Source organism: Heptranchias perlo, chromosome 35, assembly GCF_035084215.1.
Source record: "Heptranchias perlo isolate sHepPer1 chromosome 35, sHepPer1.hap1, whole genome shotgun sequence".
In the NCBI taxonomy this organism is placed as follows: domain Eukaryota; kingdom Metazoa; phylum Chordata; class Chondrichthyes; order Hexanchiformes; family Hexanchidae; genus Heptranchias; species Heptranchias perlo.
In genome coordinates, this window is record NC_090359.1 from 15,474,794 (window position 1) to 15,544,634 (window position 69,841).

Consider the following 69,841-nt stretch of genomic DNA (forward strand, 5'->3'; position numbering starts at 1 on the left):
AACAAACTGTCATCAAATGAACAGTTCAAACAGATTCACTGAAACGTGAAGCATCTGTGGTGAATATACGGCAAACGGCGACACGAATTCCTCGTTAGTATAGTGGTGAGTATCCCCGCCTGTCACGCGGGAGACAGGGGTTCAATTCCCCGACGAGGAGGTTATTGCTGCTTTCGAAGCTTCACTTTCATTTATCTGAAATATTGGATGTTGAAAATACAATGAAAAACTGACTCGGCCTTTCCCACTTCTCCAATTTGATTTCACAGCGATTTTAAATATCTGCTCTCTGCCTCACGCTTCAGCTCGATGTGAGAACCACAATGATGGGCAAGAAATAAAACGCAGAATCGCGCTGTCACCAGCCCGAAACAGAGAGAGACAGGTCTCGGAACAGGCGCAGACATGAAAGATCTTACATACAGCAATGAAAAGGATGCACGTTTCAGTGAATCTATTTTAACGACTTCTTTGATGACAATTTGTTTAACTTTCCACATGCCACTGTTGAAAGAAGACTTACTTTCTATCTCTTAGTTAGTCAAGTTCCAGATAAAAATTATTTGGGGAGCAGGTTAAAAGTGACAGATAGAAAGAAAGAGAGAGACACTCAGAAACGCATATAACAAGTGAGACAGACATAGTCATATTCACACATACACAAACACACACATTCCGAGCTACATAAACACTCGCACACAGACATATACACACACCAATAACCTGAAAGTAACACAGGACTACTTGACAAACAGTGGAAGCAGCATGCTGTGGACAGAGCTAAACGATCCCACAAACAACGGATCAGATCAAAGCTCTGCAGTCCTGCCACACCCATTTGTGAATGATGGTGGATAATTAAACAACTAATGGGAAGAGGCTCTCTGAACATCCCCATCCTCAATGATGGTAAAGCCCAGCGTGTGAGTGCAAAGTTTTAGAAACCGTCTTCAGCCAGAAGTGCCGAGTGGATGATCCATCTCGGCCTCCTCCCGAAATCCCCAACATCACAGAAACCAGTCGAACATCGAGGTGAAGAGTGAAGCTGAGAGCAGATTTTAAAACCGCTGGAATATCAGTGAAATTAAATTGGGGAAAGTGGGAAACTCCGAGTCAGTTTTACACTGTATATTCCGCATCGAATATTAGAGATAAATGAGAGAAAAGGCTTTTCAAGGCGGCGAAAGTTTAATCTCCCCGTCGGGGAATTGAACCCCGGTCTCCCGCGTGACAGGCGGGGATACTCACCACTATACTAACGAGGAACTGCTGCATTGACTGTGCACTCATCCCAGATGGTGTGAGACATGCTTCATGTATCAGTGCATTTCTTTCAACTATTTATTTTAAGACAGTTTGTTTCATTTTCTACGGGCCACTCTTGAAAGAACCTTTTACATTTCCATCTCTTTTTTAGACAACGAACAACTGACTCTGTCTTTCTTTCGTTCTTTCTTTCTCTCTTATCGTGGTGAGTTGCCCCGCCTTCGACCGGGGTTTAATTCCCCGACGGGGAGGAAGCATTTATCAGACGCCAACTTTTAATTTTATGTCTTCGCCGAGCTTCTTCCTGAACAAAAACTGCAGAGAAAAAAAACAGGTGATTGTCACTTTCAGAATATTATTGTACGGAGACTATTTGAGGACTGGATGCAGAGCAATTGTGATTTTTGCTAACTGGTGATTAAGGTGACAGATTCGAAATTCATTCATTTCCCCCGCGCAGGTTCAAATCTGACAGACTTCAGATCCCGTCATTCATCAACCCATTTCATCTCTGCGTTTCAAAATTCAACAAGTTCCTTGTCGAATTAATAATTCTTAAGTGAATTGAAATTCCACGATGTTGAACACCGCGAGTTTTATGCTCATTTTAATTGATCTGCAAGATTTCACGAAATCTGCGACAGAAATCGAACAAAAATCAGCCAAATTATCCATGTTCTGTATCTCTGTATTTCTGAGTCACTCCATGTGTATGTGTGTCTGTTTCTGTGTGTCTGTGTCTGTTTGTCTGTGTATGTGCCTCATCGTTTCTATGTTTTCCTGCGTCGGTCTCTGTCTCTTTCTCTCTGAACAGAGTGAGACAGAAAACTGCTCACTATTCCAGGATCATCCTGGAATCCAAAGATATCCCCTGTATCTCTTCTCGACCACAAACCGTCTTCTTGCACCCCCTGCCTCTTCCACCCTCACCAAAAAAATTGCGAGGAGCTCCTGGACTATTCTGTCACAAAGATTGAGACCATCCGTTCAGCTGCCGCTCCGGTGGAAAGCTCTCCACTGGATCGGCATACCGAGCGCAAAAGAAGATGGTAGTGGTTGTTGGAGGCCAATCATCTCAGCCCCAGGACATTGCTGCTGGAGTTCCTCAGGGCAGTGTCTTTGGCCCAACCATCTTCAGCTGCTTCATCAATGACCTTTCCCCCATCATAAGGTCAGAAATGGGGATCTTTGCTGACGATTGCGCAGTGTTCAGTTCCATTCGCAACCCCACAGATAAGATGCAGTCAGTGCCCACATGCAGCAAGACCTGGACAACATCCAGGCTTGGGCTGATAAGTGGCAAGTAACATTCACGCCAGACAATTGCCAGGCAATGACAATCTCCAACAAGAGAGAGTCTAACCACCTCCCCTTGACATTCAATGGCATTACCATCGCCGAATCCCCCACCATCAACATCCTGGGGGTCACCATTGACCAGAAACTTAACTGGACCAGCCATATAAATACTGTGGCTACAAGAGTAGGCCAGAAGCTGGGTATTCTGTGGTGAGTGACCCACCTCTGGACTCCCCAAAGCCTTTCCACCATCTGCGAGGCACAAGTCAGGAGTGTGATGGAATACTCTCCACTTGCCTGGATGAGTGCAGCTCCAACAACATTCAAGAAGCTCGACACCATCCAGGACAAAGTAGCCCACTTGATTGGCATCCCATCCACCACCCAAAACATTCACTCCCTTCACCACCGGCGCACCGTGGCTGCAGTGTGTACCATCCACAGGATGCACTGCAGCCACTCGCCAAGGCTTCTTCGACAGCACCTCCCAAACCCACGACCTCTAACAGCTAGAAGGACAATGGCAGCAGGCACATGGGAACAACACCAACTGCACGTTCCCCTCCTCGTCACACACCATCCCGACTATGAAATATATCACCGTTCCTTCAGCGTTGCTCAGACAAAAACCTGGAACTCCCTACCTAACAGCACATTGGGAGAACCGTCACCACATGGACTGCAACGGTTCAAGAAGGCCGCTCACCACCACCTTCTCAAGGGCAATTAGGGATGGGCAATAAATGGTGGCCTTGCCAACGACGCCCACATCCCATGAACGATTAAAAAAATACAATAATGGCGCGGGTGGGATACAAAACCATGGGTGCAGAGCACAGTGGATTAGCAGTCCGTTCCCGTAACCACTCGGCCACCTTGTCGCATGAACAGTGCAAAGAAAGCCCTTTTATTTTGTAAAAGCAAAAGTCTTGGACTGAAAGGTCAGAGTAAGAAAGCCGCTTTTCAATCACCAGTTCCCAGATTCTGAAGACAGCAGAGGTGACATGGTAGTGTGGCTGAGCGGTTGAAGGCGCTGGATTGAGGTCCCAGTCTCTGTCGGGGCGTGGGTTTAAATCCCACCGCTGCTACAATTTGAGGTGCTGGTTGTTTTGGCCTCATCGCTCAGAATCCTTCTTTTCGAAGCAGCGCCATTGCTGTTGTTCGGGCACAACTGCCACACCTGATGTCCCTCGTCGTGATCGTTTTGTGGTTAATACTCTGCGTTGTTGTCGCAGTCACCTCCGTGCGAATCCGAGTCTCCACAGAGTGTCATTTACCGATTTTCTCCTTTGCCACATATGCTGAGAGAATGCAGCAAGAAATCAATCTTTCGCACAAGAAATAATATTATTTTGGTGAAACCTTTTAATTCCGTCAAATCCCACCTCTCTCACATGCCTGTACTTGATGTTCCACAGTTCAAACCCGCCTCTTCTCCCAGCTTTTTCTTCCTTCCACAGTCAATGGGCCGCCTTTACTTCCCTCCTTCTATTTCATGGACACTTTCCTGCTCCATTGCCGACTCTAACATTCACTTTCACGATCTCACTCCTTTCAGTTTGTTCTGCTCCGTCCGCTGTTTCTATTGGGCACATGTCCCATTCACACCAATGTTCATTTGTGCCTTGAAACCAGTCGATACATTTCGATCTGCGTGACCGCTCGACAGACAAACACGACGAAAGCAGGGCTGGTCTCTGGAAAGACAGCCGCCCGATTGTTCACAAAATTTACTTGGGGAATCTTGTGATCCAGGGGATGGTAACTGAAGAACTTGTTTTTGTTTTGTTGCTTGTTGGCTCTTTTCTCTCAGCAGTTGAGTTGCGTGAGTGACGGGCAGCGCGACAGAGCTGCGAATGGCGGTTGAAAGGTTCACATTTGGCAAGTTGGGGCGGTGCAGTAAGATCGGAAGTGTTCCGCCTTGATCTTAATAGTTCTGTTGAAACCTGTGATTGAATCGAGTAGAGGATAAATGTAAAGAGCGCCTGTGGGGGAAAAGGAGCGATTACAGGCCATGAGCGGAAGGTCTTTCAAATTCTCGTGGCGCAGGACGCTGTGTGCGGAAACGGCAGATTTTAAACGCATGTGTCGGAAAGTAAAGTGCGATCTTGTGTGTGAGAAGAGCACAAGAAAGTTGTGCTTGAAGCTGCGCCCTTGAGGCAAGTTGCAGGTTGTCAGGAAAACTGCGATAGTGAAAGCTCAAAAATAAACCCAGAAACTGCTGGCAACACTCAGCAGGTCAGGTAGTATCTGTGGAGAGATACTCGCTTTACCGGGGGCGTCATTGTGCACTTTGATTAATACTAAAGACCTGTACAAGATGGACGGGTTGCACCTCAACAAGGCTGGGACCAATGTCCTCGTAGGGATTTTACCCTTGACTTATCAGCGAGCGATACCGGCCTTTACTGGGCCTCAGCTATTTACAATGTATATGAGTGTAAAAAGATCTCTGACGCTAGCTACGTGGGAAAGTAAGCTGTGAGGAGGACACAAAGTGTCTGCAAAGGGATACAGACAGGTTACGTGAGTGGACAAGGTGGCAGGTGGAGTATAATGTGGGGAAATGTGAGGTTATTCACTTTGATAGGAAGAATAGAAATACAAAATGTTTTAAAATGGTGAGCAACTCTTGAATATTCATGTTCAGAGAGACTTGGGTGTCCTGGTGCAAGAAACACAGAAAGTTAACATGTTGGTACAGCAAGCAATTAGGAAGGCAAATGGCATGTTGGTCTTTATTGCAAGGGGGCTGGAATACAAGAGTAAGGAAGTCTTGTTGCAATTGAACGGGGCTTTGGTGAGACCACACCTGGAGTAATGTGTACAGTTTTGGTCTCTTTATCTAAGCAAGGATAAACTTGCCTGAGAGGCGATGTAAGAAAGCTTCACTTGGAGATGAGGGTGATGATGCCTTTCCTCGTGGACTCTGCCATGCTGTCTGCCAGAAGCATACCCCCGTACACTTCCAGTCGGTCTGGGTCTATCCAGTCCCACAGAGCCAACGGCAGTTTCATGCCCGAGCGCCAGTACCGAATCTGCCCCGGTGACGAGGAGGTGTCGACATATGTCTTCACCGCCTGGAGGTCATTTGGTGGGCGGATCGCCCGCCGTTTATACAAACCGCGGGAAATTCCCTGCCGTTCATTTCAATGGGAATCAGAATGGTCTTGGGCTGTAGCACAAAGTGGGTGATAGCGGATAGGCCGCCCATCACACATCCCACCTGATATTCAGTTCCCTTGACTTCAGTGGGACTTGACTGAATATCAGGAGGAAGCTTCAGCGAGCGATTCCGGCCGTCAGGCGGTACCGTCCAGGAAGAATTGCTGCCCCAGGTGGTTTTAATAACGAGCGGTCAATCTGCAAGGCCAGTTTTACACCAGATCACCAAGCGGAAAATGTACCCCAGAGAGTCTGTAATTATTCGTTCTGGGAACTGAAGTATATAGAAATTCAAGACAATAAATTTTCTGAATTTGTACATTTCCTGTGACCAGAACCACGACCATCTCCTGTGGAACAAACGGATTTGTGTTAACATTGCAGAGAATCCATTGGAAATCCACATTGTGAATTGAAACATTCAGCATTGCACAAATTCCGGATTGGTGTCGGTCATTCAAACATTATCACAGACACTCGCTTTATTTCATCTTATTCATCTCTCTCCCACCGTGAGATAAATATCTCACCCTCTGACACCAAAATCAACGAGCGACATATGTTTTCATCACGTTCATCGCGAAGAACTAATGGATCATCTTTAGTACAGCTGATTCAGACACTCTGAGAGGTCACTTTTGGGCCTCTGTGAATGATCAATGAATGGATTGAAAAGGGCAGGTCAGTTAAAATCTGATTTTTTACCGTATTAACAAACAGCCAAGTGATTAGGAGATTCTAATTACCAGTTTAGTGCAGACACCATGTGATGAGTTCAGCACTCACTCTTAAGCAAACTGAGAGCTGGTCTGTTTCTGTCTCTGTGATATTGGAAGGAGTGACTGGTTGTGTTTCAGGGGTCTGTGCTGTGCTGATGACTGGAGCAGAAAAAACATCTTTGGGCTGAAATCTACACCTGATTCTTTGATGCCTCGTGTGTTTGGACCTTTTGAACATCTGCTTTGCTCAGACAGCCTGTCATTGTCCTTCTTACAGAAACAAATATATGGAAAATATACAATCCTAGAATCTCACAGCACAGGAGGCCATTCGACCCATCGTGCAGTGGCCAGCTCTTTGAAGGATGTAACCGATTACTCCCATTCCCGTGCTCTTTACCCATAAACTTTGTAATTTTTATCTTTTCAAGTATTTATCCAATTCTCCTTTTAAAGTTACGATTGAATCGAGCTCCACCATCCTTTGAGGCAGTGCGTTCCAGATCATAACAATTCGCTGTGTAAAAAATCTCCTTATCTCCCTTCGAGTTCTTTTACCAATTATCTTAAATCTGCGTCCGTTGGTTGCCGACCCTCCCGCCAGTGGGTGAAGTTTCTCCTTATTTACTCGATCAAAACCCCTCTTAATTTTGAACACGTGGATTACTTCTACCCTTAACCTTCATTGCTCGAAGCAGAACAATCCCAGGTTCTCGAGTCTCTCCACACAACTAAACCCCATCCCTGGTATAATTCTGGTAAATCTCCTCTCCATCCTCTCCAAGACCTTGACCTCCTTAATAAATTATAGTGCCCAGAATTGGACACAATACTTCAGATGAGGCCTGAACAATGATTTATAAACGTTTCACAGAACTTCCATGCCTTTGTGCTCTATTTCTCGATTATTAAGCCAAGGAACCGGATGCTGTTTTAACGGTTTCACCAACTTGTGCTGCCGCCCTCCGCTCTAATCCCATTGCCCGTCTCTCGGTCCTGTCCCCGGGCTCGGGGACTCTCGGCCGGTCCAGGGCCCTTTAAGAGGGACGCGCCACACTGCGCATGTGCGCCGTTTATTTAAATCAAACCGCGCGATTCAAAGGAAAAGTGACGTCAGTTTCCGTCACAATAAAAACCGCTCGTTCTCAACCGAAAAAACGGAAAGTTTGTCTCGCGACACAACAGGAAGCGGTCGCTGATCCGGCGGGTGATGTGCGCATGTGCGAACATTCTCCCAGAGTGCAGCGCGGCCCGGCTCACAGATGGGGCCTTTTCTCTGCCGCTCTGCATTGTGGGAGATTCGGCCGCCATGACGGGCCCGGGTCACCGAGTTCATCCAATCACAGGTTAAGCTTCCCGGATTGGTGGAACCGACAGAGTGCAGGTGGTCTGTGGAGCGAGAGAATCTCTGAGAAGAGGGGCAGCCAATTGGGGAAATCACAGGAGGTGGTGACCGGTCATAAACCCAATCGGTGAATGACGGATTGAACCAAGGAAAGGAATGAAGAAACTCGACTGGGACCTGTGGGAACAGGCGGACTAATAAATTTAACCCGTGTCCAGTTCAGGTCACCACATTACAGGAAAGATGGGATTGGACCAGAGAGGGTCCAGAGGAGATTTACAAGGATGGTCCAGGATTGGAGAATTTTAGCTTTGAGGAAGGATTGGATCGGCTGGAGTTGTTTTCATTGGAACAGAGGAGGCTGAGGGGGGATTTAATTGAGGTGTATAAAATTATTGGGGGCCACGCGGACTGCGTCACTTCAAGGCGGCAACTCACCCCCACCTTCTCAAAGGCAAATGGGATGGGCAATAAATGCTGCCCTTGCCAGTAACACCCACATCTCATGAACAAATAAAAAAAGAATATGAAGCTCCTATATCCCTTAGCAGAGAGGCCAATAACCGGGGGGCATATATTTCAAATAATTCGAAGAATTCGAGGGGATCTGGGGATAGTTTTTTTCACCCAGAGGGTGGTGTGGGTTTGAACCTGACTCGCTGAAAGGGTGGTAGAGGCAGAAACCGACATCGCTTTTTATAAGTACTTGGATGCGCACTTGAAGTCCCGTCACCTGCAAGGCTGCGGACCAAGACCAAGAGTGCGATTAGGCTGGATAGCTTTTTCAGCTGGCACAGACAATGGGCCGAATAGCCTCCTTCTGTGCTGTAAATTTCTATGATTCTATAACCCCTAGGTTCAAATGTAACATGGCAAAAGATACATGTCTACGGTTCAAAAAAATATCTTTATAGGGAGGGGACAATGTAGAGTTCTGCCCGAAAATGTTGTTCACACAGACTCCATGAATTATTTTAAATGGGAATAATAGTGGAGGCACCTTGGAACAGAGGAACATTAAATTGGATGAGGGGGCGAGAGGAAAGTCACCTGTTTCTGTCCTGTAAGATCCTAAGCTTCATTGAGAATGAATTCATGAAGCATTTCTACATGGTATTTTGTTGCAACATTTTACAAATACCCCAAAGTCGTTCTCCTGGTGTCCTGGCCAGTATATCCAGTTTGTAAAGCCTCCCTGAAATGTTTACATGTAAATCAGACAACAGTCAGAAGAGGGTAGGATGGCCCTACACTACACTACAATGTATTGTCATCTATTGGGTTTAATGTTTCCTAACATTATTTATCAATAGTGTGAGGAAGCTCAGAGTGAAAGTGAGGAGGGGCCGTCTGAATGCAGTTTCCACTGGAAGAAAAATCACCTTGTGTGTAGTGAGCAGAAATGAATTGCTATTGTTAAAAGTTCCCACTAACTTATTGTGATTCTACTGCAACAGAACGAGCCTGGATCTCCTGCTATGTTTAAACACTAAACTTCAGTGATTATAGCTTCAGTAAAATATGACTATGATTTGATTTAAATGGAGAAGTGGTTTCCACCTGCCAAAGAATGTTGTCTGAAGAGGGTGTTTACTGCTAACAGCTCCCATCCTGTTTAATAGACCCCCTGAATGTCTGATTTACCAAAAAGAAACACCCAGCTCAGTAAAGATAAACAAATATGCTCTTATTAAATCTGAACATTTTATGAACAAATTTCAGTATTTCAAAGGCAAGGTTGTCCCAGACATGGATTGTACCCAATTCACTGTAAAGTTATAAAGACACAGCCAGTTTAACGACCAGGGGACATAACCTCGAAGTTCGAATTAGGACTTTCAGGAATGAAGTTAAGAGACACTTCTACACACAACGAGTGGGAGAAGTTAGGAACACTCTTCCACAAATGGCAGTTGATGCTAGCTCAATTGTTAAATCTATTATCTCAGGTTAAAATTTTGTTAATCAAAAAGGTAAGGGATATGACTAAGGCAGGTATATGGAGTTATGTCACAGATCAACCATGATCTCATTGAATGGTGGACCAGGCGAGAGGGGCTAAATGGCCAACTCCTGTTCCAATTGCCACCCCTCAAATATAGTGAATGATAAACAATAACGTAATCTGAAAAATAGGACTAACTACTTACAATACAATCCTGAGGGCCTGCCGTGAGGGGAAGCTGAGGATAACGAAACTTCAGTCTGTGCTCACGAGAAGACAGGTGAAATTCAAATCCAACAGAGGTAAATCACAACCGATGGGCTCCCCGTCCCTCCCACTCTGTGCCTGTACCCAATGAGCACAACATTGCCCCCTGTGAACATTAATCATTACACTGGGCATTGGAAATTTACTTGGAGCCCCAGCCCAACAAAACAAAGATCTTCACACCAGGGGCAGAGATCTTCAATCTTGGAAGAGAGTTCAAGTCCACCCACTTTCAATCATTTTGGTGTTTGGACAATTAGCTCCAAATGGGAAAGTTTCGGAGTTTGGAGCCCATGTGCGGATTCGAGTGATCAATGGCCACAGAGCACCAAGGGAATGATTGTGCAGTCAACCACCCAGCACCAGTACTTCAGGCCAGTCCCACTGTCCCTTCAGAGCTCATTGACCTGCACAATGAGGGCCTGGCAAGCCTTCACCCATTGTTGCAGCCATCCCTGGACTGGGCCTGGATACACTATTACCAGCCATTCTGCCACTAGTTACATGGACCCATTTCAACCCATTTCACAAACAGGAGGAACTGACGGAGGAGTGCAGTGTGTTACTAACACGGTATTGAGCACTCATTGTGTCGTTGACTGGAGACAGTGAGAAATGAGCAACCAGCCATGAGAAGATACAAGTGGTCACTGCTTTATTGGTCATTTGATAACTAGTTAAACTGGGTTTGCTTGTGTTTCCTGTTCAGGAACAAGGCAATCCAAGAAGCAGAGATCAGAGAGACAGCGCTCACAGTCAGGGCCAAGATCAGGACCACCTCAGACGCCACACCTATAAAGCAACAAGAAACCAATGGTTAGTGAAGGAAATACTGAGGGGAAAATGGAAACTAGCAGTCGGCCAACTCACCACCTGGAGACCTCTCCTGCATCCTTTGCTCAACATCATTAAGGGGCTCAGTTGCCAGGTCTGTCACATGAGGATCCAGAATGACCAAGGGTCCAAGTGAGGCCTCACCCTCCCACTTCAACTCAGCATCACTCTCTGCAATATCAAACATTCCAGTTAGAGAGTAAAGGGTGACCTCCAACAATCAAGAGGATCAATGTCCTACCAGGTCCAGATACAAGATCCCTCCTTCCTCTGGAATCAAGTCGGAATTCCCTACTGGCACTGCAGTTGCCCAGATGACAACAGGCACACACGTCATTGGTCGATTCTTCCAATGGGGTCCAGCTCAACCAGAGAATCAGTTTATCAACCATGTTGTCCATCACCCTTTAATATAACACATCCCTGAGTGAGAGAGAGGGAACTTACATATTCTGGAAAGTACAAGCTTTGTTCATTGAATCTCTCCGATCCACTGCAGCAACTTTCAGGTGACAGGTGATGAAAATCTGAGGGACACATTCAATACAAGTTGTTATTTAGTGACCTCCTCCCAACATGGGGAACCCAATGTTTGGCTTCCTCTTACCAAGGAACGGTCATCTCCAAAGAAGCGGAACGCATCCAGATCAAACTGGAGTTTGTCCAGCTCACGTTCACCTCTTGGCAACACAAAGGTTGAAAAGGAGTCCTCAGCTTTGCTGTCCAGGAGGCAACTGAAGAAAGATTTAAAAAGGGACAAAGTGAATTAAGTGAACCGATTGAGACAGAACCAGCTGGAGAAAGCAGAGAGCTCCTTACCCATGGGAGTCAATGATGTATCTTGGGGTGGAATCCTTGTCTGGGCTCAATGTAGCTGCACAGCTGTCAATGTAGAGCTTCAAGGGCATGTGGTTGGTCATTGAAACAGAGGCCTCAATGTGAATGAGGTCACCCAGGTAGTAGACAGTCGAGGTGCGCTCTGTAAGCCAGTCATCTGAAGTACAAGAGGAAAAGGGTTGGAGACAGTGGGCGTAACTCCCAGTGGGAGACCACAGAAAAGCACTCCCCATCCACCCATCACATACCGTTCATAAGACGCAGTGAGAATGACAGAAGCCCTTCTCCAGACTTGGTAGAGCTGAATGGGATCCAGGTGGGCTTGATAGGGTCACTGCTCACATTGCCCTTCCTGAAAGGACAGTACAGTAATTTCAGGACAACTTCACAGAACTGCACCTGCTGTAGACCTTATTTGCAATAGAGTAAAGATTCTTACCTAAAATAGTGGCACTCAATGGGAATGACTGCTCCATTAGTTCTCACAATAACAGATCCACGAGCATTTGGGGTGTGGTTCAGGTGGGTGGTGTCGACCAGGAAATCGCCAGCCATCTGAAAGACATCAGGTTATGGAATGAAGAGCTGGCCTCATTGAACAAAAGCTATTTCTGGTCATTTTCCGACCCTGTTAAGCAGCAGTTTAAGGGGTTTCAGATGCTCCTCAATGACACATGATTGAAGTAGCTCCACCATTGGTAGAAGTTGCCTGGAGCAGCCTCTGTTCCTCGACTCAGTCCACCTTCTATTACAGGGGACTTCAGGCCTGCAGTCAGAAACCCCTGAAATGATTGGCACTGCCAGATTTGATGAGCATTCTTTCCCATTTCGATTAGAGCTTTCACCTTAAGGGGCTCAAGTTACCCCTGATATGGAGCACAAAACACAACATCACATTGAAATCTCATCTGTGTCCGTGGAATCAATGGTCTTGGCAGGTGTAACAACCAAAAGTGGAGTTCCCCTTTAATACACTGTATCCCAATTATTGTTCCACTTGTTTCATCTTTCAAGGGAAGTCTCAACAGGAACTTCCACACTGAACATTCATTGACCACAAGTTGAGGCAGCAGGCCTGAATATCCACAGGAAGGAACGGAAAAGATAAATCAATTGAGGCACAAAAGAACAGAGTGGTTTGGAGAAATGCAGGTGAAGGTTCAAGGTCAATAGAATTGAATCTCAGAGTTAGAGAGTAGCAATGACCCATTTAAGAAAGATGCAGTCCCTCAGTGACAAGTTGAAGTTCTTTTTAAATATAAAGCGAAGATTGACATGTCAACAGAAAGAAGTAGTTTCACACAGGGTGATACTTCACAGTGGGCAAAAATTTATACACAGATTTAATTCAGGGATCTCCTCAGTGGCTGGAGTTTCACCCGATGTTAATGAGTTCAGAGTGGGCAGTAATCTACACAGTGAAATTGGAGCAAGAGTTGAGGAATCACATTACCTGCAATCTGCTGCCACATTCATGGAGCCCATAGTCAAAGAGGACAGTGTGGTTCTGAGAGTAGATCCCAGTTGGCCGATAACCTGCTGTCCCCAGGGTCAGGTCAGCAGCTTTAATCAGGTGCCTGGTTCTAAATAAATCCATGTCTACCCTCACCAGCAGGTTCTGCTCTCCACACTGCACCATCACAATCTGCAGTGGAGACAGACTTCTCCCCTCAGACACACTGAAATGGGAACCAAAGGGAGGGACAGGGGGAGGGACTCTCTGGGGTACAGGGGTGGGTTTTACTCTTCTCCATGGAAATCTCTGCCCTCTAAACTGTTGCCAAATATCAGAGCAACAAACCGCTCCAACTAACACCAGCACCGGGAACAAACCTCTCACTACAAAATCCCCCATGATACCAAACAACTCAACTATCACTTTACCCACCAACCAGCACCTTTTTTTTTTCTCTTTTTTTTTTCCTTTTTTTCTTTTTCTTTTATCACTTTACCCACCAACCAGCACCCTTTTTTTTTCTTTTTCTTTTCTGTTTTTTAGGCCCCCCTTTTACAAGAAGCGGGGGGGGGGGGTGTAGGGTGTGCTTAAGTGCTAAAAACCAAATAAAACGAAACCAGGCATCAAATTAAAATTTTATTTTCCTCGTCCAGGATGCACTCCAGCCCCTGCAGTGCCCACCGGTCGCGGAAAGCCTCAAGCGTACCGGCAGACACCGCGTGCTCCATCTCCAGGGCCACCCGGGTGCGGAGCAACCCGCGAAAGAGAGGCAGACAGGCCGAGCGCCCGCCCCCACGGACCGCGAGCATCCTGGACCTGTGGATATCCAGGATGCACTTCAGTTTCGTCTAGTTTTCTGGTGGGTCAGTGGCGGGTTGACTCCCTGCCGGAGGAGCTCAGGCCTTTCGCCTGGAGTACCATGCACCTCCGGTACCTGGGAGTCTACCTCGGCCCTGCCGAGGAAGCCTGGCCGGCGAACTGGGAAGAGCTGGAGGCCAAGGTCGCCGCTCGCCTGGCGCGCTGGACAGGACTGCTCCGAGTGTTATCCTACAGGGGTCGAGTGCTGGTCATAAACCAGCTGGTGGCCGCCATGTTGTGGTACCGGTTGGTCACTTTGACCCAACCCCCCGAGTTTGTCGCCAAAATTCAGAGGAAGTTCGTCGACTTCTTCTGGGCCAGAGGGATACACTGGGTCGCTGCCGCGGTCCTGAGTCTCCCGCTTAGGGAGGGCGGTCAGGGGCTGGTGTGCGTCCGCACCCAGGTGGTAACTTTCCGCCTTCGGACGCTGCGGCCATACCTGTACGTTGAGCGTCCTCTTAGATGGCGTGAGCTGGCGACGTATTTTTTCCGCCAGCTGCACGGCCTGAACTACGACACGCAGCTCCTGTTCGTCTCGCTGGTGGGCGGCCGCATGTCTTTGCAGGAGCTGCCTGTCTTTTACCAGGATCTGCTCAGGGTCTGGAACATGGTCGCCTCCGGTCGGAGTTCTCGCCCGTCAGGGGTTGCGGCCGTCCTGCAGGAGCCGCTGCTCGGGAATCCGTTCCTCCGCGATATCGGCTTCGGCCACTCGCGGCTGTCGGTGCGGAGGGCCGTGGCCGGTCGGGTGACCAGAGTCAGGGACGTCCTGGATGGCGGTGGGTCGGGTTGGTTGGAGCCGTGGGCGCTCGCCGCACGGATGTCCTCGTGGCGTGCCGGGGACGCGGCCATCGCCATCCGGGCGTTGAAATCGGCGCTCGGCCCTGACTCCACTCGGGATGTGGAGGCGGCTCAGGCGTGCGGAGCCATCCCGTCCGACCTGACCCCCGTTCGAACGGAGTTCCTCCTCGGCGCCAAACCCCGGAACCTCCCTCGGGGGGCCGCGCCTCACAACTTGAGCCGTCTCTCGGAAATTCCCTCCGTGCCGTTTCACACCGCGCGGAGGGATTTCCTGTACGGGCTGCTCCTGCACACCATCCACTTCCTCGCCCTCGTCTCTCGGCCGGACACGCCCTGGCGTACCATCCTGCCGTCCGGCGGAGACGGTGGTTCCCAGTGGGGGACTCTCTACTCAGGGATCCTCCCGTGTTCCATCGGGGATCTGGGGTGGAGGGTGGCGCACGGAGCAGTCGCGTGCAACCGGCGGTTACGCCATTTCACGGACACCCAGGCCGCTTGTGATTTCTGCGGCCTGGAGGAGTCCGTGTTCCATCTGTGCACTGGGTGTGCGAGACTGCAGCCACTGTTTGATTATTTGAAGGGGCTGCTCCTCAAGTTCTGGCTGCATTTCAGTCCCACGCTCCTGATCTTTGGCCGCCCGGTGAGGAGGGGAGCGGGCAGGTCGGTGGACGTTCTCGTGGGCCTGCTCCTGGGCCTGTCCAAGGTGGCCATCCACAGGTCTAGGATGATCGTGGTCCGTGGGGGCGGTCGCTCGGCCTGTCTGCCTCTCTTCCGCGGAATGCTCCGCGCCCGGGTGGCCCTGGAGATGGAGCACACGGTGTCTCCCGGTACGCTCGAGGCTTTCCACGACCGGTGGGCACCGCAGGGGCTGGAGTGCATCCTGGACGAGGAGAATAAAATTTTAATTTGAACACTTGGTTTTGGTTTGTTTGGTTTTAGTATTTAAGCACACCCCACACCCCCTTCTTATAAAAGGGGGGCCTAACAAAATTAACAAAAAGAAAAAAGGAAAAAAAAAAATCTGAAAGTGAAAAAAAAAGAAAAAAAAAAATCTGAAAGTTTCTCTTTGTTTCAATCTCTTGAAATCATAACTTTGAATTATTTGATAATAATTTGATATTTTCACTGAAGTGGCTTTTCATAATCTGGTCAAGTTTATTACTTGTTAGTGATTGTGATGTTGAGACAATATTCAAAGCAATCAAGTTGTCTTGAGTGAATTTGCAAACCATCCATTGGTCAGAGAAATGGAAATTCCATCCCATGGATGGTGTGAATCGTCCCCAGTTCTAATATAGAGAATGGGTGTGTCTGAGGATTGGCAGCATGGGGGCATCAACTGGGCAAAGCATTGTGGGATGCATCATTTTTAGTTTTGATTCTCATGAAATGTTGTTTGGTAAAATTCAGGATATTCAGCGAGAATGAGAGGCAGTGAAGATTACTGAATGCAATGTCACCCACACAAACATCTCCATTTGTGTCAGCTGTGGCTCAGTGGCAGCACTCTCACCTCAGAGTCAGAAGGTTGTGGGTTCAAGTCATCATCTCGAGACTTGAGCACATAATCTAGGCTGACTAAGGGAGTGCTGTACTGTCGGAGGTGCCGTCTTTTGGATGTGATATTAAATCGAGGCCTCATCTGCTCTCTCAGGTGGACGTAAAATATCCCACAGCACTATTTCGAGGAAGAGCAGCGGAGTTCTCCCCAATATCTGGACCAATATTTATCCCTCAACTAACATCACTAAAACAGATTATCAGGTCAATATTTCATTGCTGTTTTTGGGTCCTTGCTGGAGGCAAATTGACTGCCGCATTTCTTACCTTACAACAGTGACTACACCTCAAAGGTGCGAACTATGCAGCAGTCAAAGCTACCAGATAATCCACACTGACTCCTAAAATTATGGCTCAACAACGTATGAAATGTGGTGACATTGATATCCCAAAAGTGCCTTTAGAGATCATAATATCCTACTATTACAGCACAGAAAGAAGCCATTCAGCCCATTGTGCCTATGCTGCCTCTTTGAAAGAGCTATCCAATTAGTCCCACTCCCCTGCTCTTTCCCCCTTCAAGTATTTATCCAATTTCCTTTTGAAAGTTATTAAATCTGCTTCCACCACCCGATGAGGCAATGCATTCCAGATCAGAACACTGAAAAAAGTTTCGTGTCACTTCTGGTTCTTTTACCAATCACCTTAAATCTGTGTTTGCTGGTTACTAACCGGTCTGCTACTGGAATCAGTTTCCCCTTATTTACTCCATCAATATAAAGATATCAACATGGACTGACTGAAGACGGCAATTCTATCACACCCAGTGCAAGTCACAAGTTCCTAAACTTCACTTGGAAACACTGGATAATTACAGCTACAGCATCAACATTTGAATCCATTCATAGGGGTGAAGGAGATGAATGGAGAACCCATAGGGTTTGGAAAGGTTGATTACAATTTGGTATGGAACGCACAATAGGACTAGAGGCAAATCGACACATTTATGGAGGAGCTGATTGTATTGTGTTTATGAATTGATGGCATTGGGATGTGGAGTTTCAGGCAAAATATCTATTTAACTTGGTTTAAATGAAATGGTGATCCAGTAGAATTTAGAATTGTAATCTAGTATTAACTGCACAATGGGATAAATACAAATTGATAGATTTATGGATGAGCTGCTTATATTGGGTTTATGAATTGATGGAACAGTAGTGGTATGGAAGAGTTTAGGAGCCTTATCTATTCAACTTAATGGTTCAAGTTCGTTGTTTAGTGCATTTACTACGTCTCCCAGAAGGAAGATTTTGTTTGCTGGAGTTTAGTTAGAGGTATTTTTTCTGTACCATACCCAATTTATTATTCATGGGGGAGATTAACAGGGGGTTGGGGGGCAGAAGATGAAAATGAAGGGAAATAGAAAAACAGGGAACCTGCACTCCCCCATATGAGACCTATTTGACTCCAAACGAACAGTTTATTAGGAGTAATAGTGAGTGATTTCATAAGCTACCCCAACGACCTACTGAGGTCTGTAGCATCTTTGGAAAAAAAAGCATCTGGATTGTTCTTCCCCAGGCAGATACTATTCTTAAAAAAAAATGCCTATTGGACTGAAATTACTAGTTCACTTTCCTTGTGTTTTATTGGAACAAAATGTTACAGCAGCTGATTTTGCATCATTAATGAGTTAAACAGTTGATAATATGCAGTACTAATAGGAACAGTAACTCATTACTGTATTGTTCTTTGCATTGAAATCAGCAGTAATCATTTTACTGCATAAATACAATTTACACTCAAGGCAGACACATTGGCCCTCAACACCCAAGTCACTACATTGATATGATCCCAGAAGAAAAAATGTCATAGGGCAGAATCTCACCCTAAAGCCAATACATAGCCCAATGTAATTTGTTACAACAGCTGAATTATGTTAATCTGAAAAATAAGCAATCACTCAATTTACAAGGAGCCAAAACCCAGTCTTCTGTAACAGTTTATTTCCAGTTACTATTACATTTCACATCAAGAGCCCAGGTCTCACAGCTCTTAGTACAAAGTCACCATTGCTACAGGATAGGGGTTCTTCAGACTATAAACAGGAGTACTGAACAATAAGCTTTATCCCTGCAGTCAGTTCAATCACTCTCCCCCAGGGTGAGCTTGTCAAACAGGTACACTCCCATGCCATTCTCAGGGGCTCCCAGTCTCTTCAGGTTGGTGATGTGATCTCCAAGCTTCTTGATCATCTTCACTTGTTCATCCAAGTAGTGGGTCTCCAGGAAGTCACACAACTGGAAGAAAAGATGGAAAATAGTTATGTCCAGCAAGAGATGGAGGAAGATCTGAGCTTCTCCAAGGGTTTGGATTTTAATCTTCTTGGTCTGGAGGATAGTCAAGTGGTGCACTTTAGATTGATGCATTTTATACAGTAACTTTGCTCTATTAAGTGCTTCGATCCTGGGATCAGATACATTTACTTCTAATGCAGACAGTAGGGCAATCTCCCTTTCCTGTCTCCCCTCCCCAATAAAATTTGAGCATGACACCAACAAAGCTATTGGGTATGAAGATCTTTTGAATAGGCTCAAGGACAGTAAATTTCCACCACCTCGAACTTACCCAAAGGCCCACATTAAAAACTTACATGAGGGTCTGTCCTCTCAGTGGAGAGTTTGTGCAGATCCAGCAGACTCTGGTTCACATTCTTCTCCATCTGCAGAGCTCTCTGCATCGCCTCCAGACCATTGCTCCACTCATCCTGCTCTGGCTTCTGAAAAGGGAATCAGGTCTCAGCCAGTTCACTTAATGGATTAAACAAAATACACAAGAAAGTACTGAAGGAAAATAGGGGTGAAAAGCAATCAGATGTCCATGTTGCCATGAACCAATTGTCCCAAGAATATAGAATTACACCACCACAACCACGAGTCAAATAGTATAAATGTCTTTCAGGAGAAGTACTGAGGGAGACAGTAATAGATGGATGTGATGATAGGGAAAGATGAAGGTGGGAGGCAGCTCATGTGGAGCATAAACACCAGCATAGACCAGTTGGGCTAAATGTCCTGTTTCTGTGCTGGACATTCTATGTAATTATGTGCATTAGAACAAATTGCTTTAGAAATATTTAAAATTGTCCATTTAAGGGGAGCCATTCAGAAGGCCACTCCATTAAATCTAACCTTGATATCCTCCAAGATGACTCGGCCCCCACGCTGATTCTGGAATTTCAGCAGTTTCTCAGCGTGCTCCCATTCCTCATGCGACTGCTCCTTGAAGAACTCAGCAAAGTGACACAGGGCAACATCATCCCGGTCAAAGTAATAGGACTGGTGAGATCAAAAGTAGTTGGGTATCAGAATTATCATCATGGGTATTGTACATAAAGCCAACCTCAATATTTTGCTTTCTGTCAAGGGTTCAAGTCTCACTGAGCTTGTAGGCAGATGGTTCTGAAAACTAGCACAGGCTGACTTGCTTCACTAACCTGGTAGAGAGATAATCTCACTCCCAGCAATATGGAAGCTGGCCAATGGAAAATTACCAATTCAGCTTTGAACATGCTCAACACAATATTTCACTTTAATCTTCACCCAAGACTGAATTATATGTCTAGAAATTAGTGAAGGAACATAAAAGCTTACATCCTTTTCATGACTGAAATTTGAAACAAACCCTTTTCTACAACTACCACAAACAGCATTAACTTAGCACCTTCAACACTAAACATCAAGGCATTTCAGAGGAGAAACAGATACCAAGCAGTAAGAGTTGCATGACTAGAAACTGTTAGCATTTGAATGCTTTGAGAGACAGACAGAGGTAGGAAGGCAAAGGGATTAACAGTTACACTGAGTAGGACCAAAATGACTGAAGGCCCTACCACCAATAGAGCAAAGGCAGAGAGAGAAGACAGACAGGGACAAGCTGGTACTTAAAAAGTGAAGGTTCAGAGCATGGAAACAGAAGTGGGACATACAGCCATTTGAGCCAACTCAATGATTTAATTAGAACATGGATCTGTACATCAACTCATCCTTCAATACCCTGACCCAACAAAAGATTTCAGTCTTGAAAGCACCAATTAATCCCCAACATCCACAGACTTTCAAGGGAGAGAGTTCTCGATTTCCAGTACCTTTGAGGGGAAAAGTGCTTCCTCACTTACCTCCTAAATGGACTAGCTCTAATTTAAGATTATGACCCCCCCCCCCCCCCATTGCAAGGAGAATGTGGGGAAAGACTGTGGAGAGATGTAGAATAGAGGGTAAGAAATATGAATCCCAGGCATTGAATGCAGCGTGTATTGCAAAACACAACTTCATTAGAAAGCTCAGACACCAGGAAAGTGAACAATTGAGATTTAAGATATAGAATGTGGTGCAACTACTGCAAGGAAGAGGGAGACATTTTGACAATGACTGTACAATAAATCACATTATATTACAGCTTTAAAAAGACACTCACCATCCATCAATTGGGGGGAGGGGTGCATATTAGAGAAAAGGCAATTGATGAGTTGGAGAAAACAGAATTTTGTAATGTCACATTAGAATCTCCAATGTGAAGGCATCAAAGAAACAAAACTCACCATAGAAAGATAAACATAGGAGGAATAGAGCTCCATATTGATCTGCTTGTTGACACCATCCTCACACTCCTTGTGATAGTTCTGACACACTTGGGAAGCCATCTTTAAATTAACTTTAACAAAACTAAACAACTCTATTGAAGCAAGAAACTGAAAAACAGCCACCCAAAGCTCCATATTTATACTGCTGGTTAATCCTGGGCGTGGCAGCCTAGATGATGAGTGACAGTTGGCAATACCCAATCAGAAATTACATCCTCTCTCAGAACACCAATCAAGAAAAGGGAGGAGGGGAGATGACACCCAGAGCCAGTCAGAACTTTGAAGGAGGAGCATCATTGGCTGACAATTCAATAAAGATCCAATTGCTTTGACTTTCCTCAAACTGTAAAATCTGTTTCCGTAACCGGTGGGCACCGCAGGGACTGGAGTGCATCCTGGATCGATGTAATAAAATTATAATTTGACACTTATTTTGGGTTTATTGATTTACTGCACATAAACACAACCAAACCCCCCTCCCCTTCTTATAAAAGGGGGGCCTAAAACACAAAAAAAGGAAAAGAAAAAAAACCATGGCTGCTCTTCCATCCCACACTCCAAAGAAAAAAAAATCTGATAGTGACCATATTCTTGACCATAATCGACCTTTCTTTGATGGACCAATAAGGGAGACTCTGGGTTGCCCCAGGGTCACCAAACATAAACCATCACAAGTGGCCCTCTCAGGGCACCACTAATATTGGATGGTCCAATCAAACTGAAAAGATACCAAAATAAGCATCAAGTGCCACCAAAAACAACAGGATACTTTCCCAATTAAATCAGGATTCTATTATTAATGTCTGAAAGACAGTCTATACCCTGCGGTGCCCAGCGGTCGCGGAAGGCATCAAGCGTAACGGTGGACACCACATGCTCCCTCTCCGGGGCCACCCGGGCACTTGACCATAATGGACCAAATTGTCAATTGGTTGATCTGCCCCCATCCCATCGGTTATGGTCACTGATCGTGACGGTTCAAAGATCCAGAACCACAGGTTTAATTGTTGTTTGCGGGTCAGTGTCTTTGAATAATTCTGGATGGATCCGTGAGTTGGTTATTTGGCAAGTAGCTGCGGGTTTGAGGCAACATCCAAACAGATCAGAGCCTGTGAACAGCAACCAACAGCGAGTCAGGCGAATGGAAAGTGGGTGTGATGAACGTGTTAAACACAAGTCCTTCAATACTCCATCAATTCTAGGGTCAGTGAGCATCTGTACACACATCGGCTGGAAAGTGAAGGGGGCCACGGCATGTTGAGTTCTTGTTTTGTCATCATGACATTTTACAAACAATAAAATGCAGAGCACTCCACGGGGAAGAGACTGTGGACCATTGACTGAAGGGATTTGGGGCGGGGGGTGGTTTGGTGTTGGGAGGGATTGCGGTGAGAGGCAAACACTGTGTGTAGTGTTGGTTGTATATACAGTGAGCGACAGTGGTGAACAGACTATCTGGTATTTCCTGGGTTTGGTAATCCCTTGTTTCAATGATTAATCTCTTGTACTTTTTGGACAGTCAAACACCAAGTGGAAAGAGTCGAGTGGTGAATTTTCTCATTAGAAAGGGGAGTTACTGATATTTCCCTAAATCCGGTCAGGGAAGGATGGGGCCCCGTGGATATTTTGTGTTCCAGATCACATCAGAATACTGTCGGATCAACAACAAACAGCAGGCTAAAAAAAAATCAAAGGTGGAACCTAGTGAAGGAAAGATGAAGCAACGAAAAGTGGGGTCGATGGACTGATCTGATCATATGATCCCTGTGTGAGAATAACCTGAACATCACTGGTGCAAACTCAGTTAAAGATTTAAACAGACCAAGTAGTTGGTGGTTTAGCCTTTAATTAGATGGCTCTATTCTCCAACTCTTCAGTAGACTTATAAGTGGCAGTTTTGGCAATTGGGATCTCGTGTTATTTGGTTCCAGGCCAAATAAGATTACACAAAGATTGTATTCGCAAGGAGAGGGGAATGGGGCAAGAACTGTTTAATGAAACAGAATCCAGCAAGGGAAACTTAGAGGGGCTCTTAGATTTGCAACAGCAAATGGAAGTATTTTAGAGGCTATGGGGTCCAGGATATAAAAGGTGCATGAGGTGAACAGAGACTGGAAAATAAAAATTGAGATTGAAACAAATAGCAGGAGCTGGACCAAAGTTCTGCACAGGAAGAAAAAGATGGGCTGAAGAGAAGGAGGAAAGAGCCAGGTAACCCTAGCAGGAACAATTGGAGATTTGGTCTTACTTTGCTCCAGGATTTTTGTAACTACTTAAATTTGAATACCTGCTTCAGGGAACACTTCCCTGATGTCCTACAATGGACAAGTCAGCAGCAATGTGTGGGGTTGTTTATTCAGAAGGTTAACTACTGTAATCACCATTGATGCCCACATCCCATGAACGAATAGTAATTAAAAAATGCACACTCTCCAAAAGGGATTCAAGCCTATGTGGAGGAAGAGGTCTTACTGTAATCAGATTACACTTTAATCTCTACTACAGAACACCAAATATTGAAAGCTGTTAGGTACAAAATCTAATTTTGGCCTGATGGCCATCCTGGGCTGCTACAAAACCAAATTAAGCCTTCTGGAGGGGAAGGGGTTAAAACATCCATGTGCCCAAACAAATCAGATTTTATCACGGTGACAACCTATTTCTTAGAATTTTTTTGTTTGACGCAAGGCCACGTGCATTGGTGTTAGAATGTGCACAATTACTGAAGAAAAGGAACCAGTTCAACATCAAAATGTTTTATTTCAGCTGCAAGAACACTCAACTACAATGTTTGGAAGTTAATCTTAGACTTTGAATTCCATTCCCAGTTCAGAGAGATGGCAACATAAAACTTCAATGCACAAGTTGAATATCTGCAACATGGACAACAGTCCAGTCACTCCTCCCCCAGGCTGTGCTTGTCAAACAGGTACACTCCCATGCCATTCTCAGGGGCTCCCAGTCTCTTCAGGTTGGTGATGTGATCTCCAAGCTTCTTGATCATCTTCACTTGTTCATCCAAGTAGTGGGTCTCCAGGAAGTCACACAACTGGAAAGGGAAAAATAAAAATCAAGCTCGCTACTTGAATCATTAGGTTCCTTTAATCTCACTTCCCTACTGGGGAATACTCAAGGTCTCATTACAAAATATGGCCAAGAGACTACTAGATCTAACTCCTTGCCCTCCCAGCCACTGGTATTGAAAATAAATGCTGCCCTGCCCCAGTCCCTCACCTAAAGTCAGTATCCATTTGAAGGTTCCCTTCAAGCCCAAGATATCTCAACCCTTGAAACAGATTGATTTCAAGGACAGATTTTAATGCTCACCTTCAGTAGATTTAAAAAACCTCAGATTTAGAAATGGAAAGTATTGAGCTGCATTCAGTCTGATGTGATTTTAAAGGACAGTGCTAAATTACACAATCCCAAATTAAAAATAAACCCAAAAGCTAAATGCCACTGATGCATTAAGGACTTACATGAGGGTCTGTCCTCTCAGTGGACAGTTTGTGCAGATCCAGCAGACTCTGGTTCACATCCTTCTCCATCTGCAGAGCTCTCTGCATCGCCTCCAGACCATTGCCCCACTCATCCTGCTCTGGCTTCTGAAAAGGGAAGTCTTTCAAGTCACAAAATGCTCAAGCTCCCATCTGCATCCCATGCAGTATTAATCTCAAACTAGCCTGAAACAAGAGGATGACTGGAGAGTGGAAGAAAATTGATTTTTGCCCTGATGTTAGCAACAAGTACTCTGTTCAGTTATAATGTAGAACATGTGGCTCATTAATGAGAAAACATCTTCTCTGCTGTGGAGAAATTTTCCACATTCTGAAAGCTGGATAGAGGCTGCACTGGGGACCAATCATTCAATATGAAAATAAGCCTCAATAAATTACATTTGGCCCAGTCATGATCTCAACAACTGGCAGGTGGGTCATTAACCAGAGGACACACATTGAAGATAATGGGCAAAAGAACCAGAGGGAAGATAGAGATTTCATATATAAACAGTGAATTGTTACAATCTGGAATGAAATGCCTGAAAGGGAAGCTGATTCAATAGCAACTGTCAGAACAGATTTTTATGTATAGAATCATGAAAAGGAATAATTTACAGCTCTATGGGGAAAGAGCAGGGCACGAGGGACTAATTGGATATTCTTTCAAAGAGCCAGCACAGACACTATGAGCCAAATGGCCTGATTCTATGAACAAACCTTGATGTCCTCCAAGATGATTCGGCCTCCACGCTGATTCTGGAATTTCAGCAGTTTCTCAGCGTGCTCCCGTTCCTCATGTGACTGCTCCTTGAAGAACTCAGCAAAGTGACGCAGGGCAACATCATCCCGGTCAAAGTAATAGGACTGTAGGCACAAGAGTCAATTAAACAATCATACCAAATTAAGATAGAGAACAAACATCAGTACAGTGATTTCACCATGGATCAGGGAACCAAGGAGTTTGATCATTTTTAAAGAGTACTCATATTTCCTAACTCAGTTCACCTGGTGAAAGTAGACAACAGGTGGCCAGTGGAGAATGGAATCACCTCAGTCTTTGACCACACTGAGCAACTCAACTTAAACCCAAGCTTGAGCTACTTGGCCATTCAGGTACCTCCTGCCCACATCTCAATTGACACAAAGCATTAACCAGGAAGTCACATGACAGGTCCTCCTTCAGTGTTGGATACTGTGACCAAGGTGCCGAAAGCTACCTGTTCCACCACAAGTGATTCAGAAAGACCAGGGTGCACAATTAGTCAATTAACTCATGCAATGAGTCTCCTCCTTTTAGAGGGTCTGTGTACTAGATCAGAACTTGTGACATTCCAAGAAAATAAGTTGTAACAGAGACAAACAATGTGAGAGGATAAAACTCAAATTAGTTCAGATCACTAAATCAGGGAAAATTTAGATGTACATTTGACATCTGAAAAACTTTTCCAAATCAATAATCTGAACTCACCACAAACCCCCACCCCCTATTCACATGTCAAGGATCAGCACAGCCCAAGGAGGGCTGACCTCCTTCGTTCATGGTCTTGCCCAGTCCCATGTGGTCCAGGAGAGGGAGCATGCAGTGTCCAGCAGTACACTCATTTGAGGCCATGACCAGTAGGCACCAGTGAAGAGTGAGATATAAATTTCCTTTTGCTCATATTAGGCTTTATGTTCATTGCTTTGTAGCAATTGGGCACTTTCCTGATAACAACAGAGAGCAACCCAATGTCAGCCTTACTTGATTAAAAAAGGCACACATTTCTCCACTGTGTTCTATACATTCCATCAATTACAAGTTTCTTGCTATTGTACAGACAAGGGTTACACTCCATCCCAAACCTGAACAAAACTCCCTTCATTAAGCAAGAAACTCCACCCATTTTGAAAATTCCCAATTTGATTTTAGAAACTTTGAGAAGTTCAATTAAGCTTTTGGCTGGAAAAGACAGGTTACAAGATCAAGAGTATGGAGCTATGGCTAAGAATGCCCATGGATTTGTGTTTTGACTAAAGATTTCACCACAGGTGTTTCAAAGACCCCAACTATGGGCAAGTCACCTGTAACTCAAAAGACACTCACTGGCCAATGTACTGAATAGGCTTTTTTTGGGGGGAGTGGGGAATGCATTTCACAGTCTCAATGTAAACTCCAACATGGAAACTATATAAAAAAGGACCCAGACAATCCATTTGAAAGGATAATGAAACATCACAACTATAAAGATACTTAAAAGAAATATTAGAACAGCAAATTCAATTATTTTACTGAATTTAAAAGGTTAATTCACTAGAATTCAGTAAGTCTACATTAGTTAATAAGACAAAATACCCAAAGAAACCCAAAGCTCACCATAGAAAGATAAACATAGGAGGAATAGAGCTCCATATTTGTCTGCTTGTTGACACCATCCTCACACTCCTTGTGGTAATTCTGACACACTTGAGAAGCCATCCAAACTACTTTTTTTTAAATAGACCAGCAACTGACTATAAACAATATGAACATAAGGACCTCAAACCTAAGCTGCTATATTTATTCTTTCAGACCCAACCCATCTTTAACTACAGGATGTGACATCACGGATGATAAATGTTTGGCAGCCAATCAAATAGCTGCTTTCTCATCACACGAACGGAAAAAAACCCTAACCCCTCCCCCTGAAAAAAGTGGGGGGGGCCTAAAAACACCAAAAAAAAAGGAAAAACACACAAAAACCCAATATCTTCAGGATCCTCCTTTCATTCAATCACTTCTCTTGTTCTATTTCATAAGTTTCTTCACTTCATTTTAACCTGCTGTTTGTTTTTATTCTGTGACCTGTCTGTTTTTTAACCTCTCTTTCGAATGATTTCTCCCCCTGCTCCTCATTTGTTCTGTTCTTTTCTCCCCATCTCCCCCATTCCCCAGAATCCCACCCATTCCCATGTCCCCTTGTAACACTGTGCAGTCTGCAGCCTGTGTGTCCATGTCCCTGTGCATCAGTCAGCCTGAGTCACTCTCTTCAATAAAAAATATTCCTTCCACGACGAGCATGCTATCCAGTCCCTCGGTGCCATTGTCTCAATGTTACTCTTTTAATTGAACAAGAAGGAGACACTGAGTTTCTCTTTTTTTCTAATGGGTCTTTGAGCCCCAGTGTCAGGAACCCCGAAAACCTATTCAAGTGCTGTAAGAATTTTTTCTTGTGGCACACCCAATCATAGCAATGAAACCGAATGAAACCAAAATGTCACTGTCGTAATCAACTATCCACTCCAGTCCCCGGTCTCAAACATAACGGCAGACACTCCGTGCTCCTTCTCCAGGGCCACCCGGGCACGGAGAATGCTGCGGAAGAGAGACAGACAGTCCGAGCGACCGCCCCCCCATAGGCCATGTCTAGCCTGGACCTGTAGATGGCCACCTTGGACAGGCCCAGGACCAGACCCACGAGGACTTCAGTCCCACGCTCCTGATCTTTGCCCACCCGTTGAGGGGAGTGGGGAGTTTGGGGGTGGGGGGCGCAGGCAAGTCGGAGGACATTCTCATGGGTCTGGCCCTAGGCCTGTCCAAAGTGGTCATCTACAGGTCCAGGCTCGACCCGGCCCATGGGGACGGTCGCTCCGACCGTCTGCCTCTCTTCCGCAGCATTCCTCGCGCCGCGATGGCCCTGGAGAGGGAGCACGCGGTGTCTGCCGGTACGTTTGAGGCTTTCCGCGACGGATGGGCACCGCAGGGATTGGAGTGCATCCTGGACCGAGATAATAAAATTATAATTTGACACTTATTTTTTTTTTGGATTTACTGCACATGAACACACCCTAACCCCCCCTTCTTATAAAAGGGGGGCCTAAAACACACAAAAAAAGCTGACTGCCCATAAAAATAAAAATTAAAATTTTTATTTGACTCTGTTATCATTTAGTTTTTGGATTTTTTAAAAAAAAATAAAGTTACATCCTGAACGTCCCTCCCTCAATCTCATAAAAGGGGATCGAAACATACAAAAAAAGTCAACCTGATTCAAAACAAATCTACTTAATTGAAAAAAAAATGTTCTGATTGGCCTTAAATACAATCTCGACTACGCCTCTTTCTTGATTGGTGTCCTCAGTGGGCGTAGAGCTCTGAACGGCTAGTGTGAGTTTTTACTCATCATCGGGAATGCCACGCCTTGTATTACAGGCAGGCTGTCCCCAGACATATAAATAGAAGAGTTTGGGAATGCTCTGCGCCCGGGTGGCCCTGGAGATGGAGCACGCGGTGTCTGCCGGTACGCTCGAGGCTTTCCGCGACCGGGGGGCACCGCAGGGGCTGGAGTGCATCCTGGACGAGGATAATAAAGTTTTAATTTGAACACTTGGTTTTGGTTTGTTTGGGTTTTTAGTATTTAAGCACACCCCAAACCCCCCTTCTTATAAAAGGGGGGCCTAATAGGAAAAAGAAAAAAAAAGAGTTTGGGAAGACGTTAGCCTGGTTCAGCGAGTTAAAATACCTTCTTAGACAGTTAGAATGGATTCCCAGGTGTGTTAGAACTATCACAAGGAGTGAGGATGGTGTCAACAAGCAGATCAATATGGAGCTCTATTCCTCCTATGTTTATCTCTCCATAGTGAGTCTTTTTTTTGGACCCTATTCAATCTATGTACAGTGGGTGTATTTTTGAAACCTGTAATTGTGCAAGTTAAATTGAATTGTTATAAACAAACTGTCTCCCTGTTCCTTACAGTAATTGTAGTATAGGCTGAGTTTCTTCAATCTCTGACTCACGTTCCTGGGCTCTGAGCTTCTTCAAATTTACTTTTGGAATACACTGCATTCAATGGGGGCATGATCCTGGTGAAAGGAATGTTATTATTGGTCCTTCACTAATTTCCAGATATACTATTGAGTGTCATAATTTCAAGTTAAGCAAGTATTGATTTGTGAGCATATTCAAGTAAAATTTTAATTAAAGCTGAATTGGTGATTATTTTCCATTGGCTAGCTTCCCAATTGCTGGGAATGAAATTATCCACCATCTTTACCAGATTAGTGAAGCAAGTTGGCCTGTGCTAGTTTTCATAACAATCTGCAGACCAGTTGAGTGAGCCAGAAAGCAAAATATTGAAGTTGGCTTCATGTACAATACCCATGATTGGTCTTTGAGATATCCAACTACTTTTGATCTCTCCACAGTCCTATTACTTTGACCGGGATGATGTTGCCCTGCATCACTTTGTCAAGTTCTTCAAGGAGCAGTCACAGGAGAAACATGAGGATGCTGAGAAATTGCTGAAATTCCAGAATCATCTTGGAGGATATCCAGGTTGGGTTCAGCAAACAAGTGGTCTTTTACATGGCACCACTTTGCTTGTTTCAAATTTCCATAGCAATTAGTTCCAATTTATATGGAATTTGCTTCACAGAAACAGGTCATTTGGTCCAACTGGTCTATGTTTATGTCCATGCTCCAGAAAAGCCTCCTCCCACTTTACTTGATCGAATGTGATCAGCATATCTTTCTATTTCTTTTGCACTCATGTACATGTCGAGCTCCCCTTTAAATTCATCGATACTAATTGTCATTAATTTGACTCTTGTGGTTGTGATGGCTTAATTCAGTAATTCTGTATTCTTAACACAATTGGTTCATGGTAACATGGACTTTTACTTTTTCCACCCTATTTTCCTTCAATGCTTTCTGGTGTATTGTTCGTTTGTTTAATCCATTAAGTGAACTGGCTGAGACTTCCTTTTCAGAAGCCAGAGCAGGATGAGTGGAGCAATGGTCTGGAGGCGATGCAGAGAGCTCTGCAGATGGAGAAGGATGTGAACCAGAGTCTGCTGGATCTGCACAAACTGTCCACTGAGGACAGACCCTCATGTAAGTTCCTAATGCTGTTAATGTGGGCTTTTGGGTAAGTTAGAGATGGAGGAACCTTGCTGTCCTTGAGCCTATTCAAAAGATCTTCATTCCTAATCGGTTTGTTTGTTTGTGTCTTTCTTGGAATTTTTTGGGGAGGGGGGAGACAGGCAAGTTGGCCTATTGTGTACATTAGCAGTAAGTGTGTCCCAGTGACCCCAGGATCTAAGCACTTACTGTACAGTAAGTTTGCTCCAATGATGCAAAAAATGCATCAATCTGAAGTGCAACACTTGCCAATCCTCCAGACCAAGAGGATTAAAATCCAAACGCTCGAGGGGAAACTTAGATGTTCCACGATATCTCCTGCTGGGCATAACTATTCTCCATCTTTTCTCCCAGTTGTGAAGCTTGGAGATCACATCACCAACCTGAAGAGACTGGGAGCCCCTGAGAATGGCATGGGAGTGTACCTGTTTGACAAGCACACATTGGGGGAGAGTGATTAAACTGACTGCAGGGATAAAGCCTATTGTGTTTAGTACTCCTGTTTATAGTCTAGTCAGACCCCCATCCTGTAGGATTGATAGCTTTTGACTTTCTACAAAGAGGTGAGATCTGGACTCTTGATGTGTAATTGTCATTAACTGGAAATAAACTGTTTCTAACATTGCACTGGGTTTTGTCTCTTAAATTGAGTAGTAGCTTTTTCAGAATAATGACATTTAACAGCTCCAGTGTCGGGTTCATTTCTGAGTTGTTTTTCTTCCCTTTTGGAGTAATTCTGAAGAATTAGATGTTCAGGGCCACGTGTTGAAGGTCAACTTTCAATTCTGTGTAAATCTTGAATGCAAATTTCATTCATGCATTTGAATGATTGTGTTGAAAGCAGAAGTAAAGAGCAATGCTGTAATAGAAGTTACTGTTGTCACTGGTGTTGTGTGTTGTCTTTGATGTAACAAAATATTAGATATTGTAACTTTTTTGTTGTTCCACACCACTCATCCATCAATTCATACAGTCAATACAATCGCTCCTCCATAAATCTATCATCCTTTCCAAATCCTACCAGCTCTCCCTTTGTCTCCTTCACACTTAGGAGTGGATTCAAAGACTCTGGATGCAATAGCTGTAATGATCCAGAATTTACAACTGAAGTTAAGAATGTAGTAGAGGATTGCAGTTTTGTGAACCCAAAAAAAACTTTTTAACTGTCTGGATACGTTAGAAGTATATGATGTCATATTAAACATTTCATATGTTGCTGAGCAGCAACCGAGTTGGGTTGGATTTGCTGGTGGGTTTGATGGCTTAATTGTTCAGACAAACCAGTCTTTAATGTGCTGAACTTCCATGTGCATCAGCTGCAAGTATTCCCTCCACAGATTTCAACTGGGCTAACACTGGTTAACTGTTCACACCATACAGACTATTAGGTTAATAATCACCCCGTACCCGACTGATGTTTCCTACAGTCTGCCTACAACGAGGCAGAGCTCTGCTTCTTTGTAGGTAGACTCCCTACAAGTATTCCATACATAATTTAAAGGTCCTGTGCAAAGCATAAATCAAGTACTCGCAGAGCCAGGAATCAAAGGACTTAATTGAAGTCTCTGCTGTGCACCTGCCTGGCTGTTGAGGATGAACTTGTGGTGTCCATCCATTTGGTCGAAGCTCTGCATGACTGCAGGTCATTCGCTACATCTTGGATCCTTTCTGGCCAATACAGGTATAAATACCAGCTATATTTCCAGTTCATGTGGGTCAACGATGCTCATGGGTTGCATCTCCCAAAAGACTAGTGTTTGTACAATGATTGGTGGCTCCAGCTGTGAATCACTTCCATCCCCTCCAGCCCATCTAAAAAAAAAAGTTTTATTCCAAGGCAACATATCTCATCACATAATCCAGGACTGAAAACCTCAACCATTTTGCAATGAAACCAGCTGTCAAGACTTTGGATCTCAGAGAAACACCAATGTGATGAGCCAGACTGTTAGAGAACATCAGAGTCTCATTTCGATCAGATTTAAATATTCTTTAGCCTCATTGAACGCTGATCATAAAAGGAACATGATGGAGAAAATAGAAAGAAAGAAAGACTCCCATTTCTATAGCACCTTTAACAACCTCAGGACGACCCAAAGTGCTTCACAGCCAATGAAGTACTTTTGAAGTCGAGTCACTGTTGTAATGTTGGGAACGGGGCAGCCAAATTGTGCACAGCAAGGTTCCACAAACAGCAATGTGATAATGACCAGATAATCTGCTTTAGTGATGTAGGTTGAGGGATAAATATTGGCCACTGTAGAGAATTCCCCTGCTCTTCCTCAAATTAGTGCCATGGGATCTTTTACAGGCAACTGAGAGAGCAGAGAGGGCCTCAGTATAATGTCTCATCTGAAGGATGGCACATCTGATGTGGGGAAATATGAGGTTATTCACTTTGGTAGGAAGAATAGAGAAACAGAATATTTTTTAAATGGTGAGAAACTAGTAAATGTTGGTGTTCAGAGAAATGTTGGGTGTCCTCGTACAAAGAAATACAAAAAGTTAGCATGCAGGTACAGCAAGCAAATGGCATGTTGGCATTTATTGCAAGGGGGTTGGAGTGCAAGACTAAGGAAGTCTTACTACAGTTATACAGGGCTTTGGTGAGACCTCACCTGGAGGACTACGTACAGTTTTGGTCTCCTTATCGAAGGAAGGATATACTTGCCTTCGAGGTGAAAGTTCACTCAATTATTTCCTGTGATGAGAGGGTTGTCCTCTGAGGAGAGGTTGAGTAGAATGGGCCCAAACTCTCAAGAGTTTGGAAGAATGAGAGATGATCTCATTGAAACATATAAGGTTCTGTGGGGGCTTGACAGGCCTGAGAGATTGTTTTCCCTGGTTGGAGAGTCTAGTACTAGGGGGCATAGTCGCAGTATAAGGGGTCGGCCGTTCAGAGTGAGACAAGGAGGAATTTCTTCACTCAGAGAGTTGTGAATCTTTGGAATTCTCTACCCCAGAGGGCCATGGAAGCTGAGTTGTTGAGTATGTTCAAGGCTGAGACAGATAGATGTTTGAACTCAAGGGGAAATCAAGGGATATGGGTATTGGGCAGGAAAGTGGATTTGAGGTCGATGATCAGCCATGATCTGATTGAATGGCAGAACAGGCTCGAGGGGCCATATGGCCTACTCCTGCTCCTATTTCTTATGTTTTTATGTCTGACAGTGCAGCACTCCCTCAGTGTTGCACTGAAGTATCAGTCTAGACTTTGTGCTCCAGTCCCTGGAGTGGGACTTGAACCCACAACCTTCTGACTCTGAGGTGAGAGTGCTGCCACTGAGCCACAGCTGACACAAATGGAGATGTTTGTGTGGGTGACATTGCATTCAGTAATCTTCACTCCCTCTCATTCTCGCTGAATATCCTGAATTTTACCAAACAACATTTCATGAGAATCAAAACTAAAAATGACACATCCCACAATGCTTTGCCCAGTTGATGCCCCCATGCTGCCAATCCTCAGACACACCCATTCTCTATATTAGAACTGGGGGCGATTCCCACCATCCATGGGATGGAATTTCCATTTCTCTGTCCAATGGTTGGTTTGCAAATTCACTCAAGGCTACTTGATTGCTTTGAATATTGTCTCAGCATCACAGTTAATTGAATTTTGCACTTCAGTCCTGCGCTCCTGATCTTTAGCTGCCCGGTGCGGAGTGGGGGAGGCAAGTCGGAGGACCTCCTCATGAGTCTGCTCCTGGGCCTGGCCAAGGTGACCAGCCACGGGTCCAGGTTGGATATGGCCCATGGGGGCTGTCGCTCTGGCTGCGAACCTCTCTGCCGTGGCTTTCTCCATGCCTGGGTGGCCCTGGAGAAGGAGCACGCGTTGTCTGCAGGTACACTTGAGGCCTTCCACAACCGATGGGCACAGCAGGGACTGGAGTGTATGGTAGACACTGCCAATAATATTATGAGTTAATTTGCTAAGTTTTCTTTGTCTTTTGTTTGATTTTGGTCTTTATTCGTTGTGCCCCTTTGTTAGATATCCTTTATTTTCGGTTGATGACACGAGGGCAAATCCAGTGTCTCCTAAACGGGTTTATTTATATATTTCTTTTGCTTTTGATTTTATTTAAGCCCCTTTGGCTGGGGGTAGGTTTAGGATGACAACTATATTTTTAATACAAATCAATAACCAGAGTCAAATAAGAATTTTAATTTTCCTGATCAACTCTTTTTTTTTAATTAGGCCCCCCTTTTATAAGAAGGGGGGGTGTGGGGTGTGCTTAAATACTAAAAAACCAAATAAACCAAAACCAAGTGTTCAAATTAAAATTTTATTCTCCTCGTCCAGGATACACTCCAGCCCCTGCGGTGCCCACCGGCCGTGGAAAGCCTCGAGCGTACCGGCAGACACCGTGTGCTCCATCTCCAGGGCCACCCGGGCGCGGAGCATTCCGCGGAAGAGAGGCAGACAGGCCGAGCGACCGCCCCCACGGACCACGATCATCCTAGACCTGTGGATGGCCACCTTGGACAGGCCCAGGAGCAGGCCCACGAGAACGTCCACCGACCTGCCCGCCCCCCTCCTCACCGGGCGGCCAAAGATCAGGAGCGTGGGACTGAAGTGCAGCCAGAACTTGAGGAGCAGCCCCTTCAAATAATGGAACAGGGGCTGCAGTCTCGCAAACCCAGTGTACAGATGGAACACGGACTCCTCCAGGCCGCAGAAATCACAAGCGGCCTGGGTGTCCGTGAAATGGCGTAACCGCCGGTTGCACGCGACTGCTCCGTGCGCCACCCTCCACCCCAGATCCCCAAAGTAACACGGGAGGACCCCTGTATAGAGAGCCTCCCACTGGGGACCCCCGTCTCCGCCGGACGGCAGGATGGCACGCCAGGGCGTGTCCGGGCGAGAGACGAGGGCGAGGAAGTGGATGGTGTGCAGGAACAGCCCGTACAGGAAATCCCTCCGAGCGGTGTGAAACGGCACGGAGGGAATTTCCGAGAGACAACTCAAGTTGTGAGGCGCGGCCCCCCGAGGGAGGTTCTGGGGTTTGGCGCCGACCCACCGCCATCTAGGACGTCCCTGACTCTGGTCACCCGACCGGCCACGGCCCTCCGCACCGACATCCGCGAGTGGCCGAAGCCGATATCGCGGAGGAACGGATTCCCGAGCAGCGGCTCCTGCAGGACGGCCGCTACCCCTGACGGGCGAGAGCTCCGACCGGAGGCGACCGTGTTCCAGACCCTGAGCAGATCCTGGTAAAAGACAGGCAGCTCCTGCAAAGACGTGCGGCCGCCCAGCAGCGAGATGAACAGGAGCTGCGTGTCGTAGTTCAGGCCGTGCAGCTGGCGGAAAAAATACGTCGCCAGCGCACGCCATCTAAGAGGACGCTTCGCGTACAGGTATCGCTGCAGCGACCGAAGGCGGAAAGTTGCCACCTGGGTGCGGACGCACACCAGCCCCTGACCGCCCTCCCTAAACGGGAGACTCAGGACCGCGGCAGCGACCCAGTGCATCCCTTTGGCCCAGAAGAAGTCGACAAACTTCTTCTGAATCTTGGCGACAAACTCAGGGCGGGGGGTCAAAGTGATCAACCGGTACCACAACATGGCGGCCACCAGCTGGTTTATGACCAGCACACGACCCCTGTAGGATAACACTCGGAGCAGTCCTGTCCAGCGCGCCAGGCGAGCGGCGACTTTGGCCTCCAGCTCTTCCCAGTTCGCCGGCCAGGCTTCCTCGGCAGGGCCGAGGTAGACTCCCAGGTACCGGAGGTGCGTGGTACTCCAGGCGAAAGGCCTGAGCTCCTCCGGCAGGGAGTCCACCCGCCACTGACCCACTAGGAGTCCGGAACATTTCTCCCAGTTGATCCTTGCGGAAGACGCCGCAGAGTAGACCTCTTGGCACTCGCGCATCCTCCGCAAGTCAAGGGGATCCGTGACCACGAGGAGCACGTCGTCGGCGTAAGCCGAAAGGACGACCTCCACGCCCGGCTCGCGCAGAGCCAGTCCCGACAACCTCTTGCGCAAGAGGCGCAGGAAAGGCTCCACGCAGACGGCGTATAATTGGCCGGACATGGGGCACCCCTGACGCACTCCTCTCCCGAAGCGAAGGGGCGCCGTCAAGGATCCGTTAACCTTAATCAGACACTCCGCGGCGGCGTACAGAAGTCGGATCCGGGCGACGAAATGCGACCCGAACCCGAAAGCGCGCAGAGTCCCGAATAGGTACTCGTGATCCACCCTGTCGAACGCCTTCTCCTGATCGAAGGAAAGGAAGGCGACCGACAGACCAGCCCTCTGGGAATGGTGGATCAGGTCCCGGACCAGGTGGATGTTATCGTGGATCTTCCGGCCCGGGACCGTGTAGGACTGGTCGGGGTGGATCATGTGGGCCAGCACGGTGCCCAGGCGAGCAGACATCGCCTTGGCAAAGACCTTATAATCCGTGCTGAGGAGGGAGACCGGGCGCCAGTTTTTAAGGTTGCGGAGATCCCCCTTCTTGGGCAGCAGGACCACGACCGCCCTGCGCCACGAAAGGGGCATCTCCCCGGTCGCCAGACATTCCCCCAGGACCAGCGCGTAGTCGCCCCCCAGGACGTCCCAGAAGGCCCTGAGGAACTCCACGGTCAGCCCGTCCAGCCCCGGGGACTTGCCCCTGGAGAGCTGGTGGAGGGCGCCGGTCAGCTCCGCCAAACTCAGCAGAGCGTCCAGACTGTCGGCGTCCTCCGGGCCGACCTTCGGCAGGTCCTCCCACAAAACTCTGCGCGCCTCCTCGCTGGACGGATCCGGAGAGAACAGAGCCTCGTAGAAAGATCGAGCCCGGGCCCTGACTCCCTCCGGGTCCGAGACGAGGGACCCGTCGTCGGCCAGCAGCGTAAGGAGCTGCTTACGAGCCCCCCGCCGCTTTTCCAGCGAGTAGAAGAAGGGAGAGCCGCGGTCCAGGTCCCGCAGGAGCTGGAGCCGCGACCTCACGTACGCTCCTCGGGACCCGACCAGTTGCAGGTCCCTCAGAGCGTCCTTCCTCTCTTCGTACACCTGCCGCAGGGCCGGATCCTCGGCGGCCTGACCGAGACGGGACTCCAGGCCAAGCACCTCCTGCTCCAACCGCCTGACCTCGGACTCCCGCCTCTTAGTCGACCCCCTCGCGTACTCTTGACAGAAGAGGCGGACGTGAGCCTTGCCCACGTCCCACCATAGCCTCAAGGAGGAGAAGCCTCCCCGCTTCCCTCTCCAGTCGCTCCAGAACAGACGGAACGAGTCCCGGAACCGCGCGTCCTCCAGCAGCCGGTTGTTAAAGTGCCAGTACGCGGACCCCGACCGGGCGCGGAGCAGAGCGAGCTCCATCCACACCAGGTGGTGGTCCGAGCACGACACCGGCCGGATGGAGGCCGACGGGACGCAGGAGGCGTACGCCCGCGAAACGTACAGGCGGTCGATTCTGGTGCTCCCCCCTCCGGCCCTCACAAAGGTGAACTGGCCGGAGTCGGGATGGAGATTCCGCCAGACGTCCACCAAGTCGAAGGACCCGACCAGGTCCCTCAACTTCTCCGTCGCCGTTCGGGCACGCGCGGGACCGGAGCGGTCCCTCGCCTCGAGGGTACGGTTAAAATCCCCCCCGAGGATAATGCACTCGCCGGCGTCGACGGAGTTTAGGTAAGTGGACACTTCTTCAAAGAAGCTCACTTGCTCGGCTCCGGACCAGGGGGCGTACACGTTCACCAGGTGAAGCGGCACGTCCCCGTGGCGAAGGGCTACGTGGAGCAAGCGGCCCGGCACCGGCTCCTTGACCCCCAAGATCTCCGGCTGAAAAGTCGGGGCCAACAAGATGGCCACCCCGCTCGAAACGCTGGCGAGGTGACTCAAGTAGACCCCCCCTCCCCATTCCAGGATCCACGTGGCCTCGTCTCCCGGAACGGTGTGGGTTTCCTGCAGAAAGCACACCGCATACTTCCCGTCCCGCAGGACCGAGAACTTGTCAAATCTACGGCGGGCGTCTCTGCCGCCGTTGATGTTGAGGCTGGCTATGGTTATCTCCATGGCAAGAGCACAGCGCAACCTACTTAAACCTAATGCGCGGAGGGAGCGGGGCCGCTAGTCGACCGCCACTCGCTCAAGAGCCCGGTGAGGAGGGATCTGAGCCGACGCAGCCCGACCCCGCCGCCGTCCCCTTCCGCGGCCACGGACGCGACGGCGGCCAGGACCGAGCGGATTAACTGCGCCGGCTCCGACCAACGGTCGAGGGCCAGCCGGACGCCATCGCGACGACGGCTCCAACCGGACGCAAAATCCCGGAGTTCCTCAACGGGGATGAGGGGAGACTCGGTGCAGGGCACGAGGGCGTCCACCACCTCACTGGCGGCGAACTCTAAATCCTCCCCAGTGCCCACCACCGAGTCCCCGTCCTCCTCCGGGTCATCGTCGCCCGCGGCCGACCCACTCCCCGCACAAAGCGCGGAGAACGAGACGGCCGCGCCGGCCGGCCCCGCCTCCGCCACGATCCCACCCCCAGGATCGTCGGCAGAGGAGTCCTCCCCGGGCTCCACCGGGGGGTCCGGGTCAGAGGGCGGCGCCGGGCGGGGACCCTCCCCAGCCTCCGAGCGGTGAAAAACCGGCACCCGGATATAAGGGGAACCCGGGGAAACCGGGGAGAACGTGTACTCAAGTTCTCCCACCTCCCCCGGCTCCGAGCCCAGAGACTGAGAGGAGGGGGTCCCCCCACCCACGTCGCCACCGACCGACCCGGCCGGTGAGATATTCTGGTTAAAACCCACCACCAGGTCGAGCAGGTCCTGGGAGAGGTCGAGCCGGGGGCAGACGAATTTGGCCGCAACGGCCTCGCCCACCCCGGCACCCAGGACGCCCGACCCGGTGAACAGGGTAGTGTCGGGTAAATGCGGATCCGCGACCCCCCCTATCGGCGGGGTCTCTCCATCCCCCCCGGGAGGCACGGGCACGATCTCCTCCCCCCGAGAGGTGGATGACCCCCGCCGCTGTTCGGATGTCACGGGCGGGGCCGCAGGATCCGCGACCGGCACCGACTCCCCTTCCACGGGGGGCCGTCCCTTAGCAAGGAGCCCGTTCGCTTCCGGGGAGTGGTGCCTCTTTTTCTTCCAGGAGGGTCGCGGAGGGAGGGGGGACTCCATGTCTGCTGGGACCCCCGCCTCCGCTCCCTCCTGATCACCCGCCAGCCCGGGCTCTGTCGCGACCGCGAGATGTTGACTGGCCGCGGTCACGGCCTCGGGCTGTCTGAGATCTTCTCTGTCCTGGGGACCAGCCTCTAGATTCTTCCTCTTTCTCCGCGCCTTTCTCTGGCGAGGGTTCCCCTCCTCCCCCCTGGCGGAGGCCTCGACGCCAACCTCCACCCGCGCAGTTGACTCTCCCGACACGGGGGCGGGGTTGGGGGGAGGAGCGGTGGCGGCGCCAGCCCCGGCCGCCGTAGCTGTTTTGGCGGCCTGAGAGGCAGGGCAGTTCCTCTTCAGGTGCCCCACCTCCTTACAGGCATGGCACCGCCCACCCTCTGCCGTCCAAAAGACGCGGTAAGGGGTCCCCTCGTGGAGGGCGTTAAAGCCCCCCTCCGTAACCTCCTCCCGTGCCAGCTTGACGAATGCCTGGCGACGGAAGGAGTAAACATGCCGGAGGCTGTTCTCCCTGAGTCCGAGCGGCAGCGGCGTTACCCCCGACCTCACCTCCCCCAGTTGACGTAGGTGGGGGAGGAGGAGCTCGTCCGACAGGAAAGGCGGGACGTTGGATAAAATGACTCGCTGCGCGGTGGCCTCCAGCGGGTCCACCGGCAGGAAGGTCCCGCCAACCGTGAGCCCCTTACTAAGGGCCAGGGACACCGCCCGCTCGGACCTCAGGAAGAACACCGCCCTCCCGTACATTTTTGAGGCCGCGACGATGGCCGAGGGGCCGACAACCTCGGCCATGGCCTTTACGCAGGCCTCAATGGTCATGTTGGGGTGGGCGTAGCTCTTCACCCCATGCTTCCTCGTAATGAGGCGGAAAGGCGCCGGCCCAGCAGGAGCGGCACGAACTGTAGGAGCGGCCCCCGAGGTAACCGCCGCATACGTCCTGCTGGGTCCCGGCACCGGCGAAGATGGTGAAGCCATGACCTAAAGAGCCACACCCACCCCAAGTCTCGGGCCTACTGATGAATTTAGGCCTTTTTAAAAGAAGCCCTGATGAAACCTCTCTCCCCGAATCCCAGAGCTTGGTTGGGAGAGGGGCCCCTTTGCTGGTTTTATTTTCCCCCAGAATATCCGGGAGAGCAAGAGAAGGTGGGAGGGATTAATGGTGGAATGGGAAGGAGGGAGTCTGCAGGGGTAGGCTGCTGCAGAAGTGGGTGGAAGAGGGGCGGGGTTGCACCTTAAAAGGTGGATCTTCTTCTGCCTGTCTTCCGGTGGGCAGGGGGAGGAGATGTCTTCCCCGAGACAGCTGGAGCTGCCTAGGCTCAGTCCTCCAAAGATTGAAAAAAGTAACTTCACCCAGGCAGCTCCAGCTGTCCTGGGCCAGACACTTGGGGGAACCCCCTGTCCTCTAAAGGTCTTCTTCCTCCCCCTACCTTCAGCCGACGCACCTCACTGCACCGACCTCCTCTTCCTCCCTCTGTTCGGTGTCGCAAACCAGCAGCGGCAGCAGCACAACCCCTCCCGGCTGCTGTTTGGTTGTATTCTTCTTCACCCTCCCTCCTTGTTGATGGTGGTTTCTCCTTCTCCTTCTCCTTGACTCAGAGGGACCCGGGCAAGGGCCTGCTCTCTCTGCTCTCTCTGCTCTCCACTCAATGGCAGTTCAGCCACAATCACCTCCAATGCCGAGCTGGTGTGTCTCAAAGACAACCCAACAGAGATGTGATCAGATTCCGTTTGAGGAAAGTCAAAGAAACCAACAGCAATGGCATCACAGAATAATTCTCCAATCCCACCTGTATTCCAAAGCTCTGATTGGTTCTGGGAATCACACCCCACCTTCTGTCCTTTGTTAATTGGTGTCTGGATTTTTTTATTTTTTTTATTAGGCCCCCCTTTTATAAGAAGGGGGGGTGTGGGGTGTGCTTAACAACTAAAAACCAAACAAACCAAAACCAAGAGTTCAAATCAAAATTTTATTATCCTCGTTCAGGATGCACTCCAGCCCCTGCGGTGCCCACCGGTCGCGGAAAGCCTCAAGCGTACCGGCAGACACCGCGTGCTCCATCTCCAGGGCCACCCGGGCGCGGAGCATTCCGCGGAAGAGAGGCAGACAGGCCGAGCGACCGCCCCCACGGACCACGATCATCCTAGACCTGTGGATGGCCACCTTGGACAGGCCCAGGAGCAGGCCCACGAGGACGTCCACCGACCTGCCCGCCCCCCTCCTCACCGGGCGGCCAAAGATCAGGAGCGTGGGACTGAAGTGCAGCCAGAACTTGAGGAGCAGCCCCTTCAAATAATGGAACAGGGGCTGCAGTCTCGCACACCCAGTGTACAGATGGAACACGGACTCCTCCAGGCCGCAGAAATCACAAGCGGCCTGGGTGTCCGTGAAATGGCGTAACCGCCGGTTGCACGCGACTGCTCCGTGCGCCACCCTCCACCCCAGATCCCCAAAGTAACACGGGAGGACCCCTGTATAGAGAGCCCCCCAATGGGGACCCCCGTCTCCGCCGGACGGCAGGCTGGCACGCCAGGGCGTGTCCGGCCGAGAGACGAGGGCGAGGAAGTGGATGGTGTGCAGGAGCAGCCCGTACAGGAAATCCCTCCGCGCGGTGTGAAACGGCACGGAGGGAATTTCCGAGAGACGACTCAAGTTGTGAGGCGCGGCCCCCCGAGGGAGGTTCCGGGGTTTGGCGCCGAGGAGGAACTCCTTCCGAACGGGGGTCAGGTCGGACGGGATGGCTCCGCACGCCTGAGCCGCCTCCACATCCCGAGTGGAGTCAGGGCCGAGCGCCGATTTCAACGCCCGGATGGCGATGGCCGCGTCCCCGGCACGCCACGAGGACATCCGTGCGGCGAGCGCCCACGGCTCCAACCAACCCGACCCACCGCCATCCAGGACGTCCCTGACTCTGGTCACCCGACCGGCCACGGCCCTCCGCACCGACAGCCGCGAGTGGCCGAAGCCGATATCGCGGAGGAACGGATTCCCGAGCAGCGGCTCCTGCAGGACGGCCGCAACCCCTGACGGGCGAGAGCTCCGACCGGAGGCGACCATGTTCCAGACCCTGAGCAGATCCTGGTAAAAGACAGGCAGCTCCTGCAAAGACGTGCGGCCGCCCACCAGCGAGATGAACAGGAGCTGCGTGTCGTAGTTCAGGCCGTGCAGCTGGCGGAAAAAATACGTCGCCAGCGCACGCCATCTAAGAGGACGCTCAACGTACAGGTATCGCCGCAGCGTCCGAAGGCGGAAAGTTGCCACCTGGGTGCCGACGCACACCAACCCCTGACCGCCCTCCCTAAGCGGGAGACTCAGGACCGCGGCAGCGACCCAGTGTATCCCTCTGGCCCAGAAGACGTCGACAAACTTCTTCTGAATCTTGGCGACAAACTCAGGGGGGGGGGTCAAAGTGACCAACCGGTACCACAACATGGCGGCCACCAGCTGGTTTATGACCAGCACACGACCCCTGTAGGATAACACTCGGAGCAGTCCTGTCCAGCGCGCCAGGCGAGCGGTGACTTTGGCCTCCAGCTCTTCCCAGTTCGCCGGCCAGGCTTCCTCGGCAGGGCCGAGGTAGACTCCCAGGTACCGGAGGTGCGTGGTACTCCAGGCGAAAGGCCTGAGCTCCTCCGGCAGGGAGTCCACCCGCCACTGACCCACCAGGAGTCCGGAACATTTCTCCCAGTTGATCCTTGCGGAAGACGCCGCAGAGTAGACCTCTTGGCACTCGCGCATCCTCCGCAAGTCAAGGGGATCCGTGACCACGAGGAGCACGTCGTCGGCGTAAGCCGAAAGGACGACCTCCACGTCCGGCTCGCGCAGAGCCAGTCCCGACAACCTCTTGCGCAAGAGGCGCAGGAAAGGCTCCACGCAGACGGCGTATAATTGGCCGGACATGGGGCACCCCTGACGCACTCCTCTCCCGAAGCGAAGGGGCGCCGTCAAGGATCCATTAACCTTAATCAGACACTCCGCGGCGGCGTACAGAAGTCGGATCCGGGCGACGAAATGCGACCCGAACCCGAAAGCGCGCAGAGTCCCGAATAGATACTCGTGATCCACCCTGTCGAACGCCTTCTCCTGATCTAAGGAAAGGAAGGCGACCGACAGACCAGCCCTCTGGGAATGGTGGATCAGGTCCCGGACCAGATGGATGTTATCGTGGATCTTCCGGCCCGGGACCGTGTAGGACTGGTCGGGGTGGATCATGTGGGCCAGCACGGTGCCCAGGCGAGCAGACATCGCCTTGGCAAAGACCTTATAATCCGTGCTGAGGAGGGAGACCGGGCGCCAGTTTTTAAGGTTGCGGAGATCCCCCTTCTTAGGCAGCAGGACCACGACCGCCCTGCGCCACGAAAGGGGCATCTCCCCGGTCGCCAGACATTCCCCCAGGACCCGCGCGTAGTCGCCCCCCAGGACGTCCCAGAAGGCCCTGAGGAACTCCACGGTCAGCCCGTCCAGCCCCGGGGATTTGCCCCTGGAGAGCTGGTGGAGGGCGCCGGTCAGCTCCGCCAAACTGAGCGGAGCGTCCAGACGCTCGGCGTCCTCCGGGCCGACCTTCGGCAAGTCCTCCCACAAAACTCTGCGCGCCTCCTCGCTGGACGGATCCGGAGAGAACAGAGCCTCGTAGAAAGATCGAGCCCGGGCCCTGACTCCCTCCGGGTCCGAGACGAGGGACCCGTCGTCGGCCAGCAGCGTAAGGAGCTGCTTACGAGCCCCCCGCCGCTTTTCCAGCGAGTAGAAGAAGGGAGAGCCGCGGTCCAGGTCCCGCAGGAGCTGGAGCCGCGACCTCACGTACGCTCCTCGGGACCCGACCAGTTGCAGGTCCCTCAGAGCGTCCTTCCTCTCCTCGTACACCTGCCGCAGGGCCGGATCCTCGGCGGCCTGACCGAGACGGGACTCCAGGCCAAGCACCTCCTGCTCCAACCGCCTGACCTCGGACTCCCGCCTCTTAGTCGACCCCCTCGCGTACTCTTGACAGAAGAGGCGGACGTGAGCCTTGCCCACGTCCCACCATAGCCTCAAGGAGGAGAAGCCTCCCCGCTTCCCTCTCCAGTCGCTCCAGAACAGACGGAACGAGTCCCGGAACCGCGCGTCCTCCAGCAGCCGGTTGTTAAAGTGCCAGTACGCGGACGCCGACCGGGCGCGGAACAGAGCGAGCTCCATCCACACCAGGTGGTGGTCCGAGCACGACACCGGCCGGATGGAGGCCGACGGGACGCAGGAGGCGTACGCCCGCGAAACGTACAGGCGGTCGATTCTGGAGCTCCCCCCTCCGGCCCTCACAAAGGTGAACTGGCCGGAGTCGGGATGGAGATTCCGCCAGACGTCCACCAAGTCGAAGGACCCGACCAGGTCCCTCAACTTCTCCGTCGCCGTTCGGGCACGCGCGGGACCGGAGCGGTCCCTCGCCTCGAGGGTACGGTTAAAATCCCCCCCCCGAGGATAATGCACTCGCCGGCGTCGACGGAGTTTAGGTAAGTAGACACTTCCTCAAAGAAGCTCACTTGCTCGGCTCCGGACCAGGGGGCGTACACGTTCACCAGGTGAAGCGGCACGTCCCCGTGGCGAAGGGCTACGTGGAGCAAGCGGCCCGGCACCGGCTCCTTGACCCCCAAGATCTCCGGCTGAAAAGTCGGGGCCAACAAGATGGCCACCCCGCTCGAAACGCTGGCGAGGTGACTCAATTAGACCCCCCCTCCCCATTCCAGGATCCACGTGGCCTCGTCTCCCGGAACGGTGTGGGTTTCCTGCAGAAAGCACACCGCATACTTCCCGTCCCGCAGGACCGAGAACTTGTCAAATCTACGGCGGGCGTCTCTGCCGCCGTTGATGTTGAGGCTGGCTATGGTTATCTCCATGGCAAGAGCACAGCGCAACCTACTTAAACCTAATGCGCGGAGGGAGCGGGGCCGCTAGTCGACCGCCACTCCCTCAAGAGCCCGGTGAGGAGGGATCTGAGCCGACGCAGCCCGACCCCGCCGCCGTCCCCTTCCGCGGCCACGGACGCGACGGCGGCCAGGACCGAGCGGATTAACTGCGCCGGCTCCGACCAACGGTCGAGGGCCAGCCGGACGCCATCGCGACGACGGCTCCAACCGGACGCAAAATCCCGGAGTTCCTCAACGGGGATGAGGGGAGACTCGGTGCAGGGCACGAGGGCGTCCACCACCTCACTGGCGGCGAACTCCAAATCCTCCCCAGTGCCCACCACCGAGTCCCCGTCCTCCTCCGGGTCATCGTCGCCCGCGGCCGACCCGCTCCCCGCACAAAGCGCGGAGAACGAGACGGCCGCGCCGGCCAGCCCCGCCTCTGTCACGATCCCACCCCCAGGATCGTCGGCAGAGGAGTCCTCCCCGGGCTCCACCGGGGGGTCCGCGTCAGACGGCGGCGCCGGGCGGGGACCCTCCCCATCCTCCGAGCGGTGAAAAACCGGCACCCGTATATAAGTGGAACCCGGGGAAACCGGGGAGAACGTGTACTCAAGTTCTCCCACCTCCCCCGGCTCCGAGCCCAGAGACTGAGAGGAGGGGGTCCCCCGACCCACGTCGCCACCGACCGACCCGGCCCGTGAGATATTTTTATTAAACCCCGCCACCAGGTCGAGCAGGTCCTGGGAGAGGTCGAGCCGGGGGCAGACGAATTTGGCCGCAACGGCCTCGCCCACCCCGACACCCAGGACGCCCGACCCGGTGAACAGGGTAGTGTTGGGTAAATGCGGAGCCGCGACCCCCCCTATCGGCGGGGTCTCTCCATCCCCCCCGGGAGGCACGGGCACGATCTCCTCCCCCCGAGAGGTGGATGACCCCCGCCGCTGTTCGGATGTCACGGGCGGGGCCGCAGGATCCGCGACCGGCACCGACTCCCCTTCCACGGGGGGCCGTCCCTTAGCAGGGAGCCCGTTCGCTTCCGGGGAGTGGCGCCTCTTTTTCTTCCCGGGGGGTCGCGGAGGGAGGGGGAACTCCATGTCTGCTGGGACCCCCACCTCCGCTCCCTCCTGATCACCCGCCAGCCCGGGCTCTGTCGCGACCGCGAGATGTTGACTGGCCGCGGTCACGGCCTCGGGCTGACTCAGATCTTCTCTGTCCCGGGGACCAGCCTCTAGATTCTTCCTCTTTCTCCGCGCCTTTCTTCTGGCGAGGGTTCCCCTCCTCCCCCCTGGCGGAGGCCTCGACGCCAACCTCCACCCGCGCAGTTGACTGTCCCGACGCGGGGGCGGGGTTGGGGGGAGGAGCGGTGGCGGCGCCAGCCCCGGCCGCCGTAGCTGTTTTGGCGGCCTGAGAGGCGGGGCAGTTCCTCTTCAGGTGCCCCACCTCCTTACAGGCATGGCACCGCCCACCCTCTGCCGTCCAAAAGACGCGGTAAGGGGTCCCCTCGTGGAGGGCGTTAAAGCCCCCCTCCGTAACCTCCTCCCGTGCCAGCTTGACGAATGCCTGGCGACGGAAGGAGTAAACATGCCGGAGGCTGTTCTCCCTGAGTCCGAGCGGCAGCGGCGTTACCCCCGACCTCACCTCCCCCAGTTGACGTAGGTGGGGGAGGAGGAGCTCGTCCGACAGGAAAGGCGGGACGTTAGATAAAATGACCCGCTGCGCGGTGGCCTCCAGCGGGTCCACCGGCAGGAAGGTCCCGCCCACCGTGAGCCCCTTACTAAGGGCCAGGGACACCGCCCGCTCGGACCTCAGGAAGAACACCGCCCTCCCGTACATTTTCGAGGCCGCGACGATGGCCGAGGGGCCGACAACCTCGGCCATGGCCTTTACGCAGGCCTCAATGGTCATGTTGGGGTGGGCGTAGCTCTTCACCCCATGCTTCCTCGTAATGAGGCGGAAAGGCGCCGGCCCAGCAGGAGCGGCACGAACTGTAGGAGCGGCCCCCGAGGTAACCGCCGCATACGTCCTGCTGGGTCCCGGCACCGGCGAAGATGGTGAAGCCATGACCTAAAGAGCCACACCCACCCCAAGTCTCAGGCCTTTGGATGGAAATTGGCCTCTTTTTTTTAATGAAAACCTTGAGGAAAACCTCTCTCCCCGAATCCCAGTGCTTGGATGGGAGAGGGCCCCTTTGTTGGTTTTTAAATTCCCCAAGAACACCCCGGAGAGCAAGGGAATATCCCAGAGAGCAGGAGAAGGTGGGAGGGATGGATGGCAGAATGGGAAGGAGGGAGTCTGCAGGGGTAGGCTGCTGCAGAAGTGGGTGGAAGAGGGGCGGGGTTGCACCTTAAAAGGTGGATCTTCTTCTGTCTGTCTTCCAGTGGGCAGGGGGAGGAGATGTCTTCCCCTAGACAGCTGGAGCTGCCGAGGCTCAGTCCTCCAAAGATTTGAAAAGGAAAGTAACTTCACCCAGGCAGCTCCAGCTGTCCCGGGCCAGACACTTGGGGGGGACCCCTGTCCTCTGAAGTCTTCTTCCTCCCCCTACCTTCAGCCGACACACCTCACTGCACCGACCACCTCTTCCTCCCACTGGTTGGTGCTCTTTTTCTCCTTCTCCCTCCCTCCTTGTTGATGGTGGTTTCTCCTTCTTTCTCCTTCTCCTTCTCCTTCTCCCCAAGGGACCCAGGCAAGGGCCTGCTCTCTCTGCTCTCTCTGCTCTCCACTCCACTCAGTGGCAGTCCAGCCACAAACACCTCCAAGGCCTTGCTGGTCTGTATTGCAAAGCTCTGATTGGCTCTGGATATCAATCTCTCCCCCAGAGCCCTGTCCTTTGTTAATTGGTGCCTGGATTCATGGAAGATTCCCGATTGGCTATCAGGGATTGTCAATCATCATTGGTGCTGTCCATTCCTGGTTTCAATGCAGGCTGTCCCAGTAGTATAAATACAAGAGCTTGGATCAGAAGAAAATAGTTCCAGAACTTTTTTTTTTTTTTTTTTTCTTTGTATTAGGCCCCCCTTTTATAAGAAGGGGGGGTGTGGGGTGTGCTTAAATACTAAAAACCAAATAAACCAAAACCAAGTGTTCAAATTAAAATTTTATTCTCCTCGTCCAGGATGCACTCCAGCCCCTGCGGTGCCCACCGGCCGCGGAAAGCCTCGAGCGTACCGGCAGACACCGCGTGCTCCATCTCCAGGGCCACCCGGGCGCGGAGCATTCCGCGGAAGAGAGGCAGACAGGCCGAGCGACCGCCCCCACGGACCACGATCATCCTAGACCTGTGGATGGCCACCTTGGACAGGCCCAGGAGCAGGCCCACGAGAACGTCCACCGACCTGCCCGCCCCCCTCCTCACCGGGCGGCCAAAGATCAGGAGCGTGGGACTGAAATGCAGCCAGAACTTGAGGAGCAGCCCCTTCAAAGAATGGAACAGGGGCTGCAGTCTCGCACACCCAGTGTACAAATGAAAAACGGACTCCTCCAGGCCGCAGAAAATGCAAGCGGCCTGGGTGTCCGTAAAATGGCGTAAACGCCTGTTGCACGGGACTGCTCCGTGCAACACCCTCCACCCCAGATCCCCAAAGTAACACGGGAGGACCCCTGTATAGAGAGCCTCCCACTGGGGACCCCCGTCTCCGCCGGACGGCAGGATGGTACGCCAGGGCGTGTCCGGGCGAGAGACGAGGGCGAGGAAGTGGATGGTGTGCAGGAGCAGCCCGTACAGGAAATCCCTCCGCGCGGTGTGAAACGGCACGGAGGGAATTTCCGAGAGACGGCTCAAGTTGTGAGGCGCGGCCCTCCGAGGGAGGTTCCGGGGTTTGGCGCCGAGGAGGAATTCCGTCCGAACGGGGGTCAGGTCGGACGGGATGGCTCCGCACGCCTGAGCCGCCTCCACACCCCGAGTGGAGTCAGGGCCGAGCGCCGATTTCAACGCCTGGATGGCGGCGGCCGCGTCCCCGGCACGCCACGAGGACATGCGAGCGGCGAGCGCCCACGGCTCGAGCCAACCCGACCCTCCGCCATCCAGGACGTCCCTGACTCTGGTTACCCGACCGGCCACAGCCCTCCGCTCCGTCAGCCACGAGCGGCTGAAGCCGACATCGCGGAGGAACGGATTCCCGAGCAGCGGCTCCTGCAGGACGGCCGCTACCCCCGACGGGCGAGAGCTCCGGCTGGAGGCGACCATGGTCCAGACCCTGAGCAGATCCTGGTACAAGACAGGCAGCTCCTGCAAAGACGTGCGGCCGCCCAGCAGCGAGACGAACAGGAGCTGCGTGTCGTAGTTCAGGCCGTGCAGCTGGCGGAAAAAATACGTCGCCAGCGCACGCCATCTAAGAGGGCGCTCCGCGTACAGGTATCGCTGCAGCATCCGAAGGCGGAAAGTTGCCACCTGGGTGCGGACGCACACCAGCCCCTGACCGCCCTCCCTAAGCGGGAGACTCAGGACCGCGGCAGCGACCCAGTGCATCCCTTTGGCCCAGAAGAAGTCGACGAACTTCCTCTGAATCTTGGCGACAAAATCAGGGGGGGGGGTCAAAGTGACCAACCGGTACCACAACATGGCGGCCACCAGCTGGTTTATGACCAGCACTCGACCCCTGTAGGATAACACTCGGAGCAGTCCTGTCCAGCGCGCCAGGCGAGCGGTGACTTTGGCCTCCAGCTCTACCCAGTTCGCCGGCCAGGCTTCCTCGGCAGGGCCGAGGTAGACTCCCAGGTACCGGAGGTGCGTGGTACTCCAGGCGAAAGCCCTGAGCTCCTCCGGCATGGAGTCCACCCGCCACTGACCCACCAGGAGTCCGGAACATTTCTCCCAGTTGATTCTTGCGGAGGACGCGGCAGAGTAGACCTCTTGGCACTTGCGCATTCTCCGCAAGTCAAGGGGATCGGTGACCATGAGGAGCACATCGTCGGCGTAAGCCGAAAGGACGACCTCCACGCCCGGCTCGAGCAGAGCCAGTCCCGACAGCCTCTTTCGCAAGAGGTGCAGGAAAGGCTCCACGCAGACGGCGTATAATTGGCCGGACATGGGGCACCCCTGACGCACTCCTCTCCCGAAGCGAAGGGGCGCCGTCAAGGATCCGTTAACCTTAATCAGACACTCCGCGGCGGCGTACAGAAGTCGGATCCGGGCGACGAAATGCGACCCGAATCCGAAAGCGCGCAGAGTCCCGAATAGATACTCGTGATCCACCCTGTCGAACGCCTTCTCCTGATCCAAGGAAAGGAAGGCGACCGACAGACCAGCCCTCTGGGAATGGTGGATCAGGTCCCGGACCAGGTGGATGTTATCGTGGATCGTCCGGCCCGGGACCGTGTAGGACTGGTCGGGGTGGATCATGTGGTCCAGCACGGTGCCGAGGCGAGCAGACATCGCCCTGGCAAAGACCTTATAATCCGTGCTGAGGAGGGAGACCGGGCGCCAGTTTTTAAGGTTGCGGAGATCCCCCTTCTTAGGCAGCAGGACCACGACCGCCCTGCGCCACGAAAGGGGCATCTCCCCGGTCGCCAGACATTCCCCCAGGACCCGCGCGTAGTCGCCCCCCAGGACGTCCCAGAAGGCCCTGAGGAACTCCACGGTCAGCCCGTCCAGCCCCGGGGATTTGCCCCTGGAGAGCTGGTGGAGGGCGCCGGTCAGCTCCGCCAAACTGAGCGGAGCGTCCAGACGCTCAGCGTCCTCCGGGCCGACCTTCGGCAGGTCCTCCCACAAAACTCTGCGCGCCTCCTCGCTGGACGGATCCGGAGAGAACAGAGCCTCATAGAAAGATCGAGCACGGGCCCTGACTCCCTCCGGGTCCGAGACGAGGGACCCGTCGTCGGCCAACAGCGTAAGGAGCTGCTTACGAGCCCCCCGCCACTTTTCCAGCGAGTAGAAGAAGGGAGAGCCGCGGTCCAGGTCCCGCAGGAGCTGGAGCCGCGACCTCACGTACGCGCCTCGGGACCCGACAAGGTGCAGGTCCCTCAGAGCGTCCTTCCTCTCCTCGTACACCTGCCGCAGGGCCGGATCCTCGGCGGCCTGACCGAGACGGGACTCCAGGCCAAGCACCTCCTGCTCCAACCGCCTGACCTCGGACTCCCGCCTCTTAGTCGACCCCCTCGCGTACTCTTGACAGAAGAGGCGGACGTGAGCCTTGCCCACGTCCCACCATAGCCTCAAGGAGGAGAAGCCTCCCCGCTTCCCTCTCCAGTCGCTCCAGAACAGACGGAACGAGTCCCGGAACCGCGCGTCCTCCAGCAGCCGGTTGTTAAAGTGCCAGTACGCGGACCCCGACCGGGCGCGGAGCAGAGCGAGCTCCATCCACACCAGGTGGTGGTCCGAGCACGACACCGGCCGGATGGAGGCCGACGGGACGCAGGAGGCGTACGCCCGCGAAACGTACAGGCGGTCGATTCTGGTGCTCCCCCCTCCGGCCCTCACAAAGGTGAACTGGCCGGAGTCGGGATGGAGATTCCGCCAGACGTCCACCAAGTCGAAGGACCCGACCAGGTCCCTCAACTTCCCCGTCGCCGACCGGCGATCCGCGGGACCGGAGCGGTCCCTCGCCTCGAGGGTGCTGTTAAAATCCCCCCCGAGGATAATGCACTCGCCGGCGTCGACGGAGTTCAGGTAAGTGGACACTTCCTCAAAGAAGCTCACTTGCTCGGCTCCGGACCAGGGGGCGTACACGTTCACCAGGTGAAGCGGCACGTCCCCGTGGCGAAGGGCTACGTGGAGCAAGCGGCCCGGCACCGGCTCCTTGACCCCCAAGATCTCCGGCTGAAAAGTCGGGGCCAACAAGATGGCCACCCCGCTCGAAACGCCGCTGAGGTGACTCAAGTAGACCCCCCCTCCCCATTCCAGGATCCACGTGGCCTCATCTCCCGGAACGGTGTGGGTTTCCTGCAGAAAGCACACCGCATACTTCCCGTCCCGAAGGACCGAGAACTTGTCAAATCTACGGCGGGCGTCTCTGCCGCCGTTGATGTTGAGGCTGGCTATGGTTATCTCCATGGCAAGAGCACAGCGCAACCTACCTAAAAACTAATGCGCGGAGGGAGCGGGGCCGCTAGTCGACCTCCTCTCCCCCCAAGAGCCCGGTGAGGAGGGATCTGAGCCGGCGCAGACCGACCCCGCCGCCGTCCTCCTCCGCGGCCACGGACACGACGGCGGCCCGGACCGAGCGGATCAGATGCGCCGGATCCGACCAACGGTCGAGGGCCCGCCGGGCGCCATTGCCATGATGGGTCCAACCGGACACAAAATCCCGGAGTTCCTCAACGGGGATGAGGGGAGACTCTGTGTCAGGCACGAGGGCGTCCACCACCTCACTGGCGGCGAACTCTAAATCCTCCCCAGTGCCCACCACCGAGTCCCCGACCTCCTCCGGGCCATCGTCGCCCGCGGCCGACCCACTCCCCGCACAGGGTGCGGAGAACGGGACGGCCGCGCCGGCCGGCCCCGCCTCCGCCACGATCCCACCCCCAGGATCGTCGGCAGAGGATTCCTCCCCGGGCTCTACCGGGGGGTCCGGGTCAGAGGGCGGCTCCGGGCGAGGACCCTCCCCAGCCTCCGAGCGGTGGTAAACGGGCACCCGGATATAATGGGAAACCGGGGAACCCGGGGAGAACATATATTCCAGCTCTCCAACCTCCCCCGGCTCCGCGCCCAGAGACTGGGAGAAGGGGGTCTCCCCACCCACACCGCCACCGACCGACCCGGCCCGTGACATTTTCGTGTTAAAACCCGCCACCAGGTCGAGCAGGTCCTGGGAGAGGTCGAGCCGAGGGCAGACGAATCCGGCCTCTTCGGCCTCGCCCGCTCCGGCACCCAGGACCCCCGACCCGGTGAACGGGAAGCTCGCGTCGGCGCACGAATCCGCGGCCCCCCCTTTCGGCAGGGTCTCTCCATCCCCCCCGGGAGGCACGGGCACGATCTCCTCCCCCCGAGAGGTGGATGACCCCCGCTGGCGGTGGGAAATGGAGGGTGGAGTCGCAGGATCCGCCGCCGGCGCCGATTCCCTTTTCGCGGGGGGCCGTCCCTTGGCAGGGTTCCCCTCCGCTTCCAGGGAGCGGCGCCTTTTCTGTTTTCCGGAGGGTGGCGGAGGGAGGGCGAGCCCCATGTCTGCTGGGGCCCCCCCCTCCGCTCCCTCCTGAACACCCGCCAGCCCTGGCTCTGCCGCGACCGCGAGTTGTCGTTTGGCCGCGGTCACGACCACGGCCTCGGGCTGGCTGGAAGGATTTCCAACCCGGGGACCAGCCTCCCGAAGTCTACTCTTCTTCCGCGCCTTCTTCGGGCGAGGGTTCCCTCCCTCTCCCCCGGCGGAGGCCTCGTCGGCACCCTCCGCCCACGCAGTGGACTCTCCCGACGCGGGGGCGGGTTTGGGGGGAGGAGCGGTGGCGGCGCCAGCCTCGGCCGCCGGAGCTGCTTTGGCGGCCTGGGAGGCGGGGCAGTTCTTCCTCAGGTGCCCCACCTCCTTGCAGGCATGGCACCGCCCACCCTCTGCCGTCCAGAAGACACGGTAGGCGGTCCCCTCGTGGAGGGCGTTAAAGCCCCCCTCCGTAACCTCCTCCCGCGCCAGCTTGATAAACGCCTGGCGACGGAAGGAGTAGACATGACGGAGGCTGTTCTCCCTGAGGCCGAGCGACAGCGGCGTTACCCCCGACCTCACCTCCCCCAGTTGACGCAGGTGAGGGAGGAGGAGCTCGTCCGGCAGGAAGGGCGGGACGTTCGATAACACCACCCGCTGCGCGGTGGCCTCCAGCGGGTCCACCGGCAGGAAAGTCCCGCCCACCGTGAGCCCCTTGCTAAGGGCCAGGGACACCGTCCGCTCGGACCTCAGGAAGACTACAGCCTTCCCGTACACTTTCGAGGCCGCGACGATGGCCGAGGGGCCGACAACCTCGGCCATGGCCTTCACGCAGGCCTCAATCGTCATGCCGGGGTGGGCATAGGCTTTGACCCCGTGCTTCCTCGTCACGAGGCGGAATGGCGCCGGGCCAGCAGGAGTAGCACGAGCAGCGGGAGCAGCAGCCGCAGTAACGCCCGCATACGTCCTGCTGGGTCCCGGCACTGGCGAAGATGGTGTTGCCATTCTCTTGTACGCCACGCCCACCCCAAGTCTTAGGTCTTCCAGGTATTTTCCCTTTTTCTTTTGCTGGACCAAAAGCCCAAGGAAACCTCCTCTCCCCAAAATGGTACTGATCTATTGGGAGAGGGGCTCCTTTTCTGGGGCGTTTTTTCTTTTTGTTTTTAAATGCGGAAACCACAAGAGAGAGAGGGAGGGATGTTCCTTAAAGAGGAAGGAGGGAGTCTGCAGGGGCGGGCCGCTGCAGAAATGTCTCTGGAGGGAAGGAACGTACATGTACACGGGTGGCCGATAACGTGGAGTCTTCCGGTGGGCAGGGGGAGGAGATGTCTTCCCCTAGACAGCCGGAGCTGCCTCGGCTCAGTCCTCCACAGATGGCAAAAGTTTCTTCACCCAGGCAGCTCCAGCTGTCACGGGCCAGACACTTGGGGGTGGAATCCCCTGTTGGAAAAGGATCTTCTTACCTCCCCCCTACCTTCAGTCGGCCACCCCGATCGCCGTCGACCTCCTCTTCCTGCTGTTTAAGGCTGACAGCAGCAGCAGCAGCACACCCCTCGCAGCTGCCTGATGTTTTTCGCCTCCTTCTTTCTTTCTCCCTCCTTCCCTCTCGATGGCTCTCCTCTCCTCTGTGCTCTGCACCTGCTTGCAGCACTTCCGCAGGGCCACACTCGATTGCCCGGAAAGTGGCTCACCAATATCGACAGGCCCCAGCACTCTCCTCACAGGCCCCTCACTGGGAAGTTTTTTTTTCCAAATTAGGCCCCCTTTTATAAGAAGGGGGGGTGTGAGGTGTGCTTAAATACTAAAAACCAAATAAAACCAAATAAAATGAAATAAAGTTTTCAAATTAAAACTTTATTAGCCTCGTCCAGGATTCCACAGCATTGAGTACCTCGAGTTTTATGCTCATTTTAATTGATCTGCAAGATTTCACGAAATCTACGACAGAAATGGAACAAAAATCAGCCAAATTATCCATATTCTGACTCTCAGTATTTCTGAGTCAATCCATGTGTATGTGTGTCTGTGTCTGTCTGTCTGTCTGTGTATGTGCCTCATATTTTCTATATTTTCCTGAGAAGATCTGTCTCACTCTCTCCCGCGTTACCCACATCATGATCCAACATGAGATGGAAAAGTGGTCGGTAATTCTTCTTTCAACAGTGGTCCGTGGAAAGTTAAACAAACTGTCACCAAATGAACAGTTCAAACAGATTCACTGAAACGTGAAGCATCTGTGGTGAATATACGGCAAATGTCTGCATGAATTCCTCGTTAGTATAGTGGTGAGTATCCCCGCCTGTCACGCGGGCGACCGGGGTTCACTTCCCCGACGAGGAGGTTATTGCTGCTTTCGAAGCTTCACTTTCATTTATCTGCAATATTGGATGTTGAAAATACAATGAAAAACTGACTCGGCCTTTCCCACTTCCACAAATTGATTTCACTGCGATTTTAAAAATCTGCCCCCTGCCTCACGCTTCAGCTCGATGTGAGAACCACAATGATGGGCAAGAAATGAAACGCAGAATCGCGCTGTCACCAGAGAGAGACAGGTCTTGGAACAGGCGCAGACATGAAAGATCTCACATACAGCAATGAAAAGGATGCATGTTTCAGTGAATCTATTTTAACTACTTCTTTGATGACAATTTGATTAACTTTCCACATGCCACTGTTGAAAGAAGACTTACTTTCTATCTCTTTGTTAGTCAAGGTCCAGAGAAAAATTATTTGGGGAGCAGGTTAAAAGTGACAGATAGAAAGAAAGAGAGGGACACTCAGAAACGCATATAACAAGTGAGACAGACAGTCATATTCACACATACACAAACACACACATTCCGAGCTACATAAACACTCGCACACAGACATATACACACACCAATAACCTGAAAGTAACACAGGACTACTTGACAAACAGTGGAAGCAGCATGCTGTAGACAGAGCTAAACGATCCCACAAACAACGGATCAGATCAAAGCTCTGCAGTCCTGCCACACCCATTCGTGAATGATGGTGGATAATTAAACAACTAATGGGAAGAGGCTCTATGAACATCCCCATCCTCAATGATGGTAAAGCCCAGCGTGTGAGTGCAAAGTTTCAGAAACCGTCTTCAGCCAGAAGTGCCGAGTGGATGATCCATCTCGGCCTCCTCCCGAAATCCCCAACATCACAGAAACCAGTCGAACATCGAGGTGAAGAGTGAAGCTGAGAGCAGATTTTAAAACCGCTGGAATATCAGTGAAATTAAATCGGGGAAAGTGGGAAACTCCGAGTCAGTTTTACACTGTATATTCCGCATCGAATATTAGAGATAAATGAGAGAAAAAGCTTTAAAAGGCGGCAAAAGTTCAATCTCCCCGTCGGGGAATTAAACCCCGGTCGCCCGCGTGACAGGCGGGGATACTCACCACTATACTAACGAGGAACTGCTGCATTGACTGTGCACTCATCCCAGATGGTGTTAGACATGCTTCACGTATCAGTGCATTTCTTTTAACTATTTATTTGATGACAGTTTGTTTCATTTTCCACGGGCCACTCTTGAAAGAACCATTTACATTTCCATCTCTTTGTTAGACAACGACAACTGACTCTGTCTTTCTTTCGTTCTTTCTTTCTCTCTTATCGTGGCGAGTTGCCCCACCTTAGTCCGGGGTTTAATACCCCGACTGGGAGGTAGCAGTTTTCAAACGCTAACTTTTAATTTTATGTCTTCGCCGAGCTTCTTCCTAAACAAAAACTACAGAGCAAAAAAACAGGTGATTATCACTTTCAGAATATTATTGTACGGAGACTATTTGAGGACTGGATGCAGAGCAATTGTGATTTTTACTAACTGGTGGGTTAGGTGACAGATTCGAAATTCATTCATTTCCCCCGCGCAGGTTCAAATCTGACAGACTTCAGATCCCATCATTCATCAACCTGTTTCATCTCTGCGTTTCAAAATTCAACAAGGTTCTTGTAGAATTAATAATTCTTAAGTGAATTAAAATTCCACAGCATTGAGGACCTCGAGTTTTATGCTCATTTTAATTGATCTGCAAGATTTCACGAAATCTACGACAGAAATGGAACAAAAATCAGCCAAATTATCCATATTCTGACTCTCAGTATTTCTGAGTCAATCCATGTGTATGTGTGTCTGTGTCTGTCTGTCTGTGTATGTGCCTCATATTTTCTATATTTTCCTGAGAAGATCTGTCTCACTCTCTCCCGCGTTACCCACATCATGATCCAACATGAGATGGAAAAGTGGTCGGTAATTCTTCTTTCAACAGTGGTCCGTGGAAAGTTAAACAAACTGTCATCAAATGAACAGTTCAAACAGATTCACTGAAACGTGAAGCATCTGTGGTGAATATACGGCAAATGTCTGCACGAATTCCTCGTTAGTATAGTGGTGAGTATCCCCGCCTGTCACGCGGGAGACCGGGGTTCAATTCCCCGACGAGGCGGTTATTGCTGCTCTCGAAGCTTCACTTTCATTTATCTGCAATATTGGATGTTGAAAATACAATGAAAAACTGACTCGGCCTTTCCCACTTCCACAAATTGATTTCACAGCGATTTTAAAAATCTGCCCCCTGCCTCACGCTTCAGCTCGATGTGAGAACCACAATGATGGGCAAGAAATGAAACGCAGAATCGCGCTGTCACCAGAGAGAGACAGGTCTCGGAACAGGCGCAGACATGAAAGATCTCACATGCAGCAATGAAAAGGATGCATGTTTCAGTGAATCTATTTTAACGACTTCTTTGATGACAATTTGATTAACTTTCCACATGCCACTGTTGAAAGAAGACTTACTTTCTATCTCTTTGTTAGTCAAGGTCCAGAGAAAAATTATTTGGGGAGCAGGTTAAAAGTGACAGATAGAAAGAAAGAGAGGGACACTCAGAAACGCATATAACAAGTGAGACAGACATAGTCATATTCACACATACACAAACACACACATTCCGAGCTACATAAACACTCGCACACAGACATATACACACACCAATAACCTGAAAGTAACACAGGACTACTTGACAAACAGTGGAAGCAGCATGCTGTAGACAGAGCTAAACGATCCCACAAACAACGGATCAGATCAAAGCTCTGCAGTCCTGCCACACCCATTTGTGAATGATGGTGGATAATTAAACAACTAATGGGAAGAGGCTCTATGAACATCCCCATCCTCAATGATGGTAAAGCCCAGCGTGTGAGTGCAAAGTTTTAGAAACCGTCTTCAGCCAGAAGTGCCGAGTGGATGATCCATCTCGGCCTCCTCCCGAAATCCCCAACATCACAGAAACCAGTCGAACATCGAGGTGAAGAGTGAAGCTGAGAGCAGATTTTAAAACCGCTGGAATATCAGTGAAATAAATCGGGGAAAGTGGGAAACTCCGAGTTAGTTTTACACTGTATATTCCGCATCGAATATTAGAGATAAATGAGAGAAAAAGCTTTAAAAGGCGGCAAAAGTTCAATCTCCCCGTCGGGGAATTGAACCCCGGTCTCCCGCGTGACAGGCGGGGATACTCACCACTATACTAACGAGGAACTGCTGCATTGATTGTGCACTCATCCCAGATGGTGTTAGACATGCTTCACGTATCAGTGCATTTCTTTTAACTATTTATTTGATGACAGTTTGTTTCATTTTCCACGGGCCACTCTTGAAAGAACCATTTACATTTCCATCTCTTTGTTAGACAACGACAACTGACTCTGTCTTTCTTTCGTTCTTTCTTTCTCTCTTATCGTGGTGAGTTGCCCCACCTTAGTCCGGGGTTTAATACCCCGACTGGGAGGTTGCAGTTTTCAGACGCTAACTTTTAATTTTATGTCTTCGCCGAGCTTCTTCCGAAACAAAAACTACAGAGCAAAAAAACAGGTGATTGTCACTTTCAGAATATTATTGTACGGAGACTATTTGAGGACTGGATGCAGAGCAATTGTGATTTTTACTAACTGGTGGGTTCGGTGATAGATTCGAAATTCATTCATTTCCCCCGCGCAGGTTCAAATCTGACAGACTTCAGATCCCGTCATTCATCAACCTGTTTCATCTCTGCGTTTCAAAATTCAACAAGTTTCTTGTAGAATTAATAATTCTTAAGTGAATTAAAATTCCACAGCATTGAGTACCTCGAGTTTTATGCTCATTTTAATTGATCTGCAAGAATTGACGAAATCAACGACAGAAATGGAACAAAAATCAGCCAAATTATCCATATTCTGACTCTCAGTATTTCTGAGTCAATCCATGTGTATGTGTCTGTGTCTGTCTGTCTGTCTGTGTATGTGCCTCATATTTTCTATATTTTCCTGAGAAGATCTGTCTCACTCTCTCCCGCGTTACCCACATCATGATCCAACATGAGATGGAAAAGTGGTCGGTAATTCTTCTTTCAACAGTGGTCCGTGGTAAGTTAAACAAACTGTCACCAAATGAACAGTTCAAACAGATTCACTGAAACGTGAAGCATCTGTGGTGAATATACGGCAAATGTCTGCACGAATTCCTCGTTAGTATAGTGGTGAGTATCCCCGCCTGTCACGCGGGAGACCGGGGTTCAATTCCCCGATGAGGCGGTTATTGCTGCTTTCGAAGCTTCACTTTCATTTATCTGCAATATTGGATGTTGAAAATACAATGAAAAACTGACTCGGCCTTTCCCACTTCCACAAATTGATTTCACAGCGATTTTAAAAATCTGCTCTCTGCCTCACGCTTCAGCTCGATGTGAGAACCACAATGATGGGCAAGAAATGAAACGCACAATCGCGCTGTCACCAGCCCGAAACAGAGAGAGACAGGTCTCGGAACAGGCGCAGACATGAAAGATCTCACATGCAGCAATGAAAAGGATGCATGTTTCAGTGAATCTATTTTAACGACTTCTTTGATGACAACTTGATTAACTTTCCACATGCCACTGTTGAAAGAAGACTTACTTTCTATCTCTTTATTAGTCAAGGTCCAGAGAAAAATTATTTGGGGAGCAGGTTAAAAGTGACAGATAGAAAGAAAGAGAGGGACACTCAGAAACGCATATAACAAGTGAGACAGACATAGTCATATTCACACATACACAAACACACACATTCCGAGCTACATAAACACTCGCACACAGACATATACACACACCAATAACCTGAAAGTAACACAGGACTACTTGACAAACAGTGGAAGCAGCATGCTGTAGACAGAGCTAAACGATCCCACAAACAACGGATCAGATCAAAGCTCTGCAGTCCTGCCACACCCATTTGTGAATGATGGTGGATAATTAAACAACTAATGGGAAGAGGCTCTATGAACATCCCCATCCTCAATGATGGTAAAGCCCAGCGTGTGAGTGCAAAGTTTTAGAAACCGTCTTCAGCAAGAAGTGCCGAGTGGATGATCCATCTCGGCCTCCTCCCGAAATCCCCAACATCACAGAAACCAGTCGAACATCGAGGTGAAGAGTGAAGCTGAGAGCAGATTTTAAAACCGCTGGAATATCAGTGAAATTAAATCGGGGAAAGTGGGAAACTCCGAGTCAGTTTTACACTGTATATTCCGCATCGAATATTAGAGATAAATGAGAGAAAAAGCTTTAAAAGGCGAGGAATTGAACCCCGGTCTCCGGCGCGACAGGCGGGGATACTCACCACTATACTAACGAGGAACTGCTGCATTGATTGTGCACTCATCCCAGATGGTGTTAGACATGCTTCACGTATCAGTGCATTTCTTTTAACTATTTATTTGATGACAGTTTGTTTCATTTTCCACGGGCCACTCTTGAAAGAACCATTTACATTTCCATCTCTTTGTTAGACAACGACAACTGACTCTGTCTTTCTTTCGTTCTTTCTTTCTCTCTTATCGTGGTGAGTTGCCCCACCTTAGTCCGGGGTTTAATACCCCGACTGGGAGGTAGCAGTTTTCAGACGCTAACTTTTAATTTTATGTCTTCGCCGAGCTTCTTCCGAAACAAAAACTACAGAGCAAAAAAACAGGTGATTGTCACTTTCAGAATATTATTGTACGGAGACTATTTGAGGACTGGATGCAGAGCAATTGTGATTTTTACTAACTGGTGGGTTAGGTGATAGATTCGAAATTCATTCATTTCCCCCGCGCAGGTTCAAATCTGACAGACTTCAGATCCCGTCATTCATCAACTTGTTTCATCTCTGCGTTTCAAAATTCAACAAGTTTCTTGTAGAATTAATAATTCTTAAGTGAATTAAAATTCCACAGCATTGAGTACCTCGAGTTTTATGCTCATTTTAATTGATCTGCAAGAATTGACGAAATCAACGACAGAAATGGAACAAAAATCAGCCAAATTATCCATATTCTGACTCTCAGTATTTCTGAGTCAATCCATGTGTATGTGTGTCTGTGTCTGTCTGTCTGTCTGTGTATGTGCCTCATATTTTCTATATTTTCCTGAGAAGATCTGTCTCACTCTCTCCCGCGTTACCCACATCATGATCCAACATGAGATGGAAAAGTGGTCGGTAATTCTTCTTTCAACAGTGGTCCGTGGAAAGTTAAACAAACTGTCATCAAATGAACAGTTCAAACAGATTCACTGAAACGTGAAGCATCTGTGGTGAATATACGGCAAATGTCTGCACGAATTCCTCGTTAGTATAGTGGTGAGTATCCCCGCCTGTCACGCGGGAGACCGGGGTTCAATTCCCCGACGAGGAGGTTATTGCTGCTTTCCAAGCTTCACTTTCATTTATCTGCAATATTGGATGTTGAAAATACAATGAAAAACTGACTCGGCCTTTCCCACTTCTGCAATTTGATTTCACAGCGATTTTAAAAATCTGCCCCCTGCCTCACGCTTCAGCTCGATGTGAGAACCACAATGATGGGCAAGAAATGAAACGCAGAATCGCGCTGTCACCAGAGAGAGACAGGTCTCGGAACAGGCGCAGACATGAAAGATCTCACATGCAGCAATGAAAAGGATGCATGTTTCAGTGAATCTATTTTAACGACTTCTTTGATGACAATTTGATTAACTTTCCACATGCCACTGTTGAAAGAAGATTTACTTTCTATCTCTTTGTTAGTCAAGGTCCAGAGAAAAATTATTTGGGGAGCAGGTTAAAAGTGACAGATAGAAAGAAAGAGAGGGACACTCAGAAACGCATATAACAAGTGAGACAGACATAGTCATATTCACACATACACAAACACACACATTCCGAGCTACATAAACACTCGCACACAGACATATACACACACCAATAACCTGAAAGTAACACAGGACTACTTGACAAACAGTGGAAGCAGCATGCTGTAGACAGAGCTAAACGATCCCACAAACAACGGATCAGATCAAAGCTCTGCAGTCCTGCCACACCCATTTGTGAATGATGGTGGATAATTAAACAACTAATGGGAAGAGGCTCTATGAACATCCCCATCCTCAATGATGGTAAAGCCCAGCGTGTGAGTGCAAAGTTTTAGAAACCGTCTTCAGCAAGAAGTGCCGAGTGGATGATCCATCTCGGCCTCCTCCCGAAATCCCCAACATCACAGAAACCAGTCGAACATCGAGGTGAAGAGTGAAGCTGAGAGCAGATTTTAAAACCGCTGGAATATCAGTGAAATTAAATCGGGGAAAGTGGGAAACTCCGAGTCAGTTTTACACTGTATATTCCGCATCGAATATTAGAGATAAATGAGAGAAAAAGCTTTAAAAGGCGAGGAATTGAACCCCGGTCTCCGGCGCGACAGGCGGGGATACTCACCACTATACTAACGAGGAACTGCTGCATTGATTGTGCACTCATCCCAGATGGTGTTAGACATGCTTCACGTATCAGTGCATTTCTTTTAACTATTTATTTGATGACAGTTTGTTTCATTTTCCACGGGCCACTCTTGAAAGAACCATTTACATTTCCATCTCTTTGTTAGACAACGACAACTGACTCTGTCTTTCTTTCGTTCTTTCTTTCTCTCTTATCGTGGTGAGTTGCCCCACCTTAGTCCGGGGTTTAATACCCCGACTGGGAGGTAGCAGTTTTCAGACGCTAACTTTTAATTTTATGTCTTCGCCGAGCTTCTTCCGAAACAAAAACTACAGAGCAAAAAAACAGGTGATTGTCACTTTCAGAATATTATTGTACGGAGACTATTTGAGGACTGGATGCAGAGCAATTGTGATTTTTACTAACTGGTGGGTTAGGTGATAGATTCGAAATTCATTCATTTCCCCCGCGCAGGTTCAAATCTGACAGACTTCAGATCCCGTCATTCATCAACTTGTTTCATCTCTGCGTTTCAAAATTCAACAAGTTTCTTGTAGAATTAATAATTCTTAAGTGAATTAAAATTCCACAGCATTGAGTACCTCGAGTTTTATGCTCATTTTAATTGATCTGCAAGAATTGACGAAATCAACGACAGAAATGGAACAAAAATCAGCCAAATTATCCATATTCTGACTCTCAGTATTTCTGAGTCAATCCATGTGTATGTGTGTCTGTGTCTGTCTGTCTGTCTGTGTATGTGCCTCATATTTTCTATATTTTCCTGAGAAGATCTGTCTCACTCTCTCCCGCGTTACCCACATCATGATCCAACATGAGATGGAAAAGTGGTCGGTAATTCTTCTTTCAACAGTGGTCCGTGGAAAGTTAAACAAACTGTCATCAAATGAACAGTTCAAACAGATTCACTGAAACGTGAAGCATCTGTGGTGAATATACGGCAAATGTCTGCACGAATTCCTCGTTAGTATAGTGGTGAGTATCCCCGCCTGTCACGCGGGAGACCGGGGTTCAATTCCCCGACGAGGAGGTTATTGCTGCTTTCCAAGCTTCACTTTCATTTATCTGCAATATTGGATGTTGAAAATACAATGAAAAACTGACTCGGCCTTTCCCACTTCCACAAATTGATTTCACAGCGATTTTAAAAATCTGCCCCCTGCCTCACGCTTCAGCTCGATGTGAGAACCACAATGATGGGCAAGAAATGAAACGCAGAATCGCGCTGTCACCAGAGAGAGACAGGTCTCGGAACAGGCGCAGACATGAAAGATCTCACATGCAGCAATGAAAAGGATGCATGTTTCAGTGAATCTATTTTAACGACTTCTTTGATGACAATTTGATTAACTTTCCACATGCCACTGTTGAAAGAAGACTTACTTTCTATCTCTTTGTTAGTCAAGGTCCAGAGAAAAATTATTTGGGGAGCAGGTTAAAAGTGACAGATAGAAAGAAAGAGAGGGACACTCAGAAACGCATATAACAAGTGAGACAGACATAGTCATATTCACACATACACAAACACACACATTCCGAGCTACATAAACACTCGCACACAGACATATACACACACCAATAACCTGAAAGTAACACAGGACTACTTGACAAACAGTGGAAGCAGCATGCTGTAGACAGAGCTAAACGATCCCACAAACAACGGATCAGATCAAAGCTCTGCAGTCCTGCCACACCCATTTGTGAATGATGGTGGATAATTAAACAACTAATGGGAAGAGGCTCTATGAACATCCCCATCCTCAATGATGGTAAAGCCCAGCGTGTGAGTGCAAAGTTTTAGAAACCGTCTTCAGCAAGAAGTGCCGAGTGGATGATCCATCTCGGCCTCCTCCCGAAATCCCCAACATCACAGAAACCAGTCGAACATCGAGGTGAAGAGTGAAGCTGAGAGCAGATTTTAAAACCGCTGGAATATCAGTGAAATTAAATCGGGGAAAGTGGGAAACTCCGAGTCAGTTTTACACTGTATATTCCGCATCGAATATTAGAGATAAATGAGAGAAAAAGCTTTAAAAGGCGAGGAATTGAACCCCGGTCTCCGGCGCGACAGGCGGGGATACTCACCACTATACTAACGAGGAACTGCTGCATTGATTGTGCACTCATCCCAGATGGTGTTAGACATGCTTCACGTATCAGTGCATTTCTTTTAACTATTTATTTGATGACAGTTTGTTTCATTTTCCACGGGCCACTCTTGAAAGAACCATTTACATTTCCATCTCTTTGTTAGACAACGACAACTGACTCTGTCTTTCTTTCGTTCTTTCTTTCTCTCTTATCGTGGTGAGTTGCCCCACCTTAGTCCGGGGTTTAATACCCCGACTGGGAGGTAGCAGTTTTCAGACGCTAACTTTTAATTTTATGTCTTCGCCGAGCTTCTTCCGAAACAAAAACTACAGAGCAAAAAAACAGGTGATTGTCACTTTCAGAATATTATTGTACGGAGACTATTTGAGGACTGGATGCAGAGCAATTGTGATTTTTACTAACTGGTGGGTTAGGTGATAGATTCGAAATTCATTCATTTCCCCCGCGCAGGTTCAAATCTGACAGACTTCAGATCCCGTCATTCATCAACTTGTTTCATCTCTGCGTTTCAAAATTCAACAAGTTTCTTGTAGAATTAATAATTCTTAAGTGAATTAAAATTCCACAGCATTGAGTACCTCGAGTTTTATGCTCATTTTAATTGATCTGCAAGAATTGACGAAATCAACGACAGAAATGGAACAAAAATCAGCCAAATTATCCATATTCTGACTCTCAGTATTTCTGAGTCAATCCATGTGTATGTGTGTCTGTGTCTGTCTGTCTGTCTGTGTATGTGCCTCATATTTTCTATATTTTCCTGAGAAGATCTGTCTCACTCTCTCCCGCGTTACCCACATCATGATCCAACATGAGATGGAAAAGTGGTCGGTAATTCTTCTTTCAACAGTGGTCCGTGGAAAGTTAAACAAACTGTCATCAAATGAACAGTTCAAACAGATTCACTGAAACGTGAAGCATCTGTGGTGAATATACGGCAAATGTCTGCACGAATTCCTCGTTAGTATAGTGGTGAGTATCCCCGCCTGTCACGCGGGAGACCGGGGTTCAATTCCCCGACGAGGAGGTTATTGCTGCTTTCCAAGCTTCACTTTCATTTATCTGCAATATTGGATGTTGAAAATACAATGAAAAACTGACTCGGCCTTTCCCACTTCCACAAATTGATTTCACAGCGATTTTAAAAATCTGCCCCCTGCCTCACGCTTCAGCTCGATGTGAGAACCACAATGATGGGCAAGAAATGAAACGCAGAATCGCGCTGTCACCAGAGAGAGACAGGTCTCGGAACAGGCGCAGACATGAAAGATCTCACATGCAGCAATGAAAAGGATGCATGTTTCAGTGAATCTATTTTAACGACTTCTTTGATGACAATTTGATTAACTTTCCACATGCCACTGTTGAAAGAAGACTTACTTTCTATCTCTTTGTTAGTCAAGGTCCAGAGAAAAATTATTTGGGGAGCAGGTTAAAAGTGACAGATAGAAAGAAAGAGAGGGACACTCAGAAACGCATATAACAAGTGAGACAGACATAGTCATATTCACACATACACAAACACACACATTCCTAGCTACATAAACACACCAATAACCTGAAAGTAACACAGGACTACTTGACAAACAGTGGAAGCAGCATGCTGTGGATAGAGCTTAGCGATCCCACAAACAACGGATCAGATCAAAGCTCTGCAGTCCTGCCACACCCATTTGTGAATGATGGTGGATAATTAAACAACTAATGGGAAGAGGCTCTATGAACATCCCCATCCTCAATGATGGTAAAGCCCAGCGTGTGAGTGCAAAGTTTTAGAAACCGTCTTCAGCCAGAAGTGCCGAGTGGATGATCCATCTCGGCCTCCTCCCGAAATCCCCAACATCACAGAAACCAGTCGAACATCGAGGTGAAGAGTGAAGCTGAGAGCAGATTTTAAAACCGCTGGAATATCAGTGAAATAAATCGGGGAAAGTGGGAAACTCCGAGTTAGTTTTACACTGTATATTCCGCATCGAATATTAGAGATAAATGAGAGAAAAAGCTTTAAAAGGCGGCAAAAGTTCAATCTCCCCGTCGGGGAATTGAACCCCGGTCTCCCGCGTGACAGGCGAGGATACTCACCACTATACTAACTAGGAACTGCTGCATTGATTGTGCACTCATCCCAGATGGCGTTAGACATGCTTCATGTATCAGTGCATTTCTTTTAACTATTTATTTGATGATAGTTTGTTTCATTTTCCACGGGCCACTCTTGAAAGAACCTTTTACATTTCCTTCTCTTTGTTAGACAACGACAACTGACTCTGTCTTTCTTTCGTTCTTTCTTTCTTTCTTATCGTGGTGAGTTGCCCCGCCTGAGTCAGGGGTTTAATTCCCCGACGGGGAGGAAGCATTTATCAGACGCCAACTTTTAATTTTATGTCTTCGCCGAGCTTCTTCCTGAACAAAAACTGCAGAGCAACAAAACAGGTGATTGTCACTTTCAGAATATTATTGTACGGAGACTATTTGAGGACTGGATGCAGAGCAATTGTGATTTTTACTAACTGGTGATTAAGGTGACAGATTAGAAATTCATTCATTGGTTCAAATCTGACAGACTTCAGATCCCGTCATTCATTAACCTGTTTCATCTCTGCGTTTCAAAATTCAACAAGTTTCTTGTAGAATTAATCATTCTTAAGTGAATTAAAATTCCACAGCATTGAGTACCTCGAGTTTTATGCTCATTTTAATTGATCTGCAAGATTTCACGAAATCTACGACAGAAATAGAACAAAAATCAGCCAAATTATCCATATTCTGACTCTCAGTATTTCTGAGTCAATCCATGTGCATGTGTGTCTGTTTCTGTGTGTGTGTCTGTCTGTCTGTGTATGTGCCTCATATTTTCTATATTTTCCTGAGAAGATCTGTCTCTTTCTGTCTCACTCTCTCCCGCGTTACCCACATCATGATCCAACATGTGATGCAAAAGTGGTCGGTAATTTTTCTTTCAACAGTGGTTCGTGGAAAGTGAAACAAACTGTCATCAAATGAACAGTTCAAACAGATTCACTGAAAAGTGAAGCATCTTTGGTGAATATACGGTAAATGTCTGTACCAATTCCTCGTTAGTATAGTGGTGAGTATCCTCGCCTGTCACGCGGGAGACCGGGGTTCAATTCCCCGACGAGGAGGTTATTGCTGCTTTCGAAGCTTCACTTTCATTTATCTGAAATATTGGATGTTGAAAATACAATGAAAAACTGACTCGGCCTTTCCCACTTCTGCAATTTGATTTCACAACGATTTTAAATATCTGCTCTCTGCCTCACGCTTCAGCTCGATGTGAGAACCACAATGATGGGCAAGAAATAAAACGCAGAATCGCGCTGTCACCAGCCCGAAACAGAGAGAGACAGGTCTCGGAACAGGCGCAGACATGAAAGATCTTACATACAGCAATGAAAAGGATGCACGTTTCAGTGAATCTATTTTAACGACTTCTTTGATGACAATTTGTTTAACTTTCCACATGCCACTGTTGAAAGAAGACTTACTTTCTATCTCTTTATTAGTCAAGGTCCAGAGAAAAATTATTTGGGGAGCAGGGAAAAAGTGACAGATAGAAAGAAAGAGAGAGACACTCAGAAACGCATATAACAAGTGAGACAGACATAGTCATATTCACACATACACAAACACACACATTCCTAGCTACATAAACACACCAATAACCTGAAAGTAACACAGGACTACTTGACAAACAGTGGAAGCAGCATGCTGTTGAGAGAGCTTAGCGATCCCACAAACAACGGATCAGATCAAAGCTCTGCAGTCCTGCCACACCCATTTGTGAATGATGGTGGATAATTAAACAACTAACGGGAAGAGGCTCTATGAACATCCCCATCCTCAATGATGGTAAAGCCCAGCACGTGAGTGCAAAGTTTTAGAAACCGTCTTCAGCCAGAAGTGCCGAGTGGATGATCCATCTCGGCCTCCTCCCGAAATCCCCACCATCACAGAAGCCAGTCGAACATCGAGGTGAAGAGTGACGCTGAGAGCAGATTTTAAAACCGCTGGAAAATCAGTGAAATTAAATTGGGGAAAGTGGGAAACTCCGAGTCAGTTTTTCACTGTATATTCCGCATCCAATATTGGAGATAAAAGCTTTTGAAGGCGGCGAAAATTTAATCTCCTCGTCGGGGAATTGAACCCCGGTCTCCCGCGTGACAGGCGGGGATACTCACCACTATACTAACATTGACCGTGCACTCATCCCAGATGGCGTTAGACATGCTTCATGTATCAGTGCATTTCTTTTAACTATTTATTTGATGATAGTTTGTTTCATTTTCCACGGGCCACTCTTGAAAGAACCTTTTACATTTCCTTCTCTTTGTTAGACAACGACAACTGACTCTGTCTTTCTTTCGTTCTTTCTTTCTTTCTTATCGTGGTGAGTTGCCCCGCCTGAGTCAGGGGTTTAATTCCCCGACGGGGAGGAAGCATTTATCAGACGCCAACTTTTAATTTTATGTCTTCGCCGAGCTTCTTCCTGAACAAAAACTGCAGAGCAACAAAACAGGTGATTGTCACTTTCAGAATATTATTGTACGGAGACTATTTGAGGACTGGATGCAGAGCAATT

General features: G+C 49.9%; 4 protein-coding genes and 6 non-coding genes across 10 annotated transcripts; 5 read left to right on the top strand and 5 right to left on the bottom strand.

Annotated features, from left to right (window-relative positions):
- Window positions 1-1,193: 1,193 nt before the first annotated feature.
- On the bottom strand, window positions 1,194-1,265 carry trnad-guc (transfer RNA aspartic acid (anticodon GUC)). Its single transcript has one exon. It is a non-coding gene; the product is annotated as a tRNA-Asp (tRNA).
- A 4,188-nt stretch (window positions 1,266-5,453) lies between these two features.
- Window positions 5,454-13,265, bottom strand: LOC137302272 (zona pellucida sperm-binding protein 3-like; the record flags this gene model as incomplete). The annotated part of the gene is made up of 7 exons (XM_067971918.1): window positions 5,454-5,702; window positions 8,936-8,989; window positions 11,454-11,574; window positions 11,660-11,834; window positions 11,926-12,029; window positions 12,117-12,232; window positions 13,137-13,265. Coding segments are annotated over 7 exons (948 nt in total), but the record flags the coding sequence as incomplete, so codon positions are not given.
- A 5,013-nt stretch (window positions 13,266-18,278) lies between these two features.
- LOC137302120 (ferritin heavy chain B-like) lies at window positions 18,279-21,019 on the bottom strand. Its single transcript, XM_067971793.1, has 4 exons — window positions 20,890-21,019; window positions 19,481-19,627; window positions 18,943-19,068; window positions 18,279-18,589 (listed from the first exon to the last, which is right to left on the bottom strand). Exons 1-4 carry the CDS (start codon window positions 20,989-20,991, stop codon window positions 18,434-18,436), a joined length of 531 nt encoding a protein of 176 aa, XP_067827894.1. The 5' UTR covers window positions 20,992-21,019; the 3' UTR covers window positions 18,279-18,433.
- Window positions 21,020-23,671: 2,652 nt separating this feature from the next.
- LOC137302118 (ferritin heavy chain, oocyte isoform-like) lies at window positions 23,672-26,918 on the bottom strand. Its single transcript, XM_067971790.1, has 4 exons — window positions 26,785-26,918; window positions 25,149-25,295; window positions 24,411-24,536; window positions 23,672-23,980 (listed from the first exon to the last, which is right to left on the bottom strand). The coding sequence occupies exons 1-4, from the start codon at window positions 26,884-26,886 to the stop codon at window positions 23,828-23,830; spliced, it is 528 nt and encodes a 175-aa protein (XP_067827891.1). The 5' UTR covers window positions 26,887-26,918; the 3' UTR covers window positions 23,672-23,827.
- A 1,043-nt stretch (window positions 26,919-27,961) lies between these two features.
- Window positions 27,962-30,768, top strand: LOC137302273 (ferritin heavy chain B-like). Its single transcript, XM_067971919.1, has 3 exons — window positions 27,962-28,112; window positions 30,131-30,280; window positions 30,662-30,768. The coding sequence occupies exons 1-3, from the start codon at window positions 27,962-27,964 to the stop codon at window positions 30,766-30,768; spliced, it is 408 nt and encodes a 135-aa protein (XP_067828020.1).
- A 28,056-nt stretch (window positions 30,769-58,824) lies between these two features.
- Window positions 58,825-58,896, bottom strand: trnad-guc (transfer RNA aspartic acid (anticodon GUC)). The gene has a single exon. It is a non-coding gene; the product is annotated as a tRNA-Asp (tRNA).
- Window positions 58,897-61,978: 3,082 nt separating this feature from the next.
- trnad-guc (transfer RNA aspartic acid (anticodon GUC)) lies at window positions 61,979-62,050 on the top strand. The gene has a single exon. It is a non-coding gene; the product is annotated as a tRNA-Asp (tRNA).
- Window positions 62,051-64,087: 2,037 nt separating this feature from the next.
- trnad-guc (transfer RNA aspartic acid (anticodon GUC)) lies at window positions 64,088-64,159 on the top strand. The gene has a single exon. It is a non-coding gene; the product is annotated as a tRNA-Asp (tRNA).
- A 2,037-nt stretch (window positions 64,160-66,196) lies between these two features.
- On the top strand, window positions 66,197-66,268 carry trnad-guc (transfer RNA aspartic acid (anticodon GUC)). Its single transcript has one exon. It is a non-coding gene; the product is annotated as a tRNA-Asp (tRNA).
- A 2,044-nt stretch (window positions 66,269-68,312) lies between these two features.
- On the top strand, window positions 68,313-68,384 carry trnad-guc (transfer RNA aspartic acid (anticodon GUC)). Its single transcript has one exon. It is a non-coding gene; the product is annotated as a tRNA-Asp (tRNA).
- Window positions 68,385-69,841: the final 1,457 nt, after the last annotated feature.

Excerpts from the sequence above, each read along its gene's own strand:
- LOC137302120 (XM_067971793.1), bottom strand. The coding sequence starts at position 20,991 with ATGGCTTCCCAAGTGTGTCAGAACTATCACAAGGAGTGTGAGGATGGT. Across the intron at positions 19,628-20,889 it reads CCTATGTTTATCTTTCTATG|TCCTATTACTTTGACCGGGA; the intron begins GTGAGTTTTGTT and ends TGATCTCACCAG. Across the intron at positions 19,069-19,480 it reads TCATCTTGGAGGATATCAAG|AAGCCAGAGCAGGATGAGTG; the intron begins GTTAGATTTAAT and ends TTCCCTTTTCAG.
- LOC137302118 (XM_067971790.1), bottom strand. The coding sequence starts at position 26,886 with ATGGCTTCTCAAGTGTGTCAGAATTACCACAAGGAGTGTGAGGATGGT. Across the intron at positions 25,296-26,784 it reads CCTATGTTTATCTTTCTATG|TCCTATTACTTTGACCGGGA; the intron begins GTGAGCTTTGGG and ends TTGTGCCTACAG. Across the intron at positions 23,981-24,410 it reads CTGAGAGGACAGACCCTCAT|TTGTGTGACTTCCTGGAGAC; the intron begins GTAAGTCCTTAA and ends TTCCCTTTCCAG.
- LOC137302273 (XM_067971919.1), top strand. The coding sequence starts at position 27,962 with ATGGGTCTGGCCCTAGGCCTGTCCAAAGTGGTCATCTACAGGTCCAGG. Across the intron at positions 28,113-30,130 it reads GGAGCACGCGGTGTCTGCCG|TGAACTGGCTGAGACTTCCT; the intron begins GTACGTTTGAGG and ends TAATCCATTAAG. Across the intron at positions 30,281-30,661 it reads CACTGAGGACAGACCCTCAT|TTGTGAAGCTTGGAGATCAC; the intron begins GTAAGTTCCTAA and ends CTTTTCTCCCAG.